The following is a 72,089-nucleotide window of genomic DNA, read 5'->3' on the forward strand; positions in this document are numbered from 1 at the left end:
TGGTAGGAGTATCTTTGACCAAACTAGCGACGCTCTTTCTGAGTTCATCCTGTCCTTGAACGACGGCATGGAGAGTCTCCATAAGTTGGGCCATTCTTTCCCCCATAACATCCATATCCCTACGGAGGGCAGCTTGATTCTGTTCAAATTGTTCCATGATTCTCTCGTTACTCCTGGTGCGGTAAGGATGTAAGAAAGTCAGCTTCGTCGTCGGGAAAGAAATCTGTTGTTGGAAAGGACCCCAATTAGTTTCTTGTGCAATAACCTGAAAAATGCAATGTGATAATGTGAATGTATGAGTGCATGTGTGCATATGATGTGTTGTGTCATTTTCAGGGTATCCAAGATTTAATATTGATCCAGAATAGCTAACAATGTGACAAAAGATAAGTATCAAGAGAAACTAGTTCTTTTTATTCATAACAAGAATTTTAAACTTGGGCAAGCCATACATTGACAAGATAGTTCAGCAAGGGAAATAAAAGACCCCATCCAACAAGTCTGGTGGTGGTCGAAACATACAGACTCAAACATCAATCCATCTGAATATAAAACAGAGGTCCTCCTTGTCTGAAGTGCTCGTCGCTCCACTTCTTAGTTTCATCAAACAGTTTCTTGGTTGCTTCTCGATCTCTTCCTTTAAGAAGGCTTTGAATCACCTCATCTTTGCGAAACAAATGCCCATCTAGCTTCTTGCAGCACTCCCTGAGTTCGTCACATCCTTTGCATTCTGGGAGATAATCCTTCTCAGATATGTCCTCCATCATTCGATCTCTGAGCTTGGCATTTTCTTCTGTTAGTCGAGTATTACGGAGGTGACTTCCTTTCAGTTGAGTCTCAATTGCCATTCTTTTAGTGGTCTCTTCTTCCAGTTTCTTTTTCAGATTCTTCACTTCAACTCTAGCATCCCTTTCTATCTTGAGCTTATAAGCTTTCAAGTCTTCTCGGTACTCTCGCTTGAGTTTCTCTTCTGCCTCTTTCATGGCCCTTTTTAGGATCTTATGGTGATCCTCAACGATAACAGTAGTGTCTCTTTCACCTTTTTCCGTTCTAGCCCTCTTTTGAACTCTGGAAGATCCTCCCTTCAGCATTTTGGCTTCGTGTGTCAACTCAACTCTTTTCTGGTCCACAAGACAATGTTTCGGTTGCGCATCTGACTTCTTTTCGTGCAATTGGGTGCATTCCATATCTACCTGGATACGATTCTCAGCAGGTACAGTGGCAATTGGAATCTTAGGTGGTTGCTCGTACAATGGGTTAACCTTCGGGAAAGGCAACAGGCGATCTTTAACTCTATTTTCAACCCAATCCGTGTAGGCTTGTTTGGCAACGGCATTCTTTCCACCTAGAGAAATCTGATCACTTGTATGGATGTCATTCCAGGCCCTCATCACTTTTTCTAAACCTTTTAGATCGGTTCCCTTCTCAAAGCAAACGGATTCAAATATTTCTTTGTCCAAAGGCTTGTTTTCAAGTGCAAAACCCAATTGACGCAGCGCTAGCTTAGGATTATAATTGATAACACCTTTTGTTCCTATGAGGGGAACATTGTCAAAAGCCCCACAACTAGTTATAACCTTCTCTACGTCCATCCCAGTAGGACACCAGACAATGTCATTTCCGGTAAGCCCCATGATCCTTTGAGGCCATTTCTGGGTAGAAGTAATGAAAGGACCACTTGTAGGTAGGTGGGACTTAAACCAGGTGTATAACAACGGCAAACAATTTCTTATGGCTCCTCCTTTCCCATATCGAGAGTGAACAGAATAGTACGTATCGGCTAGCAAAGTAGGGACCGGATTCTTCTCCACAAAAAGACATATAGCAGCCAGATCAACGAACTTGTGAATGTTAGGGAACATCACGATCCCATAAATCAAAACGGCCAGAAGGGCGTTGAAAGCTTCCCACAACTTTTTGTTGGCCAATTCTTGGGCCTTCTCAACCAAGAAACTCATATAGAAACCCTGAGTGCTACCATTCTTCTTCCAATTCCCAAGAACGTCTTCTATGCTCAAATAAAGAGCGTTGGCAATGTTGTTCAAATCAGGTTTCTCTGGGACACACACGAAAGGAACCTTGTGTTGAATCTTGATATTGAGAAAGTGAGAGTACTCCTCGAGAGTGGGAGCCAACTGATAGCCTGAGAAGGTGAAACAACGCAAGTCAGGATCGTAGAACTGGAGAAGAGTAGACAAACCCCATTCGTCGACGTGTGAGTCCAAAAGAGTCAAGATGTTTCCATAATTCTCAGTGAACACAGTTTTATTATGACCAGTGATCAATCCACCCAATTGCCCCAACTGAACCAAACCTTCGCGATGGAAACTGTAAGTGTGAGTACGCCTTGTAGCTTCTCTGGTAGCGGTCACGTTGCTAGCCATCCTGGATGAAAAGTAATAACCTCGGATACCCTGAAAAATGGCATGCATATGAGAAATAATACTATTTTTCTTCTTTTCTTTTTTCTTTTTTTTTACTACATCTTTTCTTTCTTTTCTTTTCTTTTTTTTTTTTTTTGGAAGGTAAATATGCCATGATGTAGATGATGCAATGGAGGTTTCCCCACATAGGAGAAATGTATGTTGCCTCTGGATAAGATCGGACGTTGCAGGATCAAAGGTCCGGCATAGGCACAATGAAACCATGAGAACACAAGTCATCAGCAGAACAGAACGGTCACCAACGGTACCTGTCATGTATACCCCTCCCCACTCACGGGTGTAGTCTAGGTCAAGGTAGGTCAAAAAAGCCAACAGAGGATTGAAAGTAGGCGTAATCATACGATATTGCCTCTTTCAACCAAGCTCTGCCCGTGGATACATGATCGGATCAATCAGACATACGTCTTCTGTCCGTCATGGCCACTCTATTCCTAGTTCCTAAGGTATCACTCATGGCCTGGGTATTGGGCCTTTTACCTCATAGAACAATCCCACCCAACCTGCAAAACAGAACAGAAGACCCCAAGGAACACAGAATATAATCCATATGCATGATGTGCAAACAGAAATAAACATGATATGCAGGCAGAACAGTAAACATGCAAACATATATACAAGGTATAGACATAAAAACAAATAAACACCCAGTAAATAAACAAACAAACGCAGGCTAGGATCGACTCACTAAGGATGGACCAGCAACAGGTCTAGCAACATCCCCAGCAGAGTCGCCAGCTGTCGCACGCTCGCGAAAAAATGAACAGAGTCGCCACCAATATATTTATCCCATAAGGGAAAGGAATATCAGCAAACCTAACAAAGGAAGGAACAGGGTCTTGCGACCAGAGAATCAAGGTACGGGAGTCGGTTACGCAAGGGGAAGGTGTTAGCACCCCTCACGCCCATCGTACTCGATGGTATCCACCTATGTTTGTTGCTATCTAAAGGGTGTATAACTATGTCTATGCGAAATGAATGCAAAATGTAGGGAAAATAAAGAATTGTACTCGCACGGGCCCTACCCCGCTGCCTACGTATCCTTTTCAGGAATCAGAGTTACCGTAGCTCGGCTAAAGATTTTTTGTTTGTTTTTGTGTTTTTTAGTTGGGCGGCGTTAACGCTCACGCTCATGCACAAGGGGACAGCCTAGGATGCGATGGAGCGGAGATAACTTGCCCTTAGAAAGGAGAAAAAGAGATTGGTTTGTATCTTTTAAGGGTAATTCCATGATGACGAGAACCCACTACAAGGTCTCGCATCACTTCCTCACTTTTGTTTTAAGTCTGAACATTTATTAGGTTTTTTGAAGTGTTTTTGGTTGGTGTTTTTTATGGGGATTTTAATTTGTGACTTAGATCATACCAAAAAGAGTTTTGTTTTGCATATTTAGAGAATGCACACCGAGGCCTACGCCACAATCGTTTCTCTAAACAACGGTTAAGAAATACATCGAGGCTTCACACCTCAATCATTTCTTCTCCGCTAAGTAAAGGAAATACAAAAAGGAGTTCTTTTGTGAGTACTTAGAGAATGCACACCGAGGCCTACACCACGATCGTTTCTCTAAGCAACGGTTAAGAAATACATCGAGGCTTCACACCTCAATCATTTCTTCTCCGCTAAGTAGGAAAGAACGTACATCGAGGCCTACGCCCCAATCATTTCTTTCCTACTATGAAATATAGTGACGGTATGATCTTCATCGGTATTTATTAAGTATTTTAAAAGTTGAAAAGAAAAAGAAAATGATAAGGGAACTATTCTTAAATTCTAGTCTAAGTTGTCTATACAAGGGAATTAAAATGATAAACTATACAATTATTAACAAAAACTATACATGGAATAGGTAAGGGAAAATCAATATGCGACAAATAAAATTGAGAATTATGGCAAACAAATGATACTCACAAGCACACATACATCCATTAATTCTATACAAAAAAATCGAGACTAAAGATTAATTCCTAAGTCTATTAGCAAGTTTATTTACAAAGAAATATTAAACAAAACAATTCAAACCTATGGTAAAGGATGATTTATTAAAGGTTTTAAAACAACTAAGAAAAATCAACAAAAATCGAGTCAATTATTCACACACTCTAAAATACCTAAAACCAATTTTTATGTACTTTTTATTTGAGTAAAATAGGAATTATGAGTTAAAAAGTTAAAAGAAAACAAAATTAAAAAGAAAAAGAAATTCTAAACAAGGGGGGTTGTGTCAGTAATTTTCTAATGAATTAAAACTAGTTATGGAAAAAGTTGGGCCCAGAACAGGGGGTGGCGCTAGCAGTAGCACCCAGGGCCCAAACTCAGAAACGTACGTGCTTTAGCAAAAGAGGGGTTCAATTCCAGAAAACTCTCAGGCCCAAGCTATTCGTGGCCCAACGCTTACACTTCTCACTATCCTTCATTTTATTCCACTTGTTTTTTATTACTCAGCATTATTAGCACATGTGGTTTATTTCCTTTAATGTGTAACGTAGCATGGCAAATATATCAACTGGTCAAGGTTTTATTTAAGTCATAAAAGGCAAACGAATTACTCAGCCAATCAGAATGTTACATAACATGGCTCAATGATTAGAGTAAAACAAAAATGCAAAAAGATGGGAAGCATGAGCCAACTACAACACGCCACGTAAGCGCAGGTGGGGAAAAATATCACAGACACGCAGACGCCGGAGATGCCCTCTCCGGTCGTCTTCTCCGACCTTACTCACGGCGGCGACGAGGAAAAAGACTCAGAAAAGCGCAGGACCAACGTCTCCTGACTCGGTTTTCGCCGCTGAATCTGAATCTACCATTGATTTCTACTAATCCTTTCTCTAACACGCAAACCGAATCACACTTGTAAACCCTAACATGAAAGATTCTCACCAAACCGCAGTCTAAACGCATCATTTCATTCATACGCATCCATAGAATTATAATATACGATCTAATCATCCAGATCATCAGCATTTAGCAAGAAAATGAATCAAGACGCAAAACTACTACGAACTTCACACAAATGCATACAACCTATCATCCACTTGGAGCTACATGTGAAAGGATGGTAGCAACTTACTTGGAATGTTCTTGAATCGAAGCAGTAAAGAGATCTACGAAGCTAGCTTCCACTCTTGATTCTCGAACAAGGATGATGATTATGCTTGCGGTGGTGACGATTTCGATGGGAGAAAATGGAGCAGTGGTCGTTGACGAAGATTCAAGGAGGAACAACGGTGGTGATGGTGCAGGTAGGCGGTGGTTGGTGGTTACCGTGAAGATGATGGTGGATGATGGTAGCGAGTGGAGGTGAGTGGTGGTTACAAGGTGGCGATGCCGTTCGTTATGGTTGAAGGTGGGGGAAGAAGATGAAGGTGGTGGTTTTGAGATGAAGAAGTTTGTTACAAAGTGTAACAAACTTTCTTTCTTTTGCAGAGAGAGTGCAGAGAATCGTGAAGTGAGGGTGGAGAGAATGATGAGAGTTTTTTGAGAGAGTGAAAAAAGTGAGTGAGAGCTTGAGTTGTGAAGGTGCTGTTCTTATATATGGGATTGAGGGTGCATGATTGTTATGGTGCGGGTGTTGTGTAGTGGGTCTATCCCAAGAGTAATTATATGCTGGTATGCTTTCCACGTGCCTTTTGCATCTGCAGTGGTGCATGGCAAAATCATCCTTATGTGCATAATATAATAGACACCCACCATTCTCATCATTCTAAATAGGGACCTTCATGCTCATGTAGCTCCATGCACGACCCATCACTTGGCACAAACATTCTCACTAATGGAAGATGGCATATGATAGAAGAACTTTGGTGTTGGGGTGATTTAGAAGTATTGCTTGAAGCTCATTCAAAAATGCATAGAAATATAGTGGTACCCTATTGCATTATCCTACACACGCGCGTGGCCAGGATTGGCTCACATTCAGGGCAAAGACATAACTTGGCCAGGGCCCGTCTTTGAGTCCCTCCATCTTGATCCACATATGCTCAATGGTCATCATCCATGGTTCATTAGAAAGAATACGTGGCAAGGAACACATACATACCACGTTTAACTCAATTGGATGCTTCTAAGTCTTTAAAACTGGACGCAAAGATAGCCCACCACGTGTTTGATCAATTGCATGCGTGTGACCTGAGATTGGTGCCCAGCCTCACGCCACGAGATAGTTTTGTGAGACCATGACTTTAAGCCTTTGTAACTCACCCAATACACATCCAATTCCCAATATTCATGGCCCATTGTGTAGAGGACATGGGGGAGATTAGAATGAGGCCCAGTTTGCGTTTGTAGGATTTCTATATTGCCCTGAAATTGTCTTCAAATGTAGCACACCATGCGTTCGATGAAATGCTTCACGTATGCCCTGAAGTCTGCCCAGCTTTGTGACGTGATCCAAGTGAAAAACTTCAACTTAAAACTTCAATAACTCTTCAACCAAGAATCAAATGAAAAAGTGTCCAACTACAAAGTTGTTCTCCTCCATGAGAGGAACAACTTTGATGTTGGGAACTTTTCCAGAAAATGTCATTTGCCACGTGTAATTATGCTGTGAAGTAGACTGATCATCAAGATTTTAAAGGCCAAAATTTTTCTAAGTATGAAAACTTTCCATTTTTGATTTTTTCTATTTTTGGCAACTTTTGTCAAACTCTCGATTTTATTCATTCTTTGACTTTTCTTGACCGATTTTCCACCAAAAGTCAATATTTGAGTGATTGACCTGATTTTGACCCAAAAGTCAACTGTTCTGATTTTCTTCCGATTTCCATGAAGTTCCCGATTAATCCCCTTCTGACCCCTAGAAATCTACTGAACACTTCCACACAAGCATCATGCCACTTCTCTCCATAAAATCAGCTCTTGATCAATGTATTTGACCAAAAATCAACTGCGTTGACTTTGGTCAAGAAACCCTAATTCAGGATAATCAGATGAACATCAAGCTTGTACTTTTCAACCAATGCCTTGAGTTGAGAATGAGAAAACCCTGATTTCAAAAGATCTTGGGCAAGATGATGACACCCCATATTAGGCTTCAAGTTTCTTCTTCTGATCAAGGACCAATGATATGGATGCATGCGATGGTATGACCTAAATGGATGTACGTACATGAATGCAAAGCCTAAGCCAGTTAGAAGTAAAGGGGTAGGACAAATTTGGGGTATGACACCTGGCATATGGTGAATCTCGGATTTCGTTGTATTGAGCTCCTGGGCTCATGGCGTGAACGGTCCCTTCGTGAGCGGGGCGTTCTGCCATCATGATACGTGTTTACGACGGGGATACTCTGTATTTAGGGCCCCTCGAAGAACAAAGAGTCTGCTCGATTAAGATAGCGGGCTCCCGTTGTTTTGTTTCAGTTAGAGGCGCTCGGCTCGTACCGGACCGCACCTTTATTTTAGCTGTAGTATTGTTTGAGTTTCTCAGCGTTCCAAGGTCGAACGAGTTCTTCTCCTTGCAAGTTTTCCAAGTAGTATGCCCCATTTTCTGTCCTTGCTCGGACACGATAGGGGCCTTCCCAATTCGCGGTCAGTTTGCCTTCTCGGGAATCTTTGTGGTTTCTTTTTAGCACTAGGATGTCTACTTTAAATTCCCGTTTAATGACCTTCGCGTCATGTCTTAGGGCGATTTTTTGCTTAAGTGAAGCTTTGCGTAGAGCGGCCCCGATGCGAATTTCCTCGACCAGGTCAAGATCTTCCCTGATTGCCTCGATGTTGCCCTCTGTCATGAGTGGCTCTTCGACGCGTCTTGAGGGCACATGTATTTTGACGGGGATCACGGCCTCCGTTCCGTATGTCGGTCAGAAGGGGGTTTCCCCGGTAGTGGAATGTGGGGTGGTGCGATAGGCCCATAGGACGCTGTGCAGCTCTTCTATCCATCCCCTTTTTATTTCGTCTAGTGTTCTTTTGAGGCCCATCAAAATTAATCTGTTAGCGGCCTCTGCTTGCCCGTTCGTTTGTGGGTGCTCGACTGACGCGAAATGTTACTTCGTACCTAATTTCGTGACGAATTCTTGGAAGCGCCCGTCTGTGAACTGGGTGTCGTTGTCGGTGATGATAGCCAATGGTACCCCAAACCGGACGAGGATGTTTCTTTTGTAGACGCGGAGTACGTTCAAGGATGTGATTTTGGCCAGTGGCTCGGCCTCGATACACTTGGTGAAATAGTCGACCGCAACTATTATATACTTGTTCTGGTTGCTTCCGGTCACGAACGGACCGAGGAGATCCATCCCCCACCACGCGAATGGCCAGGGAGATGATAAGGATTTGAGTTCGTTGGGGGGTGCGAGGTGCATGTCCCTAAAATGTTGGAATTTGTCGCATTTCTTCACGTATTCTTTGGAGTCGTCTTGCATCGTCGGCCAATAGTAACCAACTCGGAGGGCTTTTCGAGCGAGTGATCTTCCTCCTAGATGTTGGGAATTGATTCCTTCGTGTATCTCTTGGAGTATGTGAAGGATTGTTCCCTCGTCTATACATTTGAGGAGAGGTATGGAAAATCCTCGCCGGTAGAGGCAATTTTCGATTAAGACGTACGAGCAGGCTCTTCTTCGGATGGTGGAAGCCTCTTTCGGATCGGCGGGCAAGAGGTCACTTGTCAGGTAATTGTATACGGGGGTCATCCAACAGGATGCGTCCCTAATTGCACTTACGAGTGAGAGTGAAGATGAGGTCTTTGTACTGTATTTTGGTAATATTTTCTGGATTACGGACTTGTTACCTCCCTTCTTTCTCGTGCTCGCCAGTTTTGATAGGACGTCTGCCCGAGAGTTGTGTTCCCTTGGGATGTGTTTTACTTTGGCGCTCTTGAATCGGGCCAGTCTTTCTTTTACGAGGGTCAAGTATTCGGCGAGGGCTTCGCTTTTGATCTGATATTCGCCTGAGATGTGGGATGCGACCAGTTGAGAGTCGGTGAACACCTCAATGTCTTTGGCTTCTAAATCGTTTGTGAGGCGTAGCCCGGCAAGTAGGGCCTCATATTCGGCTTGGTTGTTGGACGTTGGGAATGATAGTGAGAGGGATACTTCTGTGAGGGTTCCTACTCCATTTTCAAGAATGATCCCCGCTCCGCTTCTAGTTGAGCTTGAAGCACCGTCCACGTATAAGGTCCATCTTCGGACGTTGTTGTTTGTTGTTTCGGTGAAGGCCATTTCGGCCACGAAATCTGCCAAGACCTGTGCTTTAAGGGCTTTTCTTCCTTTGTATTTGATGTCGAATTCTGCAAGTTCCAACGACCAACGGAGCATCCTTCCGGCCATGTCGGGGCGTGCAAGTAGTTGTTTCACGGGTTGCTCGGTTCGCACGACTATGGTATATGCTAGAAAATAGTGTCTGAGTCTTCGGGCAGTGGTTATTAACGCGAATCCGAATTTTTCGATCTGTTGATATCTGACCTCGGGGCCTTGGAGTGCTTTGCTTGTGAAGTAAATGGGTTTCTGGCCTTCCAGGGATTCTCGTATCAAGGTCGCGCTGACGGCCTCGGTGGATATGGCGAGATAAAGGTATAAGATTTCTCTGGCTTCTGGCCTAGATAAAATTAGTGGGCTGGATAGTGCTCGCTTAAGGTGGGAGAGGGCGCGTTCGCAATCTTCCGTCCATTCGAAGGCGATCTCTTTGCGCAGGAGTTTGAATAGTGGCAGGGCATGCTGAGGGAATTTGGCCACGAACCTGGATAATGACGTGAGCATGCCGTTCAAGGTTTGGATTGATTTCTTCGAATTCGAAGTGGGAAAGTCCGAAAAGGCCCTGCATTTATCCGGATTTGCTTCGATTCCTCTTTCTGTTAAGTAAAAGCCGAGGAATTTTCCTGCGCGGACACCGAATGTGCATTTTTCTGGGTTGAACCTCATTTTACACTCTCGGGCTTGCTCGAAAACTTTTTTAAGATGGGCGGCGTGATCGGTTTCCCTTTGGGATTTGACGATCATATCGTCCATATAGACTTCGATCATGTCACCTATCTCTGCTCGGAATACTTTGTTCATCATGCGTTGGTATGTTGCGTCGGTGTTCTTTAGGCCAAAGGGCATTACGTTGTAGTAATAATTGCCTGATTCGGTCATGAATGTCATGTATTTCTTGTCAGTTTTAGCCATGGGTATTTGATTGTACCCGGAATATGCATCCATAAATGAAAGTAATTTAAAACCGGCAGAGTTATCTACTAGTTTATCTATATTGGGCAGAGGATAAGCATCTTTTAGGCAAGCCCTATTAAGATATGTGTAGTCAGTGCACATGCGCCATTTTCCATTTGATTTTTAACAAGTACAACATTAGAGAGATGGTGTACTTGGCTTCAGATATAAAATTGGCCTCTAGAAGGTCTTTTAAAGCTAGTTCGGCCGCGACCGTTTTCTCTGGTGATTGCTTTCTTCTTCTCTAGGCGACGGCCTTGCAGGCGGGGTCGATAGTCAGGTGATGGCAGGCCACTTCTGGATCGAGTCCCGGCATCTCGGCGGCGCTTCATGCAAATAGGTCGGCGTTTTCGCGGAGGCAAGCTTTGAGTTGTCTCTTGGCCAGATCCGGCAGATCTGCTCCGATTTTTACTCCTTTGGTCGTATCTGCTCCGAGGGACACAAGTTCGAACTCTCCGTCTGGGATTGTCCGGAAGATCCCTTTTGCTGTTCCTGGGTTTATGCTCTGCTCGGGGTTTCCTAGAAAACGATTGTCCAGGCCGACATTGTCGATGTGGGGCATTGATTTGTTGGTCTCGGAGATTACGTTGGCTACCCCTTTGTGGTGATCTGGTGTTTTCAACGTGCATAGGCCTTTGGCAGATGCCTCGAAGCATCTCCTGGCAGCTTCTATATCGCCATTGATTGTTGCGACTTGTCCTTTATTTGTATAGTATTTAAGCTTGAGGTGCACGGTTGAGGGGACCGCGATTAATTCGGCCAGAGTGGGTCGTCCGAGGATGCATTAGTATATTGATGGGCTGTCGATGACCAGAAATTGGACTTTTACTGCCCCTGTGGCTTCTGCCGATCCGATCAAAACTATGAGCTCCACAAACCCCCATGGTTTGGTTACCGTGCTGTTGAATCCTTGTAGATCCGATCCTACGTATGGGGTAAGGTGATTGTTGTTCAGCTGCAGCGTTTTGAATAGTTGGGAGTACATGATGTCCACTGAGCTTCCTTGGTCGACCATTATGCGGCGCACGTCAAAATTAGCCATCCGAGCTCGGATGAGGAGTGAGATGGACGCGTTAGGTGCTCCACCGGGCAACTCTTCTTTGTAAAAAGATATTGAGGAAGCACTGCCTTTGGCGTGGTCGAAGGTCGAGGCTATGTTCGCGCTGGCCGAGATTGGTTCGTCGAATTTGCGTTTCACGGATCCGACGGTCAGTTGGCTGAACCCCCCGTCGGATATAACCATTGCAGACGGGAACACCTCCCAGGCGATGTAGGAGGAGTTGGTGGTCGCCGCGTTGGCCCAATCAGGGCAATCATGGCCACTTGCATGGCGGGCGTGTCCTCCGCTGGGTTTTCCTCGGTGACTGGTTTAGCCTCTTTGGTGGCATCTTGTTTTTTTGCGTATTGTTTCAGGTGCCCCTCCCTGATTAATATCTCTATAGTGTCCTTTAGGTGGATGCAGTCTTCAGTGTTGTGCCCGTGATCTTTGTGGAATATGCAATATTTCTATTTATCCACATTTGGCCGGACGGGCATGCTCTTCGGGAACCGGACCTTTCCCGTCTGAAACTCGGCGTTTGCGCATTCGTTCAAGATGCGCTCCCTCGAAGCGTTCAGTGGGGTGTACTCTCGGAACTTCCCCGTGGGGGTTTTATAGTCCTTAGGGTCCCGAGTTTTATCAGCTTTCTTTTTGTCATCTCCTCGGTGAGACTCATCTTGACGTGCATTTTTACTTCTCTCTTCGTGCTTGGAATTGCGGACTGTGTGGGCTGCTTCTTTCTCTTCATACTGTATGTAAGCTTGGACTTTGAGAAAGAATTCATCCAGGGTAGCGGGTATTTCGATTCCGACGGCTTTAGCGAAGTCTGACCGTGGTCGGAGACCTCGTTCGAGCAGGAATTTCTTCATATGGGCTGTCGTAGATACTTGTATGGCCTCTTTGTCGAATATTTCTATGTAGGCTCGTAGAGATTCGTCCTTTCCTTGGATAATGGCTTCCAAGGAGGCTTCTGACTTAGGGTGTCTACGGGAGGCCGTGAAGTGTCTGGAGAAAAGTTTTCCGAGCACTTTCCATGACGTAATGGATTCATCGGGCAAACTTTTATATCAGGTCATGGCTCCTTTGCGCAGGGTGGTAGGGAACAAACGACATTTAATGACACCTGGCACTCCTCTGTAGTCGAGAAGGGCATCGATGTTCTCGATATATTCATCTGGGTCGGTGGTCCCGTCGTAGGTGCCCAACGAATGGGGTTTTTTGAGACCTGTTGGCAGGGGAGCCTCTAAGATTGCCTGGGATAGAGGACTATGGCGCTCCTCTTCGTCATCGCTGGCGGACGGAGAAGAAGATCGGCTCTGGCTACGCCTGTGTCGCCTTCAGTTATCTTCGTGTCTTGCCGAGGGTGATCTAGACTTCTTTTTTGGCCGAGGGGACTGTAAACGGTGTCGGGGACGTTAGTCGTTCGACCCTTTCTTGGAAGAGGGACCTGCCTTCTCCCTGGGGGAAGGTGAACGAGGGCGTTTCTTGGTGACTACCTCGCGTCGATAACGAGTTTTTTGATCGGGGGGAGTCTTTGAGCGGCACTTCTGCTCGAGGGCCCCGATTTGGTCACTCTGTTGTTGTATGAGCGCATTGGTTTGGGCAAGAGCGGCTAGAGCAGCGTTTATGGTATGATCTTGAGAAGTTTGTCCTTTGGAGAGGAAAGGATTGCCCAGACTTTCTTCGTGGTTGTCCTTCCCATTTGTATCTTCGAAGCGATGAAATTGATCATCTTGGAGATCTTTTGGGGAAGGGGACGTTGTGACACCGTCTCGAGGGATGGTGTTTCTTGGAGGTGGAACGATGGAGACGTCATTTTTCTTGAGTATTGCAGCGTCTGTTGAAGAGGGATCTTCGTTATTGCCGGCCATGAGTGATGACTTGATTAGAGCTTTGGTTCCTGATTTTCTTGCAGGAGGCAAGAACGGATCAAGAAAGTGCAAGAATAAGGAACGGGGGAGTTAGATTTTCCCACAGACGGCGCCACTGGTCTTACCGAGCAGATCAGATGGTCAGCAACAATGAAGGTTTGAAGTTTCGATCGGTTGAGAGGGGAAAAAGGTGTTGTACCTGCAAGGCACTCCGACGTCAAAGTAAGTATATATTCCACAAGGTACAACAAAGTGAGAGAGTTTTTGAGGTAAGAAAAGATTACCTTGCCCTCTGTATGTAGAGGGCTATTTATAGGATGTTTTTGAGCGGATTAGACTCCTCCTTCAAGGGCGGATATTTAGGAGACGCGTGGGCTGGTTGTTTGTCGAGCACGAGGGGTCCTCGTGGTTGATTACTTGGCAAGTTTACCCGGTCTGGTCGGATGGAAACCGCCACGTGTGATCTGACGCATATTGGGCCTAAGACGGGAATGGCCCAATTGATTAGATTGGGCTGGTCCAGAACATATATATTAATTATTTTTTGGATACGACAAACAAAATTGTATTAATTAAAAAAAAATATTTTTGTTTTAATATTAATAATAATAGGTTTTTTTAAAGATATTTGTATATGCTTTTTATATGTATTTTATATATTATGTTTTTTTTATAAAAATATTTATTAATAATTAATATTTAAACATATGTAATGTTTATATTAAAAAATAACAACTAATATATTAATCAAAACTATCTATATTAAATTACTACTATTATATAAATTTTTATTATTGTGATTATTATATTTAATAAAAAAAATACTATTTATAGATAGAAGAGGGCGGAAATGAGATAAGGCCTATAGGGTTGGTTATATTAAATTTCTATTATTGTGATTATATTTAAAAATTGATTGCGTTTATAATTTTTGAAAAATTGATTGCAATTATAGGGTAGGTTTTATAGAAAAAATTCTTGAAAAAAATCTTAAAATAAGGGACCTAAAAACGAAAAATAAAATACTTTTTATTTTGATTTAAGATAATCAACAATATCAAGCCTGTTAAAAAAGTAATATCTAATATTAAATGAGTGTTATACTTATTTAGAAATAATCATGTACATTCCAACTTATTTTATTTATTACAATCTCAAGCGTTAATTAAATCTAACGATTGATAATAACAGTTCTTATTTCTCATTTAAGATATCAGTTCTCACTGGATACGCTCCATATATATATATATATATATATATATATATATATATATATATATATATATATATATATATATATATATTGTAGTATCAAAATTATAAGCGATTGCACGGGTATCCATTATGGCACGTTAATATTTGGGGAGTATAAAAATCAAATAAAACAATTTTAAGCAATTGTTTTATAAGACATTAGTAACAAATCTGGGCGTTTGCACGGGTTCTGGTACAGGACGCGCATTTGTTTTAGATGTATATTTTTTAATAGGAACATGTCTGGTACCCGTGAAAAATAAAAAAATTAACGTATAATTAATAAAAAAATATTTTGATGCACGGGTTCTGGTACAGAATGCGCATTTGTTTTAGATGTATATTTTTTATTAGAAAAATATCTGGTACTCGTGAAAAAAAAATAATTGAATGTATAATTCATAAAAAAAATTGATGCACGGGTTCTGGTATGGAAGACGCATTTGTTTCATATGTATATTTTTTTAATAGAAAAATGTCAGGTGCTTGTGAAAAAATAATAATTCAATGTATAATTAATAAAAACAAAATTGATGCACGGGTTCTGGTACAGGGTGCACATTTGTTTCAGATGTATATTTTTCAATAGAAAATATCTAGTTACCCATGAGAAAATTATAATGAATGTATAATTAATAAATAATATTTTGATCAGTAACTTCATGTCCCGTTATTAATCAATATTTTGATCAATAACTTCATGTACCCGTGAAAAAATATTCAATATTTTGATTAGTAACTTCATGTTCCTGTTAATATTCAATATTTTGATCACTAACTTTATGTTCTTGTTAATATTCAATATTTTGATCATTAACTTCATGTTTGCGTTAATATTAAATATTTTAATCAGTAACTTCAGGTTCCTGTTAATGTCGCTACCGCGAAAAATGGAATCAGAGTCGCCACCAATATATTTATCCCATAAGGGAAAGGAATACCAGGAAACCTAACTCAGAATAAGAACGAGGTCTTTCGACCAGAGAATAGGGCACGGGAGTCGGTTACGCAAGGGGAAGGTGGTAGCATCCCTCACGCCCATCGTACTCGATCGTATCCACCTATGTTTGTTTCTATCTAAAGGGTGTCTAATGTCTAAAACCTAAATGCGAATGAATGCAAAAGAAATACGGGGAAAAGAAGGAATTATTTACAAGTGTGCTCGCTTAGGCTCCGCGACCCAATGCCTACGTATCCCTAACAAGGAATCAGAGCGACCGTAGTTCGGCTCAAGATTTTCTATGTTTTGGTGTTTTTTAGTTGAACAGAGGTTAAAGTCGCACTCCACGATGCTCGACCTTTGGAGACTTATACGCCTAATTATGGAATGGATTCAACATGTTCTTAAGAATGCCACGAGGGCGAGAGACAGAAGAGAGTTTGGGTGTTTCGAATGGATCCCTTAAGCAAGGGAGATTCGAGTTACCCTTTGGTTTGTATTTTTTAGAATTTGGGAACTTACGCCCGAATGGTTCCCTAAAGCAAGGGAGATCCAAGCACTCGAATGATTCCCTAAAGCAAGGGAGATTCAAGCTTCCATTCCCTTTTTAATGATTTTCACTTTTTTATTATTGTTTTAGATGTTTTCTTTGTATTTTTTAAAGGGATTTTTATTTTGGATATTTATTAGATGTTTTAATGTTGAAAAAGAAAAAAGAATGAAAATGGAGGGGACTAGCCTACTTTCTAAACCTAGTGTTATTCTAATTCCTATTTAAAATCTAAACTAAAATCCAAAGGGAATATAACTAAGGAAGAGAACAAATCACTGAAGTACTAAGCGCAATATAGGCATTTCACAAAATACGGAAATTATATTCACGAAATGGAAGAATTAAATCTAAACCAACAAAGAAAATATTCACAAGTCTTTTCGTATTTTTATTCATATCAAAGCTATTTTCAAGAATTAAAACTAAAAAGACTATTTATTATCTTTATATTTACCAATCGCAATTAAAAGAAAATTAACAATTAAAATCTAAAAGAAACTAAGTATTTTCTGAAATTTTAATTAGTCAAGAAAACTATATTTTTTTTATCAATTTTTATTTAGGCACAAACCAATTAACAAGCAATAAAAGAAAAAAAGAAAGAACTATTTTTATTGTATTTATATAGTCAGCTGGGGGTGAGAAAGTATTTTTTATTGAATTGAAACAGTTAATGGCGCATTGGGCTTGGAACTGGGGGTACAGAAGAAGAACTTGGCGCTAGGCCCATGTCAAAACGTGGCCCAGATTGTGTCACACATTGTTTTATTTTCATTATTCCAATCTCAGCATGTGTGTTATTAATATTCAGACTATGGTTATTATGAAAATGCTACGTGACATGAACCTGTATCAATTTGACAAACCTATTTTAAGTGACTAGCAAACAAAGGCATATCTGAACCAATCATACTACGCCACCTCATCAACTAATCATTATAATAAAACAAAAACAACAAAAGAATATGGAAAAGGAGCCAATACATGAAGGCCACGTCAACATTCTAATCATTTGGAAACAAACAAAACGTCACATAGTGAAAATCAGCACCCAATGATACCCTGCCACGTATTGACGGAGGGAGAATGCAAACAAATGAGAGACGCCGGAGCTAAGATTCCGAACATCTTCTCCGATGATAACCACGGCGGTGCACAACTCAAAATTTCCAGAATCAAGAACAAACACCATCATCCACCTCGGTTTTTCGCATAGATCACAGATCTACTACTAGTTTTTTCTAATTCACACTCTATTATTCAAACCGAGTCAGGTTTTAAAACCCTAACATGGATGAACTCCATCAAAACTCACCCTAGGCGTTTCAAACTGCTTCTGAACCTTCATGGAGCTTAAATGTAAGAATAAAACTCATAGATCAACAGCATTTCAACCAAAGATAACTAACTCAAGAATAAAAATTCGTATGCGAATCTAATTCCAGATGCGCGCGACCTATTACTCATGACTAATATGCTCAGGAGAGTCAGGATGCTTACCTGAAACTAGTTCTTGAATTGAAGCTTAAAGAAAATCCTACTAGCTGCGATCTTCCTTTTGAGATACGGATGACAATGATGCTTCCGATTATATCCTTTTTCAGAGAAATGAACTCGGTTTGTTGTTTTTCTTGAGACTTGGAGCACGGGGATGATGAAGATGCAGGTGTGAAAACAGTGGGATCTTGAGAGGGTTGATGCTGAAACGGCAGAGGCGTGGTGGCGGTTGTTGTGGTGGTGAAGGTGATTTCAGATGAAGATGGTGGAGGTTCTTGGCGGTGGAGGTGAGAGAAGAAGTTTGTTATGGTGGTTAGAGGTGGTTAGAGGTGGTTATGGTGGTTAGAGAAATGAGAAAAGAGAGAGAGAACGAGGAGGGAGTGGTGAGAACATGGAGAGGGTGAAGAGAGAATGAATCGTGAATCCCCTAAAATGAGAGTGTGCTTCTGGTTTAATAGGGTGAGGTGAGTGTGCATAGTGTGCATTTTGTTGGAGTGGGACCTTTTTTCCCTCACAAACTTAGTGAACAAGGAGTGTATACTTGTAGTAAACTTCTCCCATGCTTTCTGCATTCAGCACCACTGCATGGCTCAACTGGGAAATAATATTGCTAGCGTGAGAATGCTGCAGGACTCATTTGGTGCCTTGTATTTCAAAGCAACATGTTCATGGTGTCAACTTCACGTGTCCATAACTCACTCATCCCTTCTTTATTTTATCGAAAATTAGTGTCATGGTAGAGAGGAAATGGGGGAGAACAAGATTGGTATTGGAAAGTTCTTGAGATAAGACTTGGGACAACAAGAAAATTGACCATGAATATGCAACCTTACCTTGATGCTAAAACTGCACGCATGCTTGCCTTGGAATTTGGCCAATCCGACTCTGGCCAGAGCATGACTTTGAGCCCCCACCAGTGATTATTCCCTTGACTAAATTTCAGGATCAAGGCATCAATTGAAAAAGGTCGTGGAAATGAATAGATTGGCATCAAACATAACCCTAAAAGAGTCTTGGCATCACTTAAAAATGGACTGGAAAATGACCCACCACGTGCTCGATCAAATGCCTCGCTCGTGCCTTGGCCTCTGGCCCAGGTTCGTGGTAACACAAGTCTTGGCGAAGTCATGACTTTGAGTCTCTATAGATCATTCAATACCCACCCCAATGGCTTGATTATTGTTTCATTGTGAAGATATCATAGCAAGGAATAGATACATACCATGTTTGCACCAAAGGAGTTTTGGTATCTCTCTAAAATCAGCCTCAAAATCAGCACACCACATGCTTGATAAAATGTGTCGCACGTGCCCAGAATTTTCCCTAGCAATTTGACTTGACCAAGTGTGATTCTTCAAACTTTCTAGCTTCATATCTCTTGATCCAGACCTCCAGTGAAGAAACACTCAACTACAAAGTTGTTGTATGCCATGATGTGAACATTTTCTATGTTGAACTTGTTTTGAAATTTTACCATTATCCACATGTAAATCTGCCATGAAGTGCATTGGTCAGCCATTTACAAACTCTTCAGAATTTTCTCTAAGTGTCATGACTTTCCTTTTTTTGGCCTTTCCCATTTCAACTACCTTCCAAATTTGGAAAGTTTTGATTATTTTCTTGATTTTATTTATTTCTTTGATTTTCTTGACCAATTTTCTACCAAAAGTCCACATTTGACAGTTGACTTTGACCAAAAAGTCAACATTTCCTGATTTTTCTGATTTCAAAAGAATTCCCCGATTAATCCGTTTCTGTTTTGATTCTCAATCGATTTTCAATCAACATAAATCCACGGAATATTTCCTCAAGGCAATCATATTTTCGTGCTCAAAAATCATCTTCTGATTAAATACTGACCGAGAAGTTAACTGGGTTGACTTTGGTCAAAACCCTAGTTTGAAAAGCCTGATGAGCTTGAGGATTGTATCTTTTAACCAGAGCTTTGACTCGGAGAGAATGAAACCCTGATTTTAGGAGTATGCCCATGGAAATGATCCTCTTCAATAAGACCTCAGATCTGACTCTTCTTAACCAAGAAATTCCCCAACCTCAGCCTCTTTTTGTCAATTTTCTTGAGCAATAACTGTGATATGGATGAATGCATTAGATGAATGACCTACATGAGGTATGTACATGAATGTGACCTGAAAGCCAGTTGGGAATAAATAAGTGGGCAAATTTTGGGGTGCAATAGCTGCCCCTATTCAATCTTCTTGTACTTGAATGTACGAACGACATAGGTTTCGGACATGAGAGGTGTAAGTGGATTGAATACCCAAAAGTACCATCAAAATTTGCGTCCCGGAGTAACAACTCTGAAGAGACATTTGCAATTGTGATTTTGAAAGAGGATGTCAGTTACTACTGGACAATTGCCGATAACAACCGGTCTTTGAAGGAAAGGACCAATAACAATCAGACCTAGCCAAAGGATGCCTGTAACAACAGGACCTTCAGGGAACAGACTAATAACAACTAGGACTGACCAAAGGATGCCTATAACAATAGGACTTTTGCTGGTAACAACCAGACTTTGAAGGAAAGGACTAATAACAATCAGACCTAACCGAAGGATGCCTGTAACAACAGGACCTTAAGGGAACAGACTAGTAACAACTAGAACTGACCAACGGATGCCTATAACAATAGGAATTTTGCTGGTAATAACCAGACTTTGAAGGAAAGGACTAATAACAATCAGACCTAACCGAAGGATGCCTGTAACAACAGGACCTTAAGGGAACAGACTAGTAACAACTAGAACTGACCAGAGTATGCCTATAACAATAGGACTTTAGAGGAACAGACTAGTAACAAATAGAACTGACCAGAGTATGCCTATAACAATAGGACTTTAGAGGAACAGACTAGTAACAACTAGAACTGACCAGAGTATGCCTATAACAATAGGACTTTAGAGGAACAGACTAGTAACAACTAGAACTGACCAAAGTATGCCTATAACAATAGGACTTTTGCTGGTAACAACCAGACTTTGAAGGGTGCCCATAACCATGGGACTTTAAAGGAAAGAGATGCCAATAATCATTGGACTTGACAGAAGGAGACTAGTAAAAACTAGACCCTTATTGGGGACATACCACCTCATGCTTTTGAAGCATATACAAACCTGGCTTATGCATTGATGCATGTTTGAATTTTCATGGCGTAATGCTCCATATTCATGGAAATGCTACGCATTTTTGTAGATGCAATATGAATGCAATGATTACTATGTGCAAGAGAGGACAGATGAACATCGGATAGAGCCTTCTGTCCAAAGCACTCTGTGGGAGATTCTTTTTGCTTTCTCGACCTTGCAAGGTCACACCAGATGATTTCTCGACCAATCCTGACATGTAGCTTCTGCAGGGGAATACTTTGCGCCAGAAGACTTGTGAGGAAGGAGACACGATGGCACTTTTGAGAGACAATACCGTCGTCATGTTCGGGAACTTGAAGATTGCGCCTCCCCCTTTGAAATTCCACATCTTTGTCGAAGAATAAGGGAACCTAATCAGCACTGCAGAGCCTTTGGAACCTGGATGAGGGCTCCTAAGAGAAATAAACTCTGGTATCTGTAGGAAAGAAGACCTTTGGGTTCCATCTCGAAAGGGATGTCCGGTTGATATTTCTTGAAGCGTAGGTACTGCCATCTGACTATGCTGAATGATGAGAGATTCCTGCAAAACAAGCCAAACAAGTATGCCCCAGGTATGATGGCTTTACCTCGTCCACCATCCCAAGTACTCAAAGTCGTTAAGCAATTCTATCTGTTTTAGATCATATTCCTTTTGTAGGACTTCAATGTTAGAAATGCAATGCTTACCAAAAATAACTGGACGTTTTTGTAAACAAAACCAAAAAATAAAACGATGTCGGAATTTTCTGAATGAAATATCTTTTCATTAATGAAAAATTGCCTAACATAGGCGAGTACATCAGGGAGTGGCCCCCTTAAGGAGGTGACCACCAAAAAGGAAAACAAACAGCATTTACAAATATGGCAACGTAAGGAAAGATTCCATTGGGTTCCAATCTTTCTATGCCTTGCAGATCTTCAATATTCCCTCTATTTTGCCTTCCGAAATGGATGAATGACTTGATCCTTTACCCTTCTGAGCCTTCCAATTGTGGTGACTAGTTATACTCAAGGATCCCATGCACGACGCAATCATTCGCTTTTTGTCCCTCTTTTGCCTGGACCGCCCTTTCGGGTTTTCAATCCACCAGGACCCCTTTTTTGTCTAAGTCGCCCTTTCGGGTTTTCAACTTAGCGGGTGTAATTTATTTCTTTTTCATTCTTTTGCCTGATCTTTTCCTTTTCTTTTATTTTATTTTTGATCTGGTTTATGCGAAGTATTTTTTAACTGCGTCGGCATTCACGAGAAGTGGGAAGTCTTCGCCATCCATAGTTGAGAGGATCATGGCGCCACCTGAGAAGACTTTCTTTACGACATAAGGCCCTTCGTAGTTCGGAGTCCACTTTCCCCTAGGATCATTGTGAATAGGCAGGATCTTCTTGAGCACAAGGTCACCAACCTGAAAGTGTCGAGGTCGAATCTTCTTGTCGAAGGCTTTCTTCATCTTCTTTTGATAGGCTTGCCCATGGCATATGGCCGCTAGTCTCTTTTCATCAATGAGGTTCAGTTGATCAAATCTGGTCTGAACCCAATCAGCTTCACTGAGCTTCACATCTGTCAATACCCTTAGTGAATGAATCTCGACCTCAACTGGAAGAATCGCCTCCATGCCATATACTAATGAGAAGGGAGTTGCCCCTGTGGAAGTACGTACCGAAGTATGATAACCATGTAGAGCAAAGGGCAACATCTCATGCCAATCCTTGTAAGTGACCACCATCTTTTGCAAATCTTCTTGATATTCTTATTGGCCGCTTCAACTGCGCCATTCATCTTTGGCCTGTACGAGGAGGAGTTATGATGCGTAATCTTGAAATTCTCGCATAATTCCTTCATCATCTTATTATTGAGGTTGGATCCGTTATCAGTGATAATTCTCTCAGGAACCCCATAACGACAAATTATATGGTGCTTGATGAAGCGAGTCACTACTTTCTTGGAGACATTTGCATAAGAAACAACTTCAACCCACTTGGTGAAGTAATCAATAGCAACGAGGATGAAACGATGTCCATTAGAAGCAGTGGGCTTAATTTCTCCAATCATATCAATGCCCCACATAGCAAACGGCCAAGGAGATGTCAACACAATCAGAGGTACATGAACCCTATCTGCATACACTTGACATTTGTAACATACCACCACATGGTTGAAACAATCATGTTCCAAGGTCGACCAATAATAACCTGCTCTCAATATTTTCCTAGCCATGGTGTGTCCACTTGCATGTGTACCAAAGGATCCTTCATGCACCTCTTGCATGATTTTTGCTGCTTCGTGTCTATCCACGCATTTGAGCAACACAGAATCGAAATTCCTCTTGTACAACACACCTCCAGCGATGAAGAACTTAGCAGCCAGTCTCTTCAGAGCTTTCCTATCCGTAAGGGAAGCACCCTCAGGATACTCTTGGGTCTCCAGAAGTTTCTTGATGTCATAAAACCATGGTTTCTCATCAGGCACTTTATCAATAACACCACAGAATGCAGGCTCATCCAACCTTTTGATCACAATTGAAGGCGCTTCATTGTCCCATTTTACTTTGAACATGGATGCTAAAGTGGCCAAAGCATCAGCCAAATGATTTTCCTCTCGAGGAATATGATCAAAAGTGATCTCTTCAAAATATTGAGCCAGTTTCACAACATGTTCTCTATAAGGAATCAAGTTGGGATGGCGTGTTTCCCAATCTCCGTTGATCTGACTAATCACCAAAGCGGAATCTCCGTAAACTGCAAGATTTTTAATCCTCAAATCAATGGCGGCCTCAATACCATATATGCAAGCCTCGTATTCAGCCACATTATTAGTACAATCAAAACAAATCCTGGCCGTGAATGGAATATGAAAGCCTGTCGGAGAAGTGAGCACAACCCCAATACCATTACCCAATGCATTAGAGGCACCATCGAACACGAGCGTCCATCGCGCCCCTGGTTCAGGTCCCTCCTCTTGATCTTGACTTTTGGAGGTCTCTGCCACACACATTATATCCTCATCAGGAAACTCAAAGTACATAGACTGGTAATCGTCTACAGGTTGATGCGCAAGATAATCAGCAATCACACTACTTTTAATGGCTTTCTGAGTAGTGTATTGTATGTCATATTCTATCAAGATCATTTGCCAACGGGCAATCCTTCCGGTCAATGCTGGTTTCTCGAATATATATTTGATCGGATCCATCTTTGAAATCAATAAAGTGGTATGAGTCAACATATACTGTCTTAGTCGGCGAGCAGCCCATGCCAAAGCACAGCAAGTTTTCTCGAGTAGTGAGTATCTTGATTCATAATCGGTAAACTTTTTGCTAAGGTAATAAATTGCGTGCTCTTTTCGACCGGACTCGTCATGCTGACCCAGCACACACCCCCATTGAATTCTCGAGGACCGTCAGGTACATAATCAATGGTCTACCTTCCACTGGAGGCATGAGGATCGGAGGCTCTTGCAAATACTCTTTAACCTTATCAAATGCCTTTTGACAATTGTCATCCCACTTTATTGCCTAACTCTTTCTCAAGAACTTGAAGATAGGTTCACACGTGGCGGTAAGGTGTGAGATGAACCTTGCGATATAATTCAACCTTCCCAGGAACCCACGAACTTGTTTCTCAGTTCTCGGCTCAGGCATCTCTTGTATAGCTTTTACCTTAGCAGGATCGACCTCAATACCCTTTTCACTTACGATGAAACCAAGCAACTTTCCTGATCTCACTCCGAAGGTGCATTTATTGGGATTCAACCTTAACCTGAACTTTCTTAACCTTTCAAACAATTTCTTCAGGTGGACAAGGTGTTCCTCCTCAATATGGGACTTTGCAATCATGTCGTCCACATAGACCTCAATCTCTTTATGAATCATGTCGTGAAACAAAGTCACCATAGCTCTTTGATAGGTTGCCCCAGCATTCTTCAACCCAAATGGCATGACCTTGTAACAAAAGGTGCCCCAAGGCGTAATGACTGTTGTCTTTTCCATGTCCTCGGGCGCCATCTTTATTTGATTGTAACCAGAAAAACCATCCATGAAGGAGAAAACCGAAAACTGAGCAGTGTTATCTACCAACACATCAATGTGAGGAAGCGGGAAATCATCCTTCGGACTCGCTCTATTCAGGTCTCGATAGTCGACACACATTCGTACCTTCCCATCTTTCTTAGGTACGGGTACAATATTGGCGACCCATGGCGGATAAACTGTTACAGCAAGAAAACCGGCATCAAACTGTTTCTGAACCTCTTCCTGGATTTTCTTGGACATGTCAGGACGTGTTCTCCTGAGTTTCTGTTTGACAGGCGGAGAGTTTTCTTTAAGAGGTAACCTGTGCACAACAATATCAGTATCTAATCCATGCATATCTTCGTAAGACCAAGCGAAGATATCAGAATACTCTTTCAACATTCCAATCAACTTTTCTTTCACCTCCTCATTCAAAGAAGCCCCTATTTTGACCTCCCTTCTCATCTCTTCGGTGCCAAGATTCACCATCTCAATTGGCTCTTGATGCGGCTCGATCACTTTCTCTTCTTGTTTCAACAATCTGGCCAACTCATCAGGGAGTTCACAATCTTCTTCATCCCCTTCTTCAGCGGTGTAGATAGGATTGTTGAAGTCATAACAAGGCATAGCAAGATCGTTATCAACAGAATCTGGAGGAGAAGTGGATATGCATGGATTATGATTTATGCTTTATTTTATAATGGAGGAATGATTATGAATAAGAAACGTTGCCATTTATATATATATATATATATATATATATATATATATTATTTAAAACAAATGTAAAAGTAAAAATGAAAGACAGGGAACAAAATATTTGAATGCAAAAACGTCCTTTTATTAATGATTTTAACATTGAAAAACAACAAATGATGCCCTACATGTGTTCACTGCGTCTTGGGCAGAATACAGGAATTATTGTATGATAAACAAAAACAGATAGTATTACTCTTGATCAGAAGCAATTGAGATGATGTCCTCGGACGACCAATTGAGAAGCTTCTGTCCTGGAACACACGGCTTGACCCATTCTTCAATGTCATAATCGCTATCTATATCATCATCAGCAGCGCAAATATGATCTTTGACGATGCCAGCACTAGAGAACTTGATCGGAACGAAGGTTCCAGGCTTCTTGGGGACCTCATTAGATGAACTCTGACCCACTTGATAACCAATCCCACATTTATCCTGCTTGATTGGTAGGTCCAAGACTCGGCCCCATCCTTCAGGATGACCAGATTCAACCACAGCTTTAGCTTCCTTTAGTGAAGACATGGGAGCCTCCAACTTCTTATTTTCAACATAATGGATCTTGATAGTCTGGACAGCCTCAAAGGCTTGGCACGACGTCTCGTGGACCTCTCCTTCCACGTCAATATACCTGAAGGACGCAAGATGGCTTACCACGTGTTCTTCCTCCCCACATATTGTGACTATCTTTCCTTGGGTGTCAAATTTGAGTTTCTGATGCAATGTAGAAGTCACGGCCCCAGCAGCATGGATCCATGGACGTCCCAGGAGACAACTGTAAGACGGGTGGATATCCATCACAAAGAAAGTAATAGTGAAAAGCTGAGGGCCTATCATTATCGGCAAGTCAACCTCCCCAAACACTGATCTCTTTGATCCATCAAAGGCTCTCACCGTCAATTCACTCGGCCTTATCTCAACACCAGAATAATCTAGCCTCATCAAAGACGCCTTTGGTAATACATTCAAGGAAGATCCATTATCCACAAGAACACGTGATAACATAGTCCCTTTACACTCCACTGATATATGCAAAGCTCTATTGTGGTTTCTATCTTCGGAAGGCAAGTCTGCATCAGTGAATCCCAATCCATTACCAGCGTTGATGTTTGACACCACTCCTTCAAGTTGATTCACTGAGATTTCTGGGGGGACAAAGGCAGTACTTAGAAGCCTCAATAAAGCATTTCGATGTGTCTCCTAACACAAAAGCAACTGCAATATTGAAATCTTTGATTGAGTTTGACTCAGTTGGTCAACCACTTTATACTCACTTTTCTTGATGATCTTTAGGAACTCTTCCATCTCTTTGGCCACAGTGTCTTCAAAGTTAGAGCTTTGCCCCTGATCCGTTGTATATTCTAACACCCTTTTCCCTTTTGCTTGAGCCAGAGCTTCTGCATTGTCATCGCGAGTATTCTGGGGAGGATTGAAAATACGACCACTTCTCGTCATTCTTCCAATGCCCGCAACATTATCAACATCCTCTTTCTCCACCGGCGCGTTAACCTCATACTTGGCCCCTTGGTAGAAAACTTCTCCCCCATAATTCCATGGGATTGCTCTTTCACTAGTATAAGGGACGGGACCAGGAAGTGTAATAACCAAAGGAGGTGCTCTGGCAGGAATTGGAATCTTGGCAGGAGTATACGGGATGGATACCACATTGATTTCATTCTTGACTAACTCTGGATGTCGCACATGCTCAAACTGTAGATACCTATTATCTATCAACTGTTGGATCCCACATTTCACCTTATCACAAACTGAGGAAATGGCCATGCAATCAATACATAATTCTCCACAACCAGAATAAAGACCCATCCTCAATAATTCTATCTTCAACAATGGTAACAGAGATCCCAATTCGGTTACATGCTTGACTAAGCGAGCGTCTTCAACAACCTCGATAGCATTTGCAGCATGAGTTCCATGGGGAGGCATAGGGTTCTGTACAACATTAGGTCCTTGAGTAGGGGTAAACTCAATAGACTTTGAATCAAGCAGATCCTGTACTTTATGCATGAATCCTATGCAATGTTCAATATCATGACCAGCAGCCCCATAATGAAACTCACAGTGAGCATTAGCATCATAGTTAGGAGGGAGCTTAGCAGGTGGAGGGCCCATAGTATGGAGTTGCACCAACTCAAGATGTAAAAGATGAGCAAGTAGTTGTGTATATGTCATGGGTATGGGATAAAAATTTCTTGGTGCTCTTGGCTTTTGCTGATACTGACGTGGGGGATACCTCTACTGTTGTTGTGGTTGTTGTTGTTGAAGAGGGGTATTCGGTATGGTCACAACAGCTACTTGTTGATAAGCATGGCTTTTGCCTTTACCATAGTAAGCAGCACTCGTTTCACCCTCTCTCTTATTAGCAAACCCATTGTATGGCTTCTTTCCACCAGCCCCAGAGGAGGAACTAGCAGCACTTGGATTCTGTATTCTACCAGCCTTAATTCCACTTTCAATTCGTTCACCAATCATAACCAACTCGGCGAAACTCGAGGATGCAGAGCAGGCGGAGTAGTATTGGCCCTCCAGAGTGTTGGTGAACAGGTCCATCATCTCCCTTTCCAACATAGGTGGCTGGACTCTAGCTGCCAACTCGCGCCATTTCTGCGCATATTCTTTGAAAGACTCATTAGCTTTCTGGGCTATATTCTGTAACTGAGTGCGATTCGGGGCCATGTCGACATTATACTGATATTGCTTCACGAAGGCCTCAACTAGGTCCCTCCAACTTCGGATGTGAGTTCTCTCCAACCTCATATACCATTCCAAGGATGCCCCAGTCAGGCTATCTTGGAAAAAGTGCATCAACAGTCCTTCGTCCTCAGAGTATACATGCATTTTGCGATAGTAAGCTTGGACATGTGTCTTAGGGCAAGTATTCCTCTTGTATTTCTCAAAATCAGGTACTTTGAATTTCGGTGGCACACGGACGCCAGGAACCAAACCCAAATCACTGATATCCATACCAAGTCCTTGGCCTTCCATGGCCCTCATCCTTTCTTCCAAACCTCTAAACATCCTTCCAGCATCATGTGGAAATCCCCATTCACTTTCAGGAAACAAGTCCTCATGTCAGTCCTCTTCCAACACGGGGATAGCAGCAGCCCTTTTGATTTGTTGTGTGGTTTGTCCTTCAGGAGTAGGCTGGGGAGGCCCATGGGGATTACCTTGATTAGCAGCAGGAGGAATTACACCAGGTCCTCCGATCACAGGCTCACCATTGACACGAATATCAGCAGGATTTCTTTGCGGGGGGTCCGCAACAACCTGAGCAACTGTGTCCATCCTGATTCTGAGCTCTTCTTGGAGATCAGCCATGTTTTGCATGACTTCCATGAACTGAGCCATCTGAGCAGTAACCTGAGTTCTCATCTGGATAAGATCGTCCCTTAACTGATCCATTTGCAGTGAATGATTAGCCCTTGTGTAGTAGCGATGTGTAGGTGGAGGTGCAATTGCTGAAAGAGAAAACCCGGTCAGTCAAACAAGAAAACCATCTGGTGTACCTGTCATGTGCATGAATGCATGAAATGCATGTGTGCATGGATATGTCATGTTCTATTATTTTTAGGAAACTTTAGCTTTGTCTCAAACCAACAACACAAAATAATAGAAGGAACTGAGATACCACCAAAATGAATAAGAAACTCCATTAGATTTATAACCAAGTTCTTGACATAATCAGAATCACAAATCAATCCGCTCTCATGAGCCAACAAAACAAATAAATGGAACCAGAACCCCATCCAACAAGTCTGGTGGTGATTCAAATAACAAAGTCATCACTAAGCGGGATCCCCCATGTCCACATGACGGAGGGGGCTCTCTCCAATGTTCTTATCACTCCAGGTCTTCATTTCTTCAAAGAGCTTCTTGGTCTCAACATGGTTTGGCCTCTTAATGATTTCCTGAATCAGCAGGTCTTTTCTGAAATGCATTGTTTCCATGTGGCGATTCTTCAGCTCCCAATACCTGGCTTCCTCTTGAGCTTGAGCATTACTCTGATCCTTTTCTCTCCCCTGACTTGTCAACTTTCGGATCTCTTCATAACATTTCTCTATCTTTCCTTGGCGTTCTAGCAGGAGTTTGTCTGCTTTCTTATGACGAGCCTTCTTTGAATTGGCTTCTTCAGTCTGAATTTGGAGTCTTTCAGTCAACTCTGCCAACTGAGCCTCGTAATGCTCTTTCATCTTCTTCTCTTGGGTTTCGGTAGATTTAGCACCTATAGTCATCCTTGGCCTCTTTTGAGAAGTACTCCCTCTAGCATACAATTCTTCGAGCTCTATTTCTCTTAATTTCAACTTATGGAGTGCGGAAAGCTTCTCTTGCCGAGCAGTCTTCATCTTAACATGCATTGTTTCCACCTGTTCAGTCAATCTTCGATTCTCGTCCACAGTTTGGTTATAACGAGGCATGGAGACGATCTTGGGTTGTTCACCAGCAGGGGGGTACAAAGGATCTTTAGGAAGGAAAGGCATCCCTTGAGCAACAACCACAGATTCGACCCACTTAGTATAATCCTCGTAAGTAGCACAATCTCTCTGACCAAAATGTTTCTTAACTCTCCAACAAATACTCTTCCAAGCTTGTACAGCTTCTGCCATCTGCCCACTGTCGGTGACTAAATGATAGAAAATATTCTCAGCAATTTCTGTCTGCTCAGGAGGACTGATAAAAGCATATCCAAATGTTCTCCTAGCCAGGACGGGATTATAGTTGATTCCACCTCTAAGGCCCATGAGAGGTACATTTTTGAACTTTCCACAACTCATAATAACTTCCATGGTATCTAAAGATCTATTGTGCCAGACAATATCTTTGGCCCTAAGCCCCATAATCCTCTCAGCCCACTTAGATGTGTGCCTATTATCAACGAAAGCACCACGCTCAGGCAAATGCGATCTGAATCAACGATACAACAACGGAGCACAACATCTGACAAAACCTCCCTTTTGACTATTCTTGTGATGAATGGAGTGGTAAACATCCCCCAAAAGCGTAGGAACCGGGTTTTGAAGAATGAATATATGAATTGCATTCATGTCAACAAAGTTAGGCACATTTGAGAACATCATGATACCATAGATACTTAGAGCGAGGATAGCCCTAAATGTGTCCCATTCTTTTCCCTCAACAGCATCACAAGCCTTTTGAACTAGAAACTCCATACGAAAACCAAGACATCCCCCCTTTTGGAGAGGTTTGCTTCCACGACCGACTTGCTCAAATAAAGAGCCTTAGAAATTTCAATGGACGTAGGTGCCTCCATGGTGCCATAGTACGTAACTTCTTCTTTTTTGACCGGAACACCAAGAAAAAGAGAATACTCCTCTAATGTAGGAATCAAGAGATAGTCTGGAAACGTGAAACAGCGAAGGGCAGGGTTGTAGAACTGAAGCAGGGTATGAACTCCTTCTTGCTCGTACTTGGTGAATGGCATCTTGAGAAGGCTCAGAATATACCCATATTTTTCTCGCAACTTGGTTGACTCATCTGGCGTAATCTTCTTTGCTAAACACTCAAGAGAATCCGGATTCGGATTTGGGAAGGTATAGGAGAGGTTGCGTCTACCAGTCTTCATTGGTGGAGCCATGTGTTGGTCGGAGACAAAGCCAAAAGTTCCTGAAAATAAATGAACATGCATGTTAAATGATATGGCGGAATGCATTTCATTGGGAGAATTCTAAAGTCTTTTCATCATCTTTCTTTTCTTTTCTTTTTTCTTTTCTCTTCCTTTTTTTTTGGTAAAAGATCGTATACATTTTTTTTATCGAAAATAGACTTTAGGATTCTCCACGAATGGAGTGAGGTGGATGCAATAGCGTGATGTGTCATGTGTGTGATGTGGTGAGAGACTGAGTGTCTCTCGCAACTCTGGATATCTGGGTAGCACTGAATACAATATGTTCAAAATTCCGGCTTCAGATTGCAATATGGAAATCCGGGTGTGATGAAGGCTAGCATCCTGTCCCTCCCCAAACTCACAGGTATGAATTCTAGACACGGAAAGGTGGTCCCTAATGGTCACTAGGGTCTACAGTTCCCATGGGGTACAAAGTGTTTGAGGCAACAAGCGTGCCAGACACAGTGTCCCATGAAAGAACCTCACCCAGTTGTGGTACCCTATGTCAAGCTCGATCGTAGCAAGAGCCACGGGAGTCAACATGAGCATCCACGCTAATCCTATGTGTCACTGGCCTGGGTAGTGGGCCTTTTACCTCACAAAAACCCCCCACCTGCAAAATAAAGCAGAAAAATATGTGGCTCCCACGAGGACCCATAATATAGTCCAGATGCATGAAATGCAAGCGGAAATAAACATGATATGCAAACAGAAAATAAACATGCAAACATATATACAAGATATAGACATAAAAAACAAATAAACACCCAATAAAACAAAACAAACAAAAGCTAGGATCGACTCGCTAAGAATGGACCAGCACAGGTCTATCAACTTCCCCAGCAGAGTCGCCAGCTGTCGCTACCGCGAAAAATGGAATCAGAGTCGCCACCAATATATTTATCCCATAAGGGAAAGAAATACCAGGAAACCTAAATCAGAATAAGAACGAGGTCTTTCGACCAGAGAATAGGGCACGGGAGTCGGTTATGCAAGGGGAAGGTGGTAGCATCCCTCACGCCCATCGTACTCGATGGTATCCACCTATGTTTGTTTCTATCTAAAGGGTGTCTAATGTCTAAAACCTAAATGCGAATGAATGCAAAAGAAATACGGGGAAAAGAAGGAATTATTTACAAGTGTGCTCGCTTAGGCCCCGCGACCCAATGCCTACGTATCCCTTACAAGGAATCAGAGCGACCATAGTTCGGCTCAAGATTTTCTATGTTTTGGTGTTTTTTAGTTGAACAGAGGTTAAAGTCGCACTCCACGATGCTCGACCATTGGAGACTTATACGCCTAATTATGGATTGGATTCAACATGTTCTTAAGAATGCCACGAGGGCGAGAGACAGAAGAGAGTTTGGGTGTTTCGAATGGATCCCTTAAGCAAGGGAGATTCGAGTTACCCTTTGGTTTGTATTTTTTAGAATTTGGGAACTTACGTCCGAATGGTTCTCTAAAGCAAGGGAGATCCAAGCACTCGAATGATTCCCTAAAGCAAGGGAGATTCAAGCTTCCATTCCCTTTTTAATGATTTTCACTTTTTTATTAATGTTTTAGATGTTTTCTTTGTATTTTTTAAAGGGATTTTTATTTTGGATATTTATGAGATGTTTTAATGTTGAAAAAGAAAAAAGAATGAAAATGGGGGGGACTAGCCTACTTTCTAAACCTAGTGTTATTCTAATTCCTATTTAAAATCTAAACTAAAATCCAAAGGGAATATAACTAAGGAAGAGAACAAATCACTGAAGTACTAGGGGCAATATAGGCATTTCACAAAATACGGAAATTATATTCACGAAATGGAAGAATTAAATCTAAACCAACAAAGAAAATATTCACAAGTCTTTTCGTATTTTTATTCATATCAAAGCTATTTTCAATAACTAAAACTAAAAAGACTATTTATTATCTTTATATTTACCAATCGCAATTAAAAAAAAATTAACAATTAAAATCTAAAAAAAACTAAGTATTTTCTGAAATTTTAATTAGTCAAGAAAACTATATTTTTTTATCAATTTTTATTTAGGCACAAACCAATTAACAAGCAATAAAAGAAAAAAAGAAAGAACTATTTTTATTGTATTTATATAGTCAGCTGGGGGTGAGAAAGTATTTTTTTTATTGAATTGAAACAGTTAATGGCGCATTGGGCTTGGAACTGGGGGTACAGAAGAAGAACTTGGCGCTAGGCCCATGTCAAAACGTGGCCCAGATTGTGTCACACATTGTTTTATTTTCATTATTCCAATCTCAGCATGTGTGTTATTAATATTCAGACTATGGTTATTATGAAAATGCTACGTGACATGAACCTGTATCAATTGGACAAACCTATTTTAAGTGACTAGCAAACAAAGGCATATCTGAACCAATCATACTACGCCACCTCATCAACTAATCATTATAATAAAACAAAAACAACAAAAAAATATGGAAAAGGAGCCAATACATGAAGGTCACATCAACATTCTAATCATTTGGAAACAAACAAAACGTCACATAGTGAAAATCAGCACCCAATGATACCCTGCCACGTATTGAAGGAGGGAGAATGCAAACAAATGAGAGACGTCGGAGCTAAGATTCCGATCATCTTCTCTGATGATAACCACGACGGTGCACAACTCAAAATTTCCAGAATCAAGAACAAACACCATCATCCACCTCGGTTTTTCGCATAGATCACAGATCTCCTACTAGTTTTTTCTAATTCACACTCTATTATTCAAACCGAGTCAAGTTTTAAAACCCTAACATGGATGAACTCCATCAAACTCACCCTAGGCGTTTCAAACTGCTTCTGAACCTTCATGGAGCTTAAATGTAAGAATAAAACTCATAGATCAACAACATTTCAACCAAAGATAACTAACTCAAGAATAACAAATTCGTATGCGAATCTAATTCCAGATATGTGCGACCTATTACTCATGACTAATATGCTCAGGAGAGTCAGGATGCTTACCTGAAACTAGTTCTTGAATTGAAGCTTAAAGAAAATCCTACTAGCTGCGATCTTCCTTTTGAGATGCGGATGACAATGATGCTTCCGATTATATCCTTTTTCAGAGAAATGAACTCGGTTTGTTGTTGTTCTTGAGACCTGGAGCACGGGGATGATGAAGATGCAGGTGTGGAAACAGTGAGATCTTGAGAGGGTTGATGCTGAAACGGCAGAGGCGTGGTGGCGGTTGTTGTGGTGGTGAAGGTGATTTCAGATGAAGATGGTGGAGATTCTTGGCGGTGGAGGTGAGAGAAGAAGTTTGTTATGGTGGTTAGAGGTGGTTAGAGGTGGTTATGGTGGTTAGAGAAATGAGAAAAGAGAGAGAGAACGAGGAGGGAGTGGTGAGAACATGGAGAGGGTGAAGAGAGAATGAATCGTGAATCCCCTAGAATGAGAGTGTGCTTCTGGTTTTATAGGGTGAGGTGAGGGTGCATAGTGTGCATTTTGTTGGAGTGGGACCTTTTTTCCCTCACAAACTTAGTGAACAAGGAGTGTATACTTGTAGTAAACTTCTCCCATGCTTTCTGCAATCAGCACCACTGCATGGCTCAACTGGGAAATAACATTGCTAGCGTGAGAATGCTGCAGGACTCATTTGGTGCCTTGTATTTCAAAGCAACGTGTTCATGGTGTCAACTTCACGTGTCCATAACTCACTCATCCCTTCTTTATTTTATCGAAAATTAGTGTCATGGTAGAGAGGAAATGGGGGAGAACAAGATTGGTATTAGAAAGTTCTTGAGATAAGACTTGGGACAACAAGAAAATTGACCATGAATATGCAACCTTACCTTGATGCTAAAACTGCACGCATGCTTGCCTTGGAATTTGGCCAATCCGACTCTGGCCAGAGCATGACTTTGAGCCCCCACCAGTGATTATTCCCTTGACTGAATTTCAGGATCAAGGCATCAATTGAAAAAGGTCGTGGAAATGAATAGATTGGCATCAAACATAACCCCAAAAGAGTCTTGGGATCACTTAAAAATGGACTGGAAAATGACCCACCACGTGCTCGATCAAATGCCTCGCTCGTGCCTTGGCCTCTGGCCCAGGTTCGTGGTAACACAAGTCTTGGCGAAGTCATGACTTTGAGTCTCTATAGATCATTCAATACCCACCCCAATGGCTTGATTATTGTTTCATTGTGAAGATATCATGGCAAGGAATAGATACATACCATGTTTGCACCAAAGGAGTTTTGGTATCTCTCTAAAATCAGCCTCAAAATCAGCACACCACATGCTTGATAAAATGTGTCGCACGTGCCCAGAATTTTCCCTAGCAATTTGACTTGACCAAGTGTGATTCTTCAAACTTTCTAGCTTCATATCTCTTGATCCAGACCTCCAGTGAAGAAACACTCAACTACAAAGTTGTTGTATGCCATGATGTGAACATTTTCTATGTTGAACTTGTTTTGAAATTTTACCATTATCCACATGTAAATCTGCCATGAAGTGCATTGGTCAGCCATTTACAAACTCTTCAGAATTTTCTCTAAGTGTCATGACTTTCCTTTTTTTGGCCTTTCCCATTTCAACTACCTTCCAAATTTGGAAAGTTTTGATTATTTTCTTGATTTTATTTATTTCTTTGATTTTCTTGACCAATTTTCTACCAAAAGTCCACATTTGACAGTTGACTTTGACCAAAAAGTCAACATTTCCTGATTTTTTTGATTTCAAAAGAATTCCCCGATTAATCCGTTTCTGATCTAATTCTCAATCGATTTTCAATCAACATAAATCCACGGAATATTTCCTCAAGGCAATCATATTTTCGTGCTCAAAAATCATCTTCTGATTAAATACTGACCGAGAAGTTAACTGGGTTGACTTTGGTCAAAACCCTAGTTTGAAAAGCCTGATGAGCTTGAGGATTGTATCTTTTAACCAGAGCTTTGACTCGGAGAGAATGAAACCCTGATTTTAGGAGTATGCCCATGGAAATGATCCTCTTCAATAAGACCTCAGATCTGACTCTTCTTAACCAAGAAATTCCCCAACCTCAACCTCTTTTTGTCAATTTTCTTGAGCAATAACTGTGATATGGATGAATGCATTAGATGAATGACCTACATGAGGTATGTACATGAATGTGACCTGAAAGCCAGTTGGGAATAAATAAGTGGGCAAATTTTGGGGTGCAACAGTTAATATTCAATATTTTGATCAGTAATTCCATATTTCCATTAATATTAAATATTTTAATCAGTAACTTCATGATCCCGTTAATATTCAATAGATCGATTATTGGTTCCAGATCCAACATTTAATCAATAGTCTTTTTTAAATTATATTAAACTATTAATAACCATCAAAATCTAATTTCATATTATATTAAATTATTAAATATTTATAATAAATTTATTTAAAAATTTATAAAGAAGTATTTGGGTTGGGTTTCTTATATGGTAGATTTCCTCTTCTTTAATGTACCAACGGTACAATCATGATAAAAAGGAAAGAAAAAACTAATAATGGTACATTGAAGTGTTAGAAAATTTTAAAAAGGAAACGAAGAGATTCTTCTCATTAATTTTTGGTTTACCCTCTCTCTTTTCAAATATATTCACGTGAAGGGAAAAAACAGTAACATCACCATCATTAATATTATTATGGCTTAAATGCAGTTTTAGTCCCCCTATTTTGACGTTTTTAACTTTTTAGTCCCCAAACTAAAAAACCCAGTTATTAGGTCCCCATTTTCAATTTTGGTGAATTTTTTAAGGCTCCCCGTCACTTAAGTATAATTTTAATTACATGGCAACTAATACTTGGTCCAGTCACTTGCCACATCACTAATTTTATTTTAAATTCAATTTTTAATTCTAAATTTAATATTTAATATTTTCATAAATATTTTATGTTATTTTATGGATTAAATTGACTCTTTAAATATTAGGTTGTCTTCTTCATCCTTCAACGCAAGAGTACAGGAGCTAGGGCAAAGTCTCCATCTTCATCCTACAACGCAAGCATACAGGACCTAGGGCGAAGTCTTCTTCTTCATCCTTCATCGGCTTTGCTTCTTCTTCTTCTTTCGTTTTTCGTTTTCCAGAGATGTCTCGATGCACGAAGGCGAGTATTATCGGAGCTACATGTTCATGTTTGTTTCGAAGCGAGTGCAGGTGTGGGCTTGAAGTTCCATTGATGACCTCATGGACTGATTCGAACCCAGGTAGACATTTTTTTGGGTGTGGGATGTACAAGTTAATGTCATGGTTGCTACAACTAAATTATTACATTTTTATCTCATGTGTATGTAGCAGAACGAATTTGTGATTCTATATATGTGTCGTTTGCAGGTACAAGGCCATAAAAGGTGTAGCCACTTTGTTTGGTACGACGATGAACTGTCTTCAAGGGCCAAGGAAATTATTTCTTCACTGCATAAAAAATTAGAGCAAGAAAGGGATAGATTGGATGAAGTTAATATTAAAGTAGCAGAAGTGAAGATGAAGTTGAATGCAATGAATTTACTGATGAAATTCTCTGTTTCAATGACATTTGTTATGGAAGTAGGACTTGTGATGCTAAATGTAATGAAGTAGGATTTAAGTGATTTAAGGCCATGTGGTTTTACTTGTGTTGTCAGTTTCGTTGTAACTTGTTATTTCTTGTCCATTGTAATGGATTATGTCCCCATGAAATCTAATGCAAACTTGTGTTTTAATTGAAGTTGTGTTTCATAGAATTGAATTGAAAGGTTCTAATATATAATTGAATTGACAGAATTTGTATCATAGAATTGAATTCACAAAATAACAATTTCAAAGCATGAATTTAACTTGTTCATGACATATAATTTGTTCATGCTAAACATAACAGTAACTTGTTCATGACATTGCCAAAGCATAAATAACAAAATAGCTCAACAAAATAAACATAATAGTAACTTGTTCATGACCTTGCCAAAGCATACATAACAAAATTACATATTCTAATCAAAATAAACATCACATAAATTTGTTCCTATAACTATTCTTGAGTGGGCTGTGTTACAGGTGGATCGTGAGATGATGAAACAGTCTCAGATGCATTTGTCTTAGTCTTTGTAGTCTTAGTAGCCTTAACCTTTGCAGTAGCATTTCCTTTACTCTTAGCAGCCTTAACCCTTGCAGTCTTTGCCTTCTTGTTCCCACCAACAGGTATAGATCTATCTGCAGCTCTTTTAACCTTGCAACTTCTTATGTTATGCTCAACAGCTCCACATTTCCTGCATGAAACTTTTGACAAAGTATTTGGTAACACATTAGGGTTTCTTGGCTCATCATTTTTCCTTGGTATTCTTCTTGTTCTTTTCAATAATAACTTGGATATTAGGGCATATCACTGTACTGTACTTTTGCATCATTTCTTTGTCACTTGTAATATTTTTGGTGATGTAATGTTTAATTCCCTCTAACAAGCTTATTATTGGTTTGTCCATGTGTTCCAGAATAGCTCTATTAAATACCTCGCACCAATTATTAACTTGAAGATCACACTTAACATGTGTCTTGAAGTGTGATCTAGACCAAAATTTTGCAGGTATTTCCTTAATCTCTTTCCAAGCCTCTTCATTTAATGTTTTAAGCCTAATCATTGCTCTCTCCCATTCTGGGATGGTAGTAGCCCTAGCTGCACTCCAAAAGACCTCCTTCAAAACCAACCTTGAATATTTCTTCTTCCAATTTCCATACAGATGCTTTACACACAACCTTTGCTTAACATGTTCACTTATACCTTGAGTAGCTGGTACAAGTCCCTGAAAATTTATGCATAAATCAAAGTCACGGTTCAAAGACCACAATTGACATAAGTTAAAAAGATATGCATACAATAATTACCTTTTTTTGATCTGAGATAAAGGCATATGAAACCTTGTTAACTGACTGCAAGTCTTCAAGGAAGAGATTTATGAACCATTCCCAAGAATCCTTAGTCTCAGCTTCTACAACATCATATGCAATGGGAAATATTTTGTTATTCCCGTCACTCCCAACAGCTGCCATCAATTGTCCACCATAGTCACCTTTCAGAAAGCATGCATCCAGACCTATTAATGGTCTATAGAATTTTGTAAATGCAACTTTACATGCATTTAAACACACATAGACTCTTCCAAATACAGATCCATTAGTTGAATCACTACACTTTAAAATAACATTGTTGTTGGGGTTAGAAATCAAGAGTTCTTGTGCATAGCTCCTCAGATGTATGAACTGATCCCTCCCAACCCCTTGTAACAATTCCATAGATTTTCTCTTAGCTCTATATGTCTGGTCTGTTGACAGCTTCACACCCCATCTTTCAATTGATATATCTATCAACCCAGCTGGTTTCATATTAGGAGTATGTCTAAGAATATGGAAAAATTGCTTTGCCAACCATCTAGTATTTGATTGCTTGTTGTAGGCAGTCCTAGCACAAGCACGTTCTTCATATAAGGAGGTGATTTGCCAAAACTGATTTCCATCCCTCTTACTAAACCTCATATGATAATTGCAGCCCTCTTCACAATTGACCACCATCTTTTTTGCATCATTTTTTTTGAAGTACACAATTTTTTTTATTAACCATTCCATACTCTTTGACATCATCCTTAATGATATCCTTAATGTTAAACACCAACCCTAACTTGAACTTTTTATTTTCACTACTTTGGAAATTTGGAAAATGTTCATACTCTTCTTCATCTTCACTACCAGGTGGAGTGTATAGCTGATCTGAGTCCTCATCCACAACATTTTCAGTTGGCATTGCTGATGTATCTGTAGGTAACATTGTAGTCCAATCCAGTTCTATAGACTCCTCATTAGAATCAGGCACAAAGTCACTATCATCATCTGTACCACCATCAATATTATTATCAACCTCATTCATGTTCTCACCCTCAGCATTATCCTCTACCTCATCATCATCCTCACCCTAAGAATTTTTCTCACCTTCAGTATTACCAAGTCCTTCAGCATTATCCTCTACCTCAGCATTTGTATCACCTTCAGCATTTTCCACTCCTTCAGCATTATCCTCACCCTCAACATTTACATTAGTACCATCCTCATCCATGTTTGCACCCTCATCTACTATTTCAGGTATATCAATAGCATTCTCGACGTATACATTCATAATATTAAATCCCTCAACATCTTTAATAAATCTCAGTACATCCCTATCATTTTCTATAGCTGTCAGACCCCTAGCAAAACTAAACCTAGGATTCACATACCAAATACACTTCAAACTTGTATATCCCACCTCATGAATCAATTTCTCTAGTTCTATGCATGATATATAATAAACATCTCATGCCCAATTCAATTCTATTACAACCCCATATAGGTACCATTTAACAGGATTGTGAACAAGTTTACCACGATGGTGAATCCTTAGCCTAACTTTTTGGGCGATAGCTGGCCTGAATAAGACAAATTTTAAGGTTAGGGTTTTAGATTAAACAGTTTTTTGTTTTCAGACGTAGGGACCATAATAAAATCAATACAAACATATAAAATTAGGGTTTCGAATAGTTGGGACCACATACATAAAAAATTGGTATAAAACACATTGGGACCACATAGAAAGATGGAGAAATACGTACCTAAAGCAAAACTTTTCATCTTCTTTCAACTTTGATGAAAGTGGAACTGGAAACTTTTCTAACATTGCAATGAAATGCAAATCGAACTTGGTTAGGAGCTGAACTATGAGAACTGAGGAAAGTGGATGCAGAAAGACTCGAACTTGGTTAATTGAAGAACTAAGGAAGACGAAGGTGTTTTAAGGATAGGGCAACTGATGAACTTAACTATTAAAATAACATAAAATGTTTTTAGAAATATTAAATATTAAGTTAAGAATTAAAAATTGAATTTAAAAATAAAAATAGTGATGTGGCAAGTGACTGGACCAAATATTAGTTGCCACGTCATTAAAATTGCACTTAAGTGATGGGGGGCCTTAAAAAATTCACCAAAATTTAAAATGGGGGACCTAATAATCGGGTTTTTTAGTTTGGGGACTAAAAAGTTAAAAAGTTCAAAATAGGGGGACTAAAAGTGCATTTAAGCCTATTATTATTATTATTTAAAAGATGGTACAAATCTCTTTCTCATTTATTCTCTTTCATAAAGCCAAAGTTTAATGATAATAATAAAAAGCTCATGAATAAATGACGAAGACATGAAGAACAAGGGGGAGGAGCTATGAAGCTCGACGGAGGAAACGACGAACACGGCAGAGGCTCACGGTAGAGTCTTTCTCATTTGTCCTTGATTAAAAAATTAAAAAAAATTACATTATCATCATAAAAACAATACAACTTGATTCTTTTGGATTTTCATCTTCCTCATAACAATTTTTTTCCTCTTTTAATCTGCAACTTTCTTCTTGTTCCCTATTGAATTAGAACATTTTAATTAGAATGGCTTTTTTAATTAGTTAATCAATGACAAATCAAAATAAATATTACATGTAGTAAAATTCAAAAATAAATCACATATTTCACATTTCAAAAACAGAAAAGATTTCATTTTTTTCCCTTATCTATTTTTTTCAGATCTGCTTTTGATAAGATTTGTAGAATTTTTTTAAGATTAAGATTTCCAAATCTTTGTGAAACACAAAACCAACAAAAATATAGCTTAAACCACCACCATATTTATGTATACCAGGTCCAAAAAATATAGCTTCTCTGCATAGCAATGAAAGAAAACAAATCATTTTTCAGATCCAATAAAATATGAAACACGTGCACAACATAACAAAGACAAAATAAGAAAATATGGAAGATAAAGATCTAACACACGTGTAAAACATATAATAGTTTACAGGGGAAAACAAAAAAACAAAAATTGTTCAACAAATCAACCAAAATTTGAAGATGAAATATGGGTATTGAAGAGAGAATATGGTTGAATATGGAAGAAGGTTGCCAGAGAGAGGTCCAGGGTATAAGAGAGAGAGAGAGAGAGAGAGAGAGAGAGAGAGAGAGAGAGAGAGAGAGAGAGGGGTCCAGGGTATAGGTAAATGTATGAAAAGACTTTTGAGTAATAGAAGGGGAAAGGAAATATTTGTATTTCCAAGGAAAGATTTAAAATAGTTGATATTATATTTGTCTTTCCAAGGAAAGATTTAAAAAATTTGTCAAAGCATGCAACATCAGCAGAAACGTGATGATGAGTAGAAAGGGAAGAAAGCAAGACCAAATAGTGCAAAATGGAGAAGGTGTCCACGTGAAAAAGTATAGAAGCAGTGGGGTATTTAGGTCTTTTCCAAAACATCTTATTTTCTTATATTGTAAATAATTAAAAAAATTATTGTTTTTAAATAAAAGAATAATTAAGTGTTATTTTATTAGTACGCAATAAAAATTGGGAAGATCAATAATGAGTACACAATACAATGTTGATTGTCCAATGCTATAAACATAGTCACATTTACTTTAAACATATTAACATTGCTTCCCGTTAATATTCAATATTTTAATTAATAATTTTATGTTCCCGTTACAACTCATGATTAATTTCTTCTGGTTATGTTAAATATTTATAAAATTTAATATATTTAATATTTATTTATAATTCCTTATAGTTATATAATCATATTAAATCAAAGAGTCAAAATACAACTCATATAATTACTTTCAAACTTTATTCTTTTGATTTATTATATGTCAAATTTTTAAAAATTATAAAGTTAATTTGAATTTTTTGTTTTGTTTAGTATTTTATAAGTTGAGAAAAAATCATTAATTATTCATTTAATACCATAATTAAAATATTTTAAGAGAAAATGGGTGATGCACTGACAGTGTAAAATAGTTTTACACTGTCAACCAATCACAATCTTGTATCTAATTAAAACACTATTTTATTTTTGAAAAAATTTAATGACATGACAAATTGGTGGTTGTTTATTGGATGATAGTGTACAACTATTTTACACTATCAGTGCATATCCATTAAACTCATATTTTAATGCATAAATCAGTTGAAATAATTATATTTAATATATATTCTTAATTAAGAAATTAAAATCAAAATCATTTTACATATGTATTGATGGATAATAAATAAATTATATTTAAAACTAAATATATAAAACAATTATCTTGATGATTAGAATTCTACGCCACTTACGATGAGTTATATTTTAATTTATCAAAAACATTTTTTCCTTAATCATTGTTATTTGCATGATCAACCATATTTTTTCCAAAGATATTTTCCTCTTACATGATAACTGTAAAATAAGATATGAGAGCTCTGATGCCAACTGAAGATAAAAAAACAAAAGAAGAGGGGTTGAATTATGTTGAACGATAAAACTTTTTCAATTCATTGCAAATGAAACTAAAGTCAATTGCAAGTGATAAATGATAATGAGATAAGAGAAAAATATATTACACACACTAAGTTTATTCTGTTTCACCCCTTTAACTCGGAGCTACACACATTCACCTTACACCAATATTTTTATTATAATCAAACAGTTTACAATAACACTTAACCCTTAAAGGAAATACAATCAAATAAACAGATAACTGATAGGGTGTTACAAATATCACTTAATAGAGGATTTAAACAATTCTAAGCACAAATACAAGTGTTATAACTTTTCAACAAAAAGCATATACAATAAAATCACCTGTAGAGATTTTTTCCTAGATATTGTTTGAATGTTTTTTTGCTTTCTCAAGTAGTTTCTTGAAAGTTTATTCACAAAGTTTATGTGATTTCTTATGATGAATAAAACCATGAGAAATTGAGTCTTTATATAACTTCCTTTTTGGTTATTGCTGGATGATTTTGATCTTTTGAAAAAAGAAGTATGATGATCTTTATTGTAACACCTTGAATTTCCGCTTACCCCGCAGGGCTTCCGGCCTACCAAGCATGTCACCAGCTTAATCAATAATCCCCTCTAGGTTCGCTTACCGTCTGCCCAGGAAATATTGTTTTTGCCTCCCGCAGGGATCGCACCATGTACCTAGGGGTTAAGTACATATTCATAGCTCCTCCCTTCTTTCTCTTCTCTTTTCTATTTTTCCTTTCTCCCCATAAATAAGTTATGAGACTCCAACTCTAAAACCCTAATTTTCTCCTCTTACTATCTCTTTTCTCTTAATGGACTTAACCCATAATCCATCTATTACATTTCTACTACTAAGACCCAATTAACTATATTTCTCATACAACTTAATTAACCCAAATAACACAAACACACATATAATTAAATATTTCAAATAATTATTATATCACATAATAACTAAATAAATAAATAATTATTAAAAATACTAAATAGTATAATTACTAATATAATTAATAAAAATATTAATAAAATCGGGATGTTACAACTCTCCCCCACTTAGAATATTTTCGTCCTCGAAAATCTATACGACATCACCATACTTAACACATCCTTCACATCCAATCCTTCGATCAAACGACAACCCGGTCACGGTTTAAATCTAGTACTCATACCATCAATCTTCTAATACGATTGCAACATAATCCTTACTAACTTGCCAACCATTTTAGCAATATCTTGAAACAACATCTTACAACGTAACAATAGCTACCACTTGCTTACATCTGATTATACAGTCTCACATCATCATCCTCAGCAACCTATTCAACACCAAACGCATACGCAATTCTTATTTCCATATTCAGGTGTCCTTCGCTACCGAAGCACCAACAACTTACAACTGAATCATAACCAAGGAGTATAACTTCTCCCTCACTTAACTCCAAACCAACTCCTGTAACAAGCAATCAAAAACAACAAGTACCGACAGTGTTGTACACACTTGTCGCGTACTAAGGGATAAAAAACAATTAGACAACTCTTGCCAGACGGACCGACCTGCTCTGATACCACTTGTTGTAACACCCCAAATTCTACCCGAAATTATAATTAAAAATCAGAGTATAAATTCCAAACAAGTTCATTTGAGGTATCACATATTCGTCATTTCAAAAATAATTACGGCTTATTTGCCTTCATTTAGATACATAACACAGGAATTTAAAACGGACAATTAAATCATTATTCAAAAATCACTTTGTTTCAAATTAAATAATTAACTCGCAGCGGAATCATCAAACTTCATAAATATTCAAATCAAGTCGTAGCATCATTGCATAGTAACTTTAAGTTGCAATTTAAAACATAATTCACTTAAAATTCAGCAAACAAAATAATAAATAAAACAATCGCTTTATCCCCCCGAGTGCTACGTATCAGAGCAAGACACCAACTCGAATAACAGCAACTAAAGACTTCATAAAATCACTTCAAACTTTCACCGCTATCTTAGGTACCTGTCAATTTCCCATGGTAGGGAAACATCATTCAGAAGGGGTGAGATATCGAAAAATATAAACAAAAGTATGATAATTAATATATTAGATCAGATCATACAATTATCACCACTTCCAAACAACATTTATAATAACAATTAGCAACAACAGTTATAACAATCATAACAAACATAGGCAACAACAATTATCACAATAACTACGATAATTATTTCGCACATCAAACCAACACAACTTATATCAACAGCAACTCATAACAACATTAATTTCACAACGACTCAAAATGCGATACAACTATGCACATGTATGTGGTACCTAGGGCTTCAGCCCCCATCGCCAATTGCCAGTTAAACCGAGGCATCAAGGCATAAGCCTTCGTCACTAATTTGCCAATCCAGGCCATCGCCAAAAATGCATATGTATATGAATGCAACAAACACATACAACAACATCATCGTCACAAAGGGCATAAGCCTATATCGTCGCTATACCAATAAATAGAGGTATACATCGTCACTGAAACATCCTGCAACTTCGCATAAAACAACAACAATATACACGTCGCCCAGAAATCAAAAAGAAATAACAACACAACGTACTCATCATAATTCACAAAACAAGCCAATCACGATCACCTACTACCATATACGAACTACTTCTACAATTTTCAATTAATTCTGGATAACTAAATACACCCTAATCCCACATACAATCATCATATTCCCGGTTATATAATTCGAACCCCACCCTTACCTTGGTAAATATGGACTCTTTCACCATAGCTCTAAGCTTTTCTCCAAAAGAAATCCTTTCTAACATCAACTAGAGCCACACCTAAACACCAGTTCGGTAATCAGCTTATTAGACGGACATAAAACCCTCAAAATCAAAATCTCTCCAGTCAGAACTTACCTCTATGAGTCAGGAACATTGTATCCAAGTACCATAACGATCCAACGGTTGAATTGAGAGATATGCCCGATTTGCCAATGTGACTCTATGCTGAAACTTTCTGCGAAAATTAAGGCTTCCTCCATAATTTTCTTCATCTCTCAAGTGCTCCTCCCTTCTTTCTCTTCTCTTTTCTATTTTTCCTTTCTCCCCATAAATAAGTTATGAGACTCCAACTCTAAAACTCTAATTTTCTCCTCTTATTATCTCTTTTCTCTTAATGGACTTAACCCATAATCCATCTATTACATTTCTACTACTAAGACCCAATTAACTATATTTCTCATACAACTTAATTAACTCAAATAACACAAACACACATATAATTAAATATTTCAAATAATTATTATATTACATAATAACTAAATAAATAAATAATTATTAAAAATACCAAATAGTATAATTACTAATATAATTAATAAAAATATTAATAAAATCGAGATGTTACATTTATACCATTGTACCAGACTATTTCACGTCATTTGTACACAAATGAGGTCTTGTTGCACAAGTCGGTGTACCTTTTATCACATAAAGTTAGTACCGTTCTACCCTTTGTACTATTGATTAACTCTCTCAAATTTGAATGTTAAGAGGGGAAACAATTAAGTTGTTCTTTCAAAATAATAAAAAAACGTTAATGCATTCTTAGAGGAACAAACTCACCAAACTTAATAGCATAATCTTCTATTAAAGAATTAAACTGACGACTTTAAGCTTGAAATAAAACTAAAGATTTTATGCTTGGTACACGACAAATATGTTTTTTTTGGTAAGCAAGATGGTATTAAATAGAGTACAAGGGGTACTCTTGTCCTTTTACAAAACCAGAGGAAAGTCAGAAGAGAAAATTTTTCAAACCAACAACAACTTTCTACACGTAATAAAGGCGAGTCTTACAAAACTCATTAAAGTTACAATTGGGATAAAAAAATTTAATTAAATAATAACAAGGATTCTCCTAAACTAGTGATATTCAAGGAAACAACTTTATGTAAGCATATATCTTAGAAATTCTCACTGAAATTAAAATTCAATACATGTTGCCTTGTCACATTTTATTTTATAGACAATATGTTTTTGACCTCAAGAATCTACAAAATAATAATCAAAGATCTAAAAAGCTAAAAATACTAATAAACTTAAAACATAAAGCTATGCACAAGCCAGTACTCCGCTCTCACATGCGAAGCTTAATCAATTTATTTCAACGATCATCGGGAAAATAACCTGAAAATGGGCACATAAATAAGTGGTCAGACATCTTATATAATGTTAAAGATATAAGGCAAAAGTATATCAACATAACCATGTTAAAGATATAAGGCAAAAGTAGATCAACATAACCATGCAAACAATTAATGTATAAAGAACTACAAATTTTGGGGAAGTAGAATATAACATGGTATAATGTATGGAAATCAAATGTTAAACATGCATTATTTCACATATATGTTGTGATATTTAATCTAACTCCAGGGGTGCGTACAGGGGACTAAATATTAAATGGACAACTTATTTTGATAATAAGGATGCAAATGGATAGATCGTTAAACTCATTATCTAAATCCTTGGAAAACTTTAAAGATGTTATTCATTATGGTATGAAAAATATTATTAATTTAAATGAAATATAGACGGTTCTGAGATCTAAAAAAAATCAATTACGAAAGATATGAAAATTAATGATAGTAGTGAAGACTTAAACGTCTCTATATGGGAGAGAGGGAATAGAGGGAAGTCCAAATCCAGATATTTTGATAGGTCAAAGACAAAATATTTTATTAGTTAAAAAAACCAAACTCTTTAAGAAGGGTTGTTGATGCCTTGAATGCGAATAGTTATGAGAGTGTCAGTGCACTAGTGGTGTTGAGTTTGGATACTCAAAAGAGTTGGATTATGGAATCAAAATGATCTTTTAATATGTGTCCAAGAAAAGACTACTTTGATACTTTGAAGCTGAAAGAAGATAAATTCATCCAACTTGTTTACAATAAGTCTTGCTAGGTTCATGGTATTAGTATGACTAGACTAAAAATGTTTGATGATCGTGAGTTTCTTCTACGCGATCAGAGGTATGTCTTTGAGATCGGGTGAAAATTGTTGTCCATAAACATGTTTAATGATCTAGCCTATTTCACTATAGTTGAACATAAAGTGTTGAAAATTTTGCATAGTAGATTAATAATGGCTAAAGGATCTAAAATATGTGTGTAATATATTTTAGATGATTCTATTGTTATTGGTCATACAACTTCAGTCTGTGAAGACTTTCATGATAAGAATAATCTATTAGATTTGAGATCAAGGAATTTTAGTGAAAGCAGAACTCACAAAGGCGTGTAGGATGTTTTAGAGAACTCTAATGAGTTTTAGCAGAAAATAAAGTATACATAAATTAAGATAGAAAAAATTGATGTTAAAGTTGTGAAGTGTGTCTTCATTAATTAGCTAGAAAGTGGGGAGGATTACAAGTTGTGGAAGGTAAAACCTATTGGATCAAAACTCATGGATAAAAAATATGTTACTTTCGATGAGACCTATATGGGGAGGAAGAGTAATGACCTGAAAATGAAAGAATCATAAATTATGATGGAGAAGACTTAGTTTAAGGTGGGAGTTTCTATTAGAGAGACTAGAGATGAGAAGGAAGTTATGACTCTTGATTCTAGTTTTAGTGAAGGAAAATTTATAGCGGCTCGTGATAATTGTTTGAATTGTTATAGGATAAGAAGTAAAATTATACCTTCTCGAGGATACAGTTGTGATGATCTTATTTGTTATGCTTTGAATATGACTAAAGGGTTGCGGAACTCGTAACTAAATACTTTTGGGGAGGCATTTGAAAGAAAAGAGATTAAGTGCCTAGATTAAGGTTTAATAATTTCTTAAACTTGATCATATTCATTGAATAATAATTTAAGCATTGGAGAGAGCAACAAGGTGGTCAATGGTTAAATCATCATCACCATCAATTTAATCAAGGTTGGGATTTGCGTAAGTATTCCTTTAAAAACTAAAGAGCTCAAGGGGACATTTTGGCTTGGTCAACATCTCAATCAAAGGATTGACCATCTTGGTCAACGTCTCTATCAAAGGGTTGAACATATTGGTCAATGGTTTGATCCATTAGGTCAACAAATTGATCGAACAAGTCAATGATCCGGCTGTCTCAGGGAAGGCTAGGATATGTTTGCATATAAATTAAAAAAATATGGTCTTTTAGAGTTTCATAACATTTATAAATGTGGCTATGTGCCACTTTTAGTAGGAAGAGAGTAGTGAAAGAATTAGATATATGGTAAACCTAGTGAGAGAACCTTATAGAGGTAAGGATAAATATTCTTAGGATTCATTGTTCTAAAAATTTAGAAGATCTTTGGGGATATTTAAGGGGGTTGAGAAACACTTATAAACACCTTAAATTTGTGCAATTCATATATTGAGAGTTTGAGAGATTGAAAAACACTTGAAAGGAAAGTTGAGTCTGTTCTCGAAAACTTGAAAGTCACATTTTCTTGTAACTAAGTTAATTGAACTAAATAAACAAAGTATTTGAGTATTCATCTTTTATCTTCCTCTTCTTGTACTTTTCTAAGTGAATGAAGGAAGCTCACAAATTTTATATGGACAAATAGTATTAAATTATGCTTATTTCAATAAACATAGTGTAGTGGACAAATATATAAGATTTTGATATCTTGAATTCATGGTTTAACCAAAAAAAACCTAATTGGATCAGCAAACCTTCACTATATTTTTTTGAAAGACATGATCACGAGATGGGATATACTGATCTTTACTATTGAATATTATATTGATATACTACTGTCTAGGAGAATTTGCGGAGAAAGAGGAACAAGTTCATTTCACCATTAATATTTGTTCTTTAATGTTTGATAGTAGGAAATATTATTGGAGTGGACGACTTGTGGTTTTAAAATAATGGGAGTGAGAATGGCTAGACATTATTAATGGTTGGAGCTAGAGTGAAATTGTTGAGGGGGCTAATTATATGTAAAAAGTTATAATACTAACAAGAAAAAAAAATAATAATCACTAACGAATATATAAGCAATTTATATATAGAATATTAATTATCTTTTCTTTATATTATTGGGTTTGCATTTTAAAGTCAATTTTTTTAAAATAATTTTGAGAATATAGAAACATTATATGTCTTATTACAAGTTTAAGCTTGACGAGATGGAATTTTTAGAAAAAGGTGTGCTTGAATTAAGTGAAGTTTTGTTCGCATTGTGGCGTCTACTCAAAATGCACTTCCTTTTTCAAGAGTCTATAGAACAGAAGGGAGCGTTAGGAAGATCTAGAGATGAAAATGTATTAAGGGCAGTAAGCATCTCATTCAACTTAATTATTCTTTATTTTGTGGTTGGTGTATCCACCTTTATGATGGAGTCAGTTATTTTGGGTTTGCTTCGATCCCTCTTATGTAAAGCGTAATTCCATAAACTTACCGGCTTTGACCCCGAACATGCACTTTTCCAAGTTCACCCTCATATTGTATTAGTGTATTATATTGAACACAACAGCGAGATGGCCTTTATGTTAGGGGTGTTCGTGGTTTATGAACTGCACTGAATTGAACTAAATTAGTGGTTCAGTTCAGTTTTTAAAAACCGTTTTCATAAAAAATCAATTAATTGATAAAACAGTTTCAATTCAGTTTTAAATTAGTTCAGAACCAGTTTGTATTTATAAACTGGTTTATAATCAGTTTCTAATTATAAACTAGTTTAAAATCAATTTGTAGTTAATAATTAGATTTTTCTTTTTTGATTGAAGATTTATTTTATAAACTATTTCAAGATTGCTTATTATATATATATATATATATATATATATATATATATATATATATATATATATATATATATAATGATTTATTAATTTATATATATAATGATTTATTAATGTGTTTTACTTACAAGTTATAAAATGGATTATTAGAACCATATGTAGAAATAACTACTACTGTCTACTGGAGTATATAAATTATATGGAGAAAAAATTACTACTGCATTTAATATTTTGTTTTTTATTTTATTTACCACCTGAAATTTGTTTGTTAATTACAACATGCAAGCTTAACAAAAAAAATTCCTGTTTCGCTTTTCCGGTTTTGCAGGCAAAACACAGGTAGGGTACGTGGCAATAATTTATGTGTTGATAAATTTTGTTGCATAATTATTGTTTTTGTTTTTTGATAAGCACTTTTGCACAAATTTCTTCCAACTATGAATTCATTTTTTTTAATTGTAGATCATTTTCTTCCTAACTTTTCCTCGATGGTGATACTAGATATTTAATGCATTTTCTTAATTGTTGGGTCTAATTATCGTCAATTTATCTAAATAATTGATTATAATTGTACCATTTTAAATGTAATATAAAGTAATTATTTATATATTTTTGGTATCAGATTTGTCATATTTTATCATATTGGTATACAAGTAATTGAAATATGGATAGCATTATTTTTAAACTTAATTTTCAAAAAAAATAAGAAATCAGATTTTTTATAATTTAAAAGTATTTTTTATGTTTTAAAAAACAATTAGTAAAACAGTTTAAACTGGTTTTTAACTTAAATTTGGTTAACTGAATTGTTTATAATATATGGTTCAGTTCATAAACCATTTAAATGGTTCAAGTTTTTTGTGGTTCAATGCAATTCAGATTAGGAATATGGTTCAATTAACCATATTTTTGCACACCCTTACTTTATGTAGATGCTTCTCTCAGAATTTTACTATCATGTCTTTCATGTATACTTCAAGCACGTCACCAATCTCTAGTTTGAAGATTTTGTTCAACATTCTCTAGTATGTAGCACTGACATTCTTAAAACCAAAGTGAAGATGTTGTACCTGTAAGTGGTATGTTCCATCATGAATGTTGTCTTGTCTCGGTCCTACTAGCGCATTAGAATCTAATTGTACCTGAATTATGCATCTATGGTCCTATACTAGTGCATTAGAATCTAATTGTACCTGAATTATGCATCTATGAATAGAAAAGCTATATCATGCAGTGTATTCCATCAATTTGTCAATGTTGAGAAAAGGATAAGAGCCTTCAAATAAGGCAAAATTGATATCAGTGTAGTCAATGAGGATGCGTCAATTGTCATTATCCTTCTTGACCACCACCATATTTGATAGAAATTGTTGTATTTCAGCTCTTAAATGATATTGACATGTAGAAATATATCCACTGTGCTCTTAGTAGCTTAGACTTTCTCTAGTGATTGATGTGTTATCCTCTAGGGCGCCACTATTCTGTATTGGAACATAAATAGAGAAAATGACGAAGAAGACCACTACATTGAGACTTCTAGCATGACGATTATATTTTTTCGGTGATAAGAGGAAATGTTTATATAAAATGTTTGCACGCCCATCACTAAAGTCAATGTTCGAATGAGGTGAAACTTTTTAAGTGTGTGTAAATAATATTTAGATAGGACTTGGGGTCATTCTTATATAGAGGAGATTGTTAAATTATCTCTGATTTATCCTACTTAAAATGTGAAAAAACGGTTAGATATAAATTAACACCTGAAATAATGCGGAGGCGGTGCTCCTATATGTGATGTTTAAGAATAAGAGATACGTCAGCGATTGACACGCTTTTGCCGAATTGAGATATATATCAAATCAAACTAATTGAGCATTTGGCCGACCCATAACACATCCAATAACTTCTAGTACATCTTTCAATAGCTCATTTTGTCTCTATCTCTTTTCTAACATATAACCAGCTGTTCTGGTCTATCACATTGTCTCCCTATTTTCCCGCCTTTTAGACTATATACAATAATACATACAAGGTGTCCACTAAACTTTTTCATTTTATAATATGGTACATCTTCATATTAGACAACTAGTTTAGTCGAGTTATTGAAACATTTGAGAATATTGATGAGTCGTATGCAATTCATCTTAATATATTCTTCAATAATTAAAACAATTTAAATAATTTCAAACTCAAATTACATCATACGACTTATCAAGCACCTAGCTAGATCACACTTATCCTTAAACTTCTCTATATATTGAGGAAATGATAACACTTGCATATTGATATATAATCTACACATTTCTAAGTAGAGGTGGCAAAACGGACTGCCCGCTCGTCTCGCCTGCTCCGTTTCGTCATATGTCCGTAAAAAAAAGTAAGGCGGATAAATCTGCCAAGTTGAAATGGCAGAAGAACTTAATTCGTCTCGTTAAGGTGGCGGGTTGACAGTGGCGAACTTGTCCACCTATTTATTTATTTATTTTCATATTTTTAATTGATTAATAGATTTTTTTACCTTTCAATTATAAAATAAAACCATCAAAAATTGAAATTATTATTATTAACTAAAAAATAATGGATTTTAGCCGGAGGATTTGGCCGGCGGCGGAATTTGGCGGGACGGACTATAGCGGACGGCGGATTTTTGCGATGCGGGTTTTGACGGTCCAAAATTCTAATCCAACCCGCCATTTTTTTGACGGGTGACCAGACCGACCCGACGAGCCGCGGTCCATTTTGTCACCCTTACTCTTATAGCAATAAAATTAATTGAAAAGTATATATAATAAACATATATAGAACTGTAATAGGAATCATTATAGAAGAGTAATAACATTATAATGGAAAATAATACTTAAACATAATAATTATTTTTGGACTTAACTGTTATTGCAGTAACACAATCTGTAAATGCACACTCCAACTTTACCCGGAGAACAGTTTTGCCATAGACAATCCATGTCATGTTTGCACAAATGAAATGCTGTGATGTGAAACAAGAAAAAAAATAGATTTTAAAAAGTGAATGAAAATTGTGTATATAAAGTAATTATTATTTTTGAAAAGGATGATGAAACAATTACGAGCTAATTCAGCTACAACAAGAATTGGGGAAAGAAATAGGATCATAATAATATACGCAAGCTTGATTATTTTAGTCATTTTTTTTCTTCATTTGCATGTATAAGTTAGAAAGATTATTTGATCACTCTATAATATAAAATACCTTGTGCTATGGTTACAGCTTCTATTAAATGGATTTTAGTAAAAAATAAATAAACGTTTCAAAAGTAGAATCGTCAATAAATGTCTTTTATGTACATTTAAAGTATCATATGATCAAAGCTTATGTATAAATATAATGTGTTTAACAAAAAGAAGTTGATGTGTTTATTAAAAAAGAAAAAAGAAAAAGTTAATTCATAAATAAAATTGAGAATTTTATCATTAATTTTCTATATAACTAGCAAGAAACAAATAAAATAATTTATTGAAATACCGTAAATTATTAGATGGTAGGTGTTAGTTGAGTTAAATTATTAAAAAATTTATGAGAATATTTATTTATATGTAAAAAAATTATTAATATTTATAAATTAAAATTTTTTTTAAAAAAATTGATTACTTTGTCATTTGCAGAATTTCAAGAATTTTTTTTCTTCAATTAATTATAAATTTTTATTAGATCAATGAATTATATTTTGACACTAAAAATATTGCTAAAAGTCAAAAGTCTTTTCATGATATAATAATTATTCAATGTCTCGATTATGTTTGTCCATTTAGCTCATCCAATTGATTACTTAATTTTAATAGGAATCTCAAATAAAAGTATTTATATTTATTAGAGTTCATTATACTTTTTTACTAATCTTTCACTTAATTTTTTTTTTGAAAAAAAAGAAAGTGAGATTATGAGAAGAAAAAAGGAGTAAGAGAATCTAATTTTTTTAGTACATATAAAGATGAAAATCCTTTAAGGAAATAATAATAATGTTGGAAATGGCAAAAAAAAATTATTGCCATATATGAGTGAGATATTTTCATCAGTTTGACTCTTGCAACAAATTTTTCTTTTGGATTGAGCTGAGACAACACTCAGCTAGACTTTCAATAGAACTCTCATTAATATAAATGAGATGAATTGAAACGCAAGAAATTGAGGTGAAATGTGATATAGAAAATTGTCTGAAAGTTTAATGAATTAAAAAAATACTTTCAAAAAAAAGTAGAAAAAGAAGAAGAATACAAAAAATGACAGATAAGTAAAAAAAATAAAAATAAAAGATAAGAGATAAATAACAGACACACCTGATTTATCTTTGTTCGGTGCAAAATTACAAGGCCCACATCTAATATCACAAGTTTAGCTTACACTCTTTATACTTTATAAATTTAAGAGGATAACATAGTTTTTGTTTTACAATACATATATGAACTACATTAATGAATATACAAGATACTAAGTATTGATTTCTCTCTCAACACTAAAATAAAATAATATGAGCGGTATAAAAAAATATTAAGAAAAATGAGAGAAGAAGAGAAGGTATTTATATTTTTTTTTATCTTTTCAAAAGACCTTCTTATATATGATAGATCAATAATTAAGATTCACAAAAAAAGAACTTCGGAAAAGACTCCAAACATGTCCATAATCGATTATGCATAGGCAAATTAAGAAAGCATCGTTCAAACCATAATTGATTAATCACCGAAAAATGCCTCATAATCGACTATACATCCCCTCTTGTGTTTGAAATCACTTGGGTAACAACAATCTCCTTAATATGTTCAATGGGATGGATGTACATGCAAAGCCTCTGCCAATCAATTTAGTGATAGTCGTAAGTGTGAGGTTTAGGTTTTTAGAAAAGTGTGTACCTAATTCTAGTTTACAATCCCTTGTTTGTAGTGGAGTTTTAGGATTATGAGATCTTAGAACCTGAAATTATGGTATGACAGACTTAGGGTGTCACTCACGATGTCAAGACATTTGATATGTTATCAGCTTTGGTAAGGCAGGACAGAATGATCCCCAATTTTTGATTACCCCTAAGAGGAAGGAGTCCATGAGTACTGGGACCATGTTAGTTCAGTCAACATAACTAGATTGTAACCTTCATTGGTTCTGTAATAGGACAAGCTATTAAACCTGATCCTGATGTTATACACGATGTTATAACATCCAAGACTTAACAGATAAGACATTACAAAAGATAAATAACACAGTGAATTGTTTACCCAGTTCGGTTCAACCAACCTACTCTGGGGGCTACCAAGCCAGGAATAAGTCCACTATAATAGAATCAATTCATAGACCCTCAGCAAACCTCTAGTCTGCAATCTAATCACTTAAAACTATCCGTGATATACTTTACCTAAGACACTCCTAGGTATGAGGCCCCCCTCAATTCCCTTAATCAATCACAACATGTGATCTTCTTAACAATAGTACTGAAGACACTCTTCAAGACACAATACTTGATCTAGCTTCACAGTTTTCAATCAAGAACATAATACTCAACTCTTACCTACAGGTTTCAAGAAAGACATGGCAGCCATCCCACAACCTGAGTGGTCTACCTTTACAAACCCTAATGACTACATCTTTTTAATACACAGTTTGCTTACAAAACTAGGCTACAAAGGTTTATTTTTATAACCTATTCCCGATTGGACTTGGGCTTACAATCGCAGTACTACTAGCTGTTACAAATCAGCAGATATCTTCTGCTAAAAGAAAGGTCTTCAATCACAGGTTTCCTAATTTATCTCCTAAATTAGAAACTGCTGAATCTTCAATATTCTGATTTGATTCTTCAATATTCTGACTTGATTCTTTTAACCTTTAAATATGCGCCACATAGGATTACATAATATTCCATAGAATATTCTGTATCTGTTGAGTATCAGACTGAATCTTCATGTTCCAGTTCTGTAGGCGCGATGTCATGAGTTGATGTCATAACATTCCATATAACATCTTCTTTTGTACCTGTTATGTTCTTTTATACTTGCAAGACTTATACATACTATTATATTTTACTGCTATTATATTTTAGCCAAACATAAATGCCAAACAGTCAATAAAAACAACAACAGAACCTTCTGACATGAAAAGCTGACACAAGGAACATATGTCATAGGATCTTATATAATACCATCTGACGATTTATGGAGACCATCCATCTATAAGGGCAACCATTTGATGTGACAATCCTTATGTGTTTGGTTAGCCATGAGCTATTATGATGCTAGTGTATGGTCACTCTAGGATCTCCCTTAATTATTCATGTCAGGATCCCTTAATTGTCTTAATAGACCCTTGAATAGATCTAGTGGTTCTAGGTAGATGGAGAGTTATGAGACAATTTGAATCCAAATACTTGATATTATAATGCTAATTGAATTGAACCTTGACTATTTCAAATAAAGACAGCTAAAGGTGCTAAAACACATAAATATAAAGATAAATAATACACATCTCTCACATGTGAAACTCCATTAATTAATTTTAACAAACATTTAGAAAATAATATTCAAATATATATATATATATATATATATATATATATATATATATATATATATATATATATATATATATATATATATATATATATATATATATGTTGCATAAGAAGAGAAAACACAAATAAGAGGGTGAGACATATTACAATATCATGTTAAAGGTATAAGGCGTAACAATATGTTGAAGATTCACATCTCAGTTAATTGTTTAAACTTTGTGGCTAGTGAAGAAATTTTGTGTCATCATTACATCAAACAAGTAAACAACCAACATGCAAAATTATTTTACAATTGATTTATTATTCTGAAGGAAGCAAGATGCACAATGTGATTGGACATCATTTGGTGTCTTGTCTCTAAACACCTATATTTTAAATAATAATACTTGTTAGTATAAAACTTGATGGCACACATGCAAAAACTCTTACAAATAATAATAAACAATAAATTATGAGTAAACAATAAAAAATATTTACTTGTCAATTTTCTCATATTCCTTCTTCATGATCATGATGAATAACATGCACATCATTTGTATCAACTTCTTCATACGAAGTATGCACATGTGTTGCGAAAGGAGTGGTCTCAAAAATATCAAGATTTAATTATTGATTTTCATCACTATGAGGAATGTGTTTTCCTTGAAAAACAATTGATCATCTATTGTCAGAAGGGTCAATGACATAAATTATTTTTTACTTGGGATGTTATGATGAATGGTTCGTTCATATAAGTTGTCTTCCAAAGATCAACGGATGTGAATCTTAACTCATTAGCTTGTACATCAGTTTTACTATCAATCCACTTGCATTTAAATAAAGGTACTTTAAGTAAAACATAATAAATCTCTCAAATTTCCTCATTGACCCCAAAGTACGGTCTAGATAACATTATAGGATTCTTATCTTTGAAACTAGAGAAATACATGGATTCTGCCTCAACTGTAAACTCATTATTTTGCATTATACTACGATCATCCTTTGATTTTGTATAAAAGGAAAATTTACTAATGTCGTGTGTAGTCCAAGTTATTACATTAAATTTAGGCATGTATGACATCCATTTAATTGTCTCAGATGCACTCCTATCATTATAAATCCTATCAATAAACCAATTTATGAAACTCTTGTTATGTTCTTTCAACAACCACTTGTTACTTGTCCGGAGGAATTTTTCCTTAATAAATATTTTGTGAACAGATAAGTAAGGTTGAACTTCATTAATATTATTCTATATACATATAAATGTGCTTGAAAAACTACATCTCAAGCCATTGGCTTAACATTTAACTCTCTGCCTTCATATCTTCCATCATGATGAGACTTTGGAATTCCCATAGAGTCTGCTTCTGAAAAATAGTTTGAACATAACTCAACAGCTTCTTATGTGATGTACCTTTTGTTAGATGATAGGCAACGATATAGAGGGGGTGAATAGATCGCTAATGAAATTTTCTAGTTTAAAACTGTCTTAAAAATTATATCAGTTATGGCAAGCAAAAACAATTTTGGATCGACAATCGTCTATCTCGATCCGTTATCAAAAGGATCAAATATGTGTTTAAACTGTAACGAACGTATTCTATTGATGATAAAATTAATCAATATGTTTTCAACAATAAAGTTTGAATAAAAGCAGAAAATGATAATTGATTTCCAAATTAAACAAAAACTTGACTTAAGCAATTTTTCGAACACTTGGTATGCAATCAATTTTGATCTGATTTTTCTTTTGTTTTGTTGATATGAAAATCCAATTTCAATCTTATAGATTGCGATCAACTCAACAAACCCTATACTTTAAAATACTATTGAATAAGAAATTATCTAAATGTATTGATTGCACATTAAATGGATTCACAATTTGTAATAAAAGTAAGAGAGGGAGGAAGAGAGAGAGAGAGAGAGAGAGAGAGAGAGAGAGAGAGAGAGAGAGAGAGACACACACACACACACACACACAAATATTTGCTTAGGAAGTTCCTCAATCGGTCTCTCTATGGGTACGCCTACCCCCTAATTCCTAATGGAATTGAGATAATGAAAATTAACCTTTGCAAATGTTGTTTACAAGAGAAAAATAGCAATTCAACCCTCCAAACCCTATATTTGATGTTGATATGATCTTCTTCTCTTCCCTTGATCTTGAGCTCGATCAAGTAAACCAATACTTCCAATTTGACCCTCTGGTTAACGTTGTTCCTTTGATAGAAACTTCATTCTTCAAAGCTTTCGCTTAGCTGAATCCAAATTGAAAACTATTGTGACCCAATATTATCAAATTTATCCTCTAGTTGTCGTTAATCCTTTGACATAAACGTCTTTCTTCAAAGCTTTCACTCGGCTGAATCCAATTTGTGAAATTTTGTGAAAACCCCTCCAAATCAATAATTGATCTTGGAGGAATTGGATTTATCTTGAAACCCCCCAAATAATTTCCAACCAATTGATTACAACAAACCTAATTGGAACTTATAAAACTATCTCTTAATGACACAACAAAAATGATTATGTGTAATTCTTATATGTATGAAATGAGAAAGAATGAATATGATGAAAATCTCTTTGTATATTTTTGGTTTCAATTTGTTTGAAATGATGTATGAATATATATATATATATATATATATATATATATATATATGTGTGTGTGTGTGTGTGTGTGTGTGTGTGTGTGTGTGTGTGTGTGTGTGTGTCTGTGTGTCTGTGTGTCTGTGTGTGTGTGTGTAAAAGAGAAATAGAAAAAATCAGATTCGCAAAATTACAAATTTGAATATGCTTTGGTGGGAGTCGATCCACAGCTCGAGGGAGTTGACCCATTCGTTTTGTGTGTCAAGTCATAACCCCATATGATCGACTCAACTTAGACGGAGAATTTTGATTTAAAAAGCTTTTCATTGGGAGTCAACCCACAACTTGAGGAAATCAACCCATTCGTGTTGCGTGTCGACTCCATATGCCTATGTATCAATTCCTTTGCAGTAAAGAGTTTTATTTTCCTTTTGATTCAGAGGGAGTCGACTCCTAACATAGTTTTGCATGAAAATTCATATTTTTGACTTGTCCAAATGCTTTTGACTTGTTCTCTGAGTTTCCTAAGATGAAAATGCAACCTAGGCATAGAAAGATGAGGTCCAATGTACAAATACTACATATTACCTAGTTTTGACATCATTCAAAATGTAACGCCCATTTTTATTTTAATTATTTATGTTATGTGCATTGTGTTAATTATATGCTTAATTGATTTTTATGTTAGTTTATTTGGGGATTATTAGTAAATAATATAAGTTAGTGAGGCTAATTGGTTATTGGGCCTAAGTTGGTGTTAGTAATTGAGGGGTACTAATTAGAGTCCATTAGCATAACGAGAAATAGTAAGGGTTTAACAAAAATAACGGTTTTAGAGATTAGAAGATTATAAGCTCATTTTGGGGAAATAGAGAAAGAAGAGAAGAGTGAAGAGAAGAGAAGAGGAGGATCCAAGATTGAAGCTAGAGTTGTCTTCAATCCAAAACCTAAGGTAAGGGTGGGGTTCTTTCATGCTAAAGGGATGTATGATGATGTTTAGGGTGGGTTTAGATGATATGTTGAACCATGGATTGAATCTTGTAGAAACTCTAGGTTTATGATGATTTTCCATGAATTTGTGATTGTAATCATGTTTTTGTTGATGTTTGAGGATGAATGATGTTAGATTTCGTGATTATATGTGTTTAATTGTTGATTGGGATGAGTATTGGGTGGTGGGTGTGGGATTTCGTAGTGCTGTGTTTGCTGTTATTTTTTGCATAATCGCACGTTCGCTAAGCGGCCTCGGCTCGCTAAGCGGATATTTAGTGGAAAATTTGAAAATGCGCGAGCTCGTTAAGCGGAGCTGGTCCGCTAAGTAGAGACACAAAAGTATATTCTTCCATTTTTCAGTTAGCGCGCTAGAAGCCCGCTAAGCGACCCCTGTTTGACAGAATTTTTTGAAACTTTGAATTGATGTATCTTTTGATCTGTAACTCCTTTTTAAGTTCCGTTTGAACCTTCGTGAAGCTCTAATCAATGTATTTATGATGAATATGATTTGTAAACCTTTGGAAACCTTTTTGAATCTTTTATTGAATTGTATGTTGTCGATTTAATGATGTTTTGTGAAGTAGTATGTAATGTATGTTTGTAATGCCGTAATGACGTGACTGAGATGTGGTGGATTACTATGATGGTAATGATACGGTTATTGCCATAGAATCTTGACATTGAGTTGGTGATGTTTTAGACGATGTATGACATGTTGCTCATGTTGTTTATGTTGCTTACGTTGTTTAAGTTGTGTTTGTGGATGTGCATCATTTGAGTCGCATCCATTGCATTGTTTGAGACGACCTTAATGGAAAATGTTTGAGACGGCCTTAATGGCAAATGTTTGAGACAGCCCAATGGCAATTGTTTGAGACGGGAGTTTTACTCCAACGGTACCGCATGCATGTGCATAAAGTCAAGTCGCATATTGAGTCGCATTTCGAATGTTTGTGATTATGACGTGAATGTTGTGATATGTTGATGATTGAGTTGTTTGTTACAAAAGTTGTTGTAAGATGTTATGTAATGGGAAGTGGTGATATATGTATGATATTTACCATGCTTTGAATATTATCATACACCCTTTTGTTTGAATGTTACCCTCTGTTGGTAACGTGCAGGTAACGACGTGGAGTAGGCGTTTACCTATTAGCTCGAGTCCGTGTGTCGATGCTCTAATACGTAGCACTCGGGGGGATGTTTGTGATACTTGCTTGTGTCTTGCGTTATGTTGATTATCTCTTGTTGGATTTTGTTGTTATGCCTTGTTGAGACATGTTGGATATATGTTGTGCCATGTTGGCTTTGATGTTATAATTTGAATTATATTGATATTGAATTCCGCTGCGATATTATGAAGTTTTTTAAAGTTGTTTGAATTTTAATGACTGCTGACGTATGAATTTTAATGACTGCTGACGTATGAGTTTCCTCCTAAGATGAAAATGTGATGCCTCAAATGTGTTGCTTGTTTTGAGATTTTGTACTGTCATACCCCAAAATTTGTCTACGCTTTTCAAAAATACAAAGCTATTTCAAAAATTGGGTTATATAAAAATTTAGGGTTCATTTACATATTTATATTCAATTTTTATAAATATTTGATTTAAAGTCTATTTTAAAATATAACTGTTTACTCTTAAATTGTTATATTTTAATAGATAGAAAGATGTTTGCCAACGCTTCATATAATTTCCATTGGCTTTTTATTTCAAATAAATAACATAGCCCAATTGGTAAGAAGGAAAGATTGTCCAATTTAGGACTGATGTTGACCTAATTTCAGTCTATAAATAAGAGATTGTCCACCCTTTCTTTTTCATCAATAATAATCAACAATTCTCATTCTCTCCCGATCAATGATTTTCTTAAACTTTCCTCCATCAACAGTCACCAACAATAATCAACAATCATCACAATCATCCAGAAATCTGCAATTCTTGACTCTTTCTAATTGATAAATTTTACAAACTTTTTCATAAGTTTTTTTAACCGTCTTTATTTCGGCCGATGATTTTAATATGAGGCCCCCTTCACTTTCATTTTAATTTCTTAATTTTAAATCATTCGTTGTTTTAACCAAATGATGAATGACTGATGGTTCTATTTGTTTTCTTTTACAATTTTCAACTAACAATTTCATACGTTTTTTTCGCCTTATGTATGTACGTATATAAATATTAAACATTCTAGTGAATTTTTTTAGATATCCATACTGTTTCTTTTTATTCATGTACATAAGGTCCATATAAATAAAATTCTGATGACCTTTATACAATTATAATAATAAGAATTTATTTTGTATTCTAACATCTAAATTTGTTTTGTCGTTCTAATAACATGCAGGTACGGTAGCAGAGCTTTATCGATTTAACAAAATTATCAATACAAACTCATTTTCCAACTGAGGCACATGATATTGCTAAAGGTAACAAAATTAGTGTTTGATGATTGTAATAGAGCGAACACACTGCCTATGTTAACATACGGTCCAGCAACGGTGATTCTGAATGAAACAGGACAACAATGCTTCATTTGTATCTTTGGAAACTCATTGTTCTCTTGGTCAAAAAGTTTCAAGTAACGTTGTTAAAGCTTCAATTTCACCTGGTTCTGCCACCCTAGGGTTTCTTTTCAATTTTTAGCTTGGGCTTGGTTTGTTTATTTGGCCCAACCTATTTTTCATTTTTGCGTCCACTACAACGCCAGAAACCCCCCCTGAGGTTTATTTCATTTATTTTGGGCCTGGTGACGATTTATCAAGCCCATCAAATTTGCTTGACATCACCTTCATATTTTATGCACCCTATGTTCTATTACTTTTTAGCCCACTATTATTTATTTTTATTTTTAAATTTCATTTTTCTAATTTTCTCATATTAAAAATAGAAAAACATATCATTTAATTAAATTTCTTTTTCCCTTTAATATTAAAATATATAAAAAAAATATTTATTTAGAATTTATTTCATTTTCTCTTAAATATAAAAAATACAAAAATATTTTGTTATATACTTATTTTCTCTTTAGAATTTGGTTTAGTCTTTATTTTAAGTTTCTTTTGTTATTCGATTTTTATCAATAATTATAACTTTGCTATTTTTTCATATGCCATTACTAACATTTTTTTTGTGAGGTACCCCACTTAAAACTATTGTGGACACTCGAGAATTCCATCTTTGTACATTCCGCACGATTTTTCTTAAATGACGTAACTGCTCCCAGGATGTAATAGTAATTAGGACATTTACTTTCCGCACCTCTAATTATGTAACTGTCCTAAAGCCGTGTAATAGCGTGCACCTTTAATTTCCTGCTGATATTAACTGTTTAGATGTATGCTTTAGGATTGTATGGGAAGATAAAACTAATCGTTAGATCACCTTTAATTCAAAGATAAATAATATAACCGAATACAACACACTTTGCATACACTCACCTTTAGCGTAACCCTCTCTTGTTGCCTTCGATTAAATGGTCAAGCCCCTCGAACGTAGGGATATCTTAGCAAGGTTGCCTCCGATTGATATCATCATAATCCCTTCGATAAAAAGATCATAGTCCCTCGATGACCCTTCGATATTGCCTACTAAATATGATCTAATCCCTTGAGTTGCCTACAAGAATGATGATAGTCCCTTCGAATGCTAAGACATCCCTACAAGTTGTCTTCAATGACCGTGTGATGACCTTTCGATGTCTGTTACGTCCAATGAAAGGACTTCACACTAACTTATGGTGTGGATAGTCTCTTTCCCTTAGACGAAAGGAAAAGAATAAGAAAGACCAGAAAATTAGGGGTAGGCAACTCTTAAGTGCTTGCTCACAACAAATCAAAACTTCAAATTACCTCTCACACTTCATTTTCAAAACATCGTCTTTTCAGACATTTCCAAGACAATACTTTGTATACATCCGTACAAGGATCATTACGATGTTAAACTCTTTACAAATTGTTTTTCTAAACATACACTGCACTTTCAAACAATTCAAAACAAATCAAAGTGAGCTAAGCAATTAAGAGCCCATGGATAACCATGGATACAAAGGGTGCTTACACCTTCTCTTTGTATAACCTACCGCCGAACTCAAATCTCTTTTCAAAGAAGGTATTTCATGTTCTTTTATACCTTTCCTAAATTGGATAAAATAAAAGTTGGTGGCGACTCTTGCTCACCGCAACATTGTTTGCGAAATAAAAGTCAGTTCTCCTACCGTATCACAGAAATGACGACTCTGCTGGGTATACTTAAAAAAGAGGGGTTACCTTAGAGTTTTAGTTCACTTCTATTTTTGTAAATTGTTTGATTTGCTTGCTTTATTTTTAAGGGTACTTCTTGGGAATGTTCCTGTGTGAAAGATTCTAACCCAAATCTCGAGATACCTTAGGTATGTGACAATAGACCAAGGAGACTGTACGGCTCATCCCGATATGGTTGATCTGGTGGCCACCGTTAGTACAATGCTTTGGTTTGTTCTGATGGCTCTTGAACATGATTGAGGAGACATTATGTTGCCATGTAGTGTCATTAAGCACTAATTTTCCCTTAGAACCCTAGTTGAACTTGACTTTGTCCTATTAGAAAGTAGCGAGATGGCCGACTTGGATTCCTGACCGAAGCTGGTTGATACTTGATGCTACCCTCATTGGGATCAATCTTTCAAGATGTTTACGGTCACCCGTTCGAGCGCTGATTGAGATAATGCTTTCGAGAAAGATCCGTGATATTGAGATTCCCTAGAACTTGGTTACTATTTTAGGACAGGTTGAACCAACTAAACTTCAGTGGGGAGGGTACTTACCTATGGACTCCGTGCAAGCCATTAAACCTAAGGACACTTGTGTGACTTGCTTGTGCATGCTGCTAACCCTTTTATTTCCTTGCAAGATTTGTTTGTAGGGCTTACTCGTCCTTATGACCTTATGCTTTTACCTAACATGTTGACTAACCTTTTTCAAGGATCTTAGGGATTCATGGCGCATAATTTCCAGGTACTAGGGAAGGACTATCAAGAGCCTAAATTCCTATCAATGGGCAAGAGGATTTATTTTCCCCTAGCCAGACGCCTTCAAACTCAAAGAATAGTATCCTGAATCAGAGGTTATGACCCACTTGATATTGTGAGCTTGATTCTTATAGAAGGACGTTCAAAGATGAAAGTCAAAGTTTTTCAGACAAAGCTGCAACCAAGTTTAAATTCTAATGTTGCAAACTAGATTCCATAAAGACCCTTGAAATTGTAACACCCTTCTAACCCCGCGGAAATTTTAAAAAAATTAATCAGAGTAAAAACATATGCACAAGGGTGCCACAATTATTTAAAATAAATAAAACAACTAAGGTCAAAGTCATGCTTCATTAGGAAACGGTTCACCAAAACGTAAATCATGTTTATCACAGCGGAATACTAAACATCATCAAATACAACCAAATGGAGTCATAATTCAACATCAAATAAAATGGATAGTTTCATAAAAACTTCCATAACTATCGTTCCCCAGTGTTACAGATCAGAGCGTGACCGACACGACCCAATATGAACGGATAAACTCTATGAGTCATCCTCACCAAGCACTAATGCCGCTACTCCTCAATCTGAAAATGACAACATGTAAGGGTGAGTCTCATTCTCAATTAGTAAATATTATGCAATTCATAAGCAACAAGCATCATAATATACCGTTTACCCAATTATACATATTCAGATTCACATCTATTATTCATCAATTCAAACACTAATAGATTACAACACAAAACATGGAAATCCATACAATCATGTTATGACAAATGCATATGACACAACTGACACTATGCATGTTGTACCAATAAACCGTGGAATCAATCCACCTAACCGATCTACACCTCATCGAGATACGGCCCACCGACACAATTTCCACACAATGGGAAATATGTCCACCAACGATCCAAACCTCACCGGGATCCAACATCAATGCATATGAATGAAATGAAACACATATAACATACTTAAAACACACTAAATCACGATGAGAAACTCATCTCAACACCACGTCACCGAATAAGTATGTACATGTCTTCATCATCATTCAAATAGTCATGCATCCATCACAATCATAATAACAAATCATGCCAATTCATCATCACATCAAACACATTGTCACACCTATTTCATATGCACACAATGTTCAATTCTCATCAAGTAATTAAATCGAGTTTTTAAAGAAATAAGGTCGGATAATACCAATATTCATCGTTCATCATATAAAACATTTAATTACTTGCACAACGCCCAAAACGGCACTAAGAAATGATACACGGATCAAAAGATACATTATTTTGAAGTTTGGAAAAATTCACACACAGCAAGGCTCGCTCAGCGGAGCAAGGCAGAAGCGAAACCCTTCAGACCCCCGCTCAGCGGACCTCAAGCGACGTCAAACAGAAGCGAACCACGTTGGGACCTCCGCTCAGCGGACCCCCCTCCGCTCAGCGGACCTACGATTTCAGCAAACCCCAAGTCTGCGACAGACCCTGCGATTTCACTCCCCTTTCACCCAAAAACGATTCCAGACATCACATACAGGCATACAATCATCATATATTCAATTACACACCACAAAAACATTATTTAACGCATTATTAACCAAATAGTTCACACAATCATCATCAATTCAATCCAAATTAGAACACCCTAACATAACAAATCTCAATATCTAATTGAATCAAACCATACATCAATCTACCTATTACTTAAGACCACATAAGAGATACTAAAAGGAAGAGTCTCCCCTTACCTCGATGAATCTCTTGAATGCTCTCCTTCCGGTTTCACGTTCTTGCCTCTTTCTCTTCTCTTGCTCTTTTCACGTGTTCTTCCTTTTTTCCCCAAATGGTTCCCTTTTCTTATTTTATGAAAAATAAAATAAAATAGATTAACCACAACTTAGTAAAAGGCCTAACTAGTTAGCACCCCCCCTTTTACTATCACCACATCATAAGCCCAATATCTCATATTCCATCATTCTCCAATTAAATCCAATTTAAAATTCCAAAATTCCAATTATTTAATTTAAATCCAATTTAAATTAATAAACTGAAATTATGGGTGTTACAACTCTCCCCCACTAAAAGAGTTTTCATCCTCGAAAACATACCTTAGACGAAAAGTTTCGGGTATGAGTCCTTCATCTGGCTCTCTAACTCCCATGTAACATTTCCACCGGCTGGTCCTCCCCAAACCACCTTCACCGTTGCTATATCCTTACCTCGCAACTGCTTCACTTTACGATCTTCAATCCTCGTAGGTAACGTCTCTACAGTCAGATTATCTCGCACCTGTATATCATCTACCTGAATCTCATGAGACGGATCCGCAATGTATTTCCTCAACTAGGATACATGGAACACATCATGCAAATTAGCGAGTGCAGGCAGTAAAGCAATCTGATAAGCAACCTTCCCAATCTTCTTAGTAATCTGAAATGGACCAATGAAACACGGAGTTAACTTCTTCGACTTCAAGGCTCTCCCAATACCGGTCATCGGAGTAACTCGCATGAATACATGATCTCCTTCCTTAAATTCAATATCCTTCCTTCTCTTGTCATGGTAACTCTTCTGACGACTCTGAGAAGCTCTCATCTTTTCCTGAATCATCTTGATCTTTTCCGTAGTTTGTTGCACATTCTCCGGTCCAACCACCGTATTTTCTCCAGATTCCTACCAACACAAAGGCGTTCTACATCTCCTACCATACAATGCTTCAAACGGAGCCATACCAATACTCGAATGATAACTATTGTTGTAGGTAAACTCCACCAAAGGTAAATAACTATCCCAAGCACCACCTTTCTCTAATACACAAGCTCGTAGCAAATCCTCTAACGATTGAATCGTCCTCTCCGTCTGACCATCTGTCTGCGGGTGATAAGCAGAACTCAACCTCAACTTAGTACCCAAGGCTTCTTGCAATCCTGTCCAGAACTTAGAAGTAAATCTCGGATCTCTATCCGACACAATACTAGCCGGAACACCATGCAAACTCACTATCTTCTCAACATACAACTGAGCCAACTTCTCCATCGGATAATCCATTCTTATTGGAATAAAGTGAGCAGATTTCGTCAACCGGTCTACAATAACCCAAATAGAATCAGAATTCCTGCTCGTTCTAGGTAAACCAGATACAAAGTCCATAGAAATTCCATCCCACTTCCAATCTGGAACAAACAACGGTTCCATCAATCCAGACGGTTTCTGATGCTCAATTTTTGACTTCTGACAAATTAAGCAAGCATAAACAAACTCAGCAATTTCCTTCTTCATTCCAGGCCACCAAAATAATTTCTTCAAATCATGATACATCTTAGTAGCACCAGGATGAATGCTCAATCCACTCCGGTGTCCTTCTTCCAGAATATTCTTTCTAATTTCAGCAACATCGGGTACACACACTCGGTCTCCAAACCTTATGACACTATTCTCATCAATTCGGAATTCACCTCCTCGACCTTGGTTAATCAATGTCAACTTATCTACCAAGCCAATGTCAGATTTCTGTCCGCTTATAATTTCTTCAAGGATACTATTAGTCAACTTCAACATTCCCAACTTAACACTATTGGAAGTACTTTCACATACCAAACTCAAATCTCGGAATTGCTCAATTAAATCCAATTCTCGCACCATTAGCATAGACATATGCAATGACTTCCTGCTCAATGCATCGGCAACAACATTTGCTCTACCAAGATGGTAATTCAACCCGAAATCATAATCTTTCAGAAATTCTAACCATCTTCTCTGCCTCATATTAAGTTCTTTCTGATCGAAGAGATACTTCAGACTCTTATGATCGCTGAATACCTCAAATCGAGAACCATAGAGATAATGTCTCCATAGCTTCAGTACAAACACAACAGCCGCCAATTCCAAATCATGAGTTGGATAATTCTTTTCATGAATTTTCAACTGTCTTGAAGCATAGGCCCCTACCTGCTTATCTTGCATCAAAACACCACCTAAACCCATCAATGAAGCATCACAGTACACATTAAAAGACTTTGCTGGATTAGGCAAAATTAAGATCGGAGCACTTGTCAATCTTTTCTTCAATTCTTGGAAACCTTTTTCACATTCTGAATCCCATACAAATACTTGTCCTTTTCTTGTTAACTTAGTCATTGGTAATGCCAACTTCGAAAATCCTTCAATGAACTTCCTATAGTAACCCGCCAGACCAAGGAAACTACGAATCTCTGAACCATTCTTCGGCGTCTCCCACTGAGATACTGCTTCTACCTTCATAGGATCCACTGCGATACCGTTCCTCGAAATTACATGGCCAAGAAAACTTACTTCCTCCAACCAGAATTCACATTTAGACAATTTCGCATACAACTTCTTCTCTTTCAATAACTCTAATACTACTCTTAGATGCTCTGCATGTTCTTCATCACTCTTCGAGTAAATTAGAATGTCGTCAATGAACACTACCACGAACTTGTCAAGATACGGGTGAAATATCCTGTTCATATACTCCATGAAAACACCAGGTGCATTAGTAACACCAAATGGCATAACAGAATATTCATAATGTCCATACCTCGTTCGGAATGCCGTCTTCTGAATATCTTCCGCCTTCACACGAATTTGATGATATCCAGACCTCAAATCAACCTTGCTAAATACACAAGCTCCAACCAACTAGTCCATCAAATCATCAATCCTCGGCAAAGGATATCGATTCTTGATTGTCACTTTGTTCAGTTGTCTATAATCAACACACAGTCTCATTGAACCTTCTTTCTTCTTAACCAACAGTACCGGCGCACCCCACGGTGACACACTAGGACGAATAAACTTCTTTTCCAACAATTCCTCTAACTGTTTCTTCAGTTCAGCCAATTCTGATGCCGACATGCGATACGGTGCCATCGACACAGGACTAGTTCCAGGAATCAATTCTATAGGAAACTCCACTTCTCTTTCAGGTGGCAACTCACTAACATCTTCGGGAAACACTTCCGGATACTCATTCACCACCCGTAGCTCACCAGTGCTATCGCCCCCTTTTACTTCCATTGAAGAGCACAACATAAATACCACCGCTCCATCATTGACGGCCAAATTCATCTGTTTGACTGACATAGTCAAATCTTCAACACTAACCTCTTCAGGAAAGATAACCGTCTTCGTAAAACAATTGATATGAACTCGATTAAATTGCAACCAGTTCATTCCCAATATGACGTCAAGTCCTTCAAGAGGAAGGCACACTAAGTCCATTCCAAACTTTCTACCAAATATGTCAACAGGACAGTTTAAACAAGCAGAAGAAGTAGTTACTGAACCCGACGCAGGAGTGTCAATAACCATACTTCCATGAATAACAGATAATTCTAATCCCAATCGTTTAGCACAATCCAATGAAATGAACGAATGAGTCGCTCCAGTATCTATAATAGCAACTAAAGGTGTGTCATGGATAAAACACGTACCTTTAATCAGACGATCTTCCGGAATAGTCTCTGACACAGACAAAGCAAGGACTTTTCCACCAACCTGATCCTTCTTCGATTTAGTGCAATGTGGACTGATGTGACCCTCTTCGCCGCAATTGTAGC

General features: G+C 37.2%; 2 protein-coding genes and 1 long non-coding RNA gene across 3 annotated transcripts in view; all 3 read right to left on the minus strand.

Moving 5' to 3' along the window:
• LOC131648632 (uncharacterized) overlaps window positions 1–2,384 on the minus strand; it is a 2,748-nt gene extending 364 nt beyond the window's left edge. Inside the window, exons 1-2 of the mRNA XM_058918373.1 lie at window positions 1,578–2,384; window positions 1,040–1,421 (exon numbers count right to left, since the gene is read on the minus strand). Coding sequence (XP_058774356.1) covers window positions 1,040–1,421; window positions 1,578–2,384 — 1,189 coding nt within the window. The remainder of the gene's footprint in view (window positions 1–1,039; window positions 1,422–1,577) is intronic.
• A 6,040-nt stretch (window positions 2,385–8,424) lies between these two features.
• Window positions 8,425–10,539, minus strand: LOC131648633 (uncharacterized). Its single transcript, XM_058918374.1, has one exon. The coding sequence runs from the start codon at window positions 10,537–10,539 to the stop codon at window positions 8,425–8,427; it is 2,115 nt and encodes a 704-aa protein (XP_058774357.1).
• A 36,876-nt stretch (window positions 10,540–47,415) lies between these two features.
• On the minus strand, window positions 47,416–54,603 carry LOC131649362 (uncharacterized). The gene is made up of 3 exons (XR_009298203.1): window positions 54,467–54,603; window positions 54,268–54,366; window positions 47,416–47,789 (listed from the first exon to the last, which is right to left on the minus strand). It is a non-coding gene; the product is annotated as an uncharacterized LOC131649362 (long non-coding RNA).
• Between the last annotated feature and the right edge of the window lie 17,486 nt (window positions 54,604–72,089).

This window comes from Vicia villosa, linkage group LG2 (assembly GCF_029867415.1).
Source record: "Vicia villosa cultivar HV-30 ecotype Madison, WI linkage group LG2, Vvil1.0, whole genome shotgun sequence".
Lineage (NCBI taxonomy): Eukaryota > Viridiplantae > Streptophyta > Magnoliopsida > Fabales > Fabaceae > Vicia > Vicia villosa.

Coding starts and splice junctions, on each gene's coding strand:
- LOC131648633 (XM_058918374.1), bottom strand. CDS start 10,539: ATGGCTAAAACTGACAAGAAATACATGACATTCATGACCGAATCAGGC.